Consider the following 72,089-nt stretch of genomic DNA (forward strand, 5'->3'; position numbering starts at 1 on the left):
ATGACCTGGGAGGAATTCAAGGAAGGTTTTCATGGGACGCACATCCCTCGAAGTATTATGAAGATCAAGAAGAGGGAGTTTGATGACCTCAAGCAGAGGACCATGACGGTGACTGAGTACAACAGTCACTTTACACTATTGTCTCGCTACGCCAACGAAGAACGTATGACTGAAAACAAGAAGATGGAGAAATTCTTGGACGGTCTGGCACCAGCGCTTAAATGCCAGCTGGTCGTACACACCTTCCCAGATTTCAAAACACTGGTGGATAAGGCTATTACCTTGGAAAATGAGCGACGCAGCTTGGAGGATTTTCGCAAGCGTAAGAGGGACCAGACTACACTTGTTTGCAACCAACGAAGCAAGACTATTTTCAGAAAGGTGGGGCACACAAACCCACCACTAATGCTCCACATCCTATCAAGAATTTCCATGCAAGAGACAAGGAGTTCACATATCGCCCAGGCATTACCTGTTACGCTTGTGGAGAAGAAGGACACTATGCTAAGCAGTGTCCCAAGCCAAGGAACTCGGCCCCAAAGCCAAACAATGGTGGTAATAATGCAGCGCCCAAGAGAAACAATTTCAACCCCAATAACAACCACAAGAAGGGTCACCTGAACCACATGACCAGAGAGGAAGCACAGAATGCCCCAGATATCGTACTCGGTACGTTCCCTGTCAACACAATACCTGCCACGGTTTTGTTTGATTCTGGAGCTTCTCACTCGTTCATTTCAAAGAGATTTGCTTTGCAAAATAATTTTCCGCTGCTTCCCTTGGAAAAATCAATGATCATCAAGTCCCCTGGGAGTAAGCAAGTTACTCAGAATTACTGCCAAGGTGTGGTAATTGATCTTGAAGGACTAAAGTTTCATTCAAACCTCATCGTATTGGAAAATAAAGGACTAGATGTTATCCTAGGAATGGACTGGTTAACCACCAACAAAGGATTTATTGACTGCTTCAATCTGACTGTGATCCTCACCCATCATCACGAGAAGACAATAAAGATTCCAGGTCAGGAAAGACAGATATCACGGCAACCAAGGTTGAACAAGGTGGATATCTCAGAGTTAAACAAAGTTCCAGTGGTATGTGAGTTTCCCGACGTATTTCCCGAGGAACTACCAGGCATGCCGCCAGACCGGGAAATAGAATTCATCATTGAGCTAGCCCCTGGAACCACCCCCATATACAAGAAGCCATACAGAATGGCACCCTCCGAGTTAGTAGAATTAAAGAAGCAAATAAAGGAATTACTGGACAAAGGATTTATTCGAGCCAGCTCCTCATCTTGGGGTTCACCAGTATTATTTGCCAAGAAAAAGGATGGGACACTAAGATTGTGCATAGACTATCGAGCGCTCAACATGGTCACCATCAAAAACAAGTATCCTATGCCAAGGATAAATGACTTATTTGACCAGCTTGCACAAGCCAAAGTATTCTCGAAAATTGATTTGAGGTCAGGGTATCATCAATTAAAAGCACGGACAGAGGATATTCCCAAGACAACATTTACCTCAAGATACGGCTTATACGAATTTACAGTAATGCCATTTGGACTGACGAACGCCCCTGCATATTTTGTCCACCTCATGAACAAAATATTTATGAAATTTATGGACAAATTTGTTGTGGTATTCATTGATGAGATTCTGGTATACTCCAAGACACCAGAAGAGCATGCTGAGCATCTCAGGATTGTACTGGGAGAACTAAGGAAACATCAATTGTACGCCAAATTCAGCAAATGTGAATTTTGGTTGATACATGTCGGTTTTCTAGGCCACGTCTAACCCAAGAAGGCGTTGCCGTAGACCCGGAAAAGGTCAAGGCCGTACTTAGCTGGAAACCACCAGCCAGCGTAACGGATGTATGAAGTTTCTTGGGGATGGCAGGATATTATCGAAGATTTATTGAAGGGTTCTCCACAATAGCAAAACCAATGACCCAGTTGCTCAAGAAGGACAAAAAGTTTGTATGGACCGAAGCATGCGAGAAAAGTTTCCAAGAACTCAAAAGGAAACTGACAACAGCACCAGTATTAGTTGTGCCCAACATACACAAGAGCTTTGAAGTATATTGTGACGCATCCCGAAAGGGCCTCGGATGTGTATTGATGCAAAAAGGCAAGGTAGTCGCCTATGCTTCCAGGCAACTACGGAAACATGAAGAAAATTATCCCACTCATGACCTGGAATTGGCAGCAGTCATCCATGCACTCAAGGAATGGAGACACTTTTTGCTTGGGAACCGCTGTGAAATATATACAGACCATAAAAGCCTCAAGTATATTTTCACACAACTAGAACTCAATTTGCAGCAACGACGCTGGTTCGAATTAGCGAAGGATTATGATGTTGGCATACACTACCATCCAGGAAAAGCAAATGTAGTGGAAGACGCCCTTAGTCGAAACCCCAGTCTGAGCAACGACAGCCTACCAAATTTGAGACCAGAATTTCAGCAGGAGTTTGCCAAACTCAACTTAATAATGGTCACTGAAGGCAGTGTGTCAAATTTGGAAATACAGCCTACCCTGGTAGAAAAGATTAAGGAGGCTCAACGTGGGCACCCCAGCATCGGAGGAATAAAAAGAAAAGTGAGCATGGGCAAGGCCTCAGAGTTCGTCATAGACGATAAGGGAATATTGTGGTACGGAGATAGAATTTGCGTACCAAATATCGAGGACCTCAAACAGCAAATCCTAGCTGAAGGCCACACCGCCCCGTATTCAATTCATCCGGAGGAACAAAAATGTATAAGGACCTTCAGGAAACATTTTGGTGGCACGGTATGAAAAGGGACATAGCCACGTTCATTGCATGTTGTGACTCATGTCAATGCATCAAGGCCGAGCACCAGAAACCAGCCAGACTATTACAGCCAAACAAGATACCCGAGTGGAAATGGGACGAGATTGGAATGGATTTTATTGTTGGACTACCTCGGTCACGACACGGAAATGATGCCATATGGGTCATCACAGATAGACTGACTAAGGTGGCACATTTCATCCGGGTGAAGACGACCCACACCACTCAAAAGCTTGCCAGGCTTTACCTCTCCCGTATCGTCTGTTTACATGGAGTCCCAAAGACTATAATATCCGACCGAGGCACACAGTTCGTCTCTAGATTTTGGGATCATCTACAACAGGCACTGGGAACTAAACTAGCATTCAGTACAGCCTACCACCCTCAGACAGATGGTCAAACTGAATGGGTAAACCAAATTCTAGAAGACATGCTGAGGGCATGTGTCCTCACCTATGGAACCAGTTGGGAAGAAAGCTTGCCGTATGCAGGGTTTGCATACAACAACAGTTACCAAGCCAGCCTACAAATGGCACCCTTCGAAGCCTTGTACGGGCGAAGATGTCGCACCCCATTGAATTGGTCAGAAACCGTAGATAGCCGCATCTTCGGCCCAGAGATGCTCAAAGAAGCCGAGGAAAAGGTTTAGCAAATCAGGGACCGACTCAAGACAGCTCAAAGTCGACGGAAGAGTTATTACGATCAAAAACATCGGGAAGTCACTTTTGAACCCGGTGAGTATGTGTACCTACGAGTATCCCTTATGAAGGGCCCGCAATGATTCGGAGTTAAAGGAAAGCTGGCACCCAGATTCATCGGACCTTTCTGTGTAGTTGCACGAAGAGGCACCGTAGCCTATCAGCTAGACTTACCCGAAGAATTATCAGACGTCCACGACGTGTTCCACGTAACACAATTGAGGAAGTGCGTAAGCAACCCTGAGAAGCATGTATCGCATGAGGACATTGACGTGCAACCAGACCTCACCTACAGGGAATGTCCGATAAAAATATTGGAGGAGTCTGAAAGGAGGAACCGTCAGAAAACGATCAAGTTTTTCAGAGTTCAGTGGAGTAATCACACCGGGAATGAAGCAACGTGGGAAAGGGAGGATTTCCTTCGGATAGAGCATCCACACCTATTTGAGGATCAGCTGAAATCTCGGGGACGAGATTTTTCCTAAGGGGGTAGGTGTTGTGACACTCCAAAAATTTTCATTTGGTTTTCAGCAAATTTCTTGTTTGATTTGAAGGAAGCTATTTAAAAATCTTTTAAAAGGACTCCCCTCACAAAATAATTTTCTCTTGTGATAAAATCTCTTTGTGGTTATCCTCAACCTTGATGGTTGCCTTTGAAGGCTCTTCTTTGGTGTTAACTCACCACAATTTTTTTGAGAGTTTTTCATTTAAAAAGAAATCCTAAGGGCCTTGGATTTATTTTCTTTTATTGGCAACCATGACCTTTCTCCATGTCTCTTATTAAAATTTTCCCCAAAACGCCTCCCTTCACTTTGGGTCAAGTCAAGTAGTCAATCCCAGCAAGTTCAACTCATTTTTGAATTTTATTCCATTTATTTTATCCCCAAAACTATTTTTGTTTTTAATTTTGGACCTAGGTGATTTACAAAGGAGTACCATTTTCATTTTGAGTTTTGATCTCAAACAAACTCCCCTGGCTAGTCCTTAGCACCCCCAACCTAGATCCATCAAGATCCACTCTTCCACAGTTCAAATATTTCATAATTTTCCCACTGCAATTTTGGACCAGATTCATCATTTTGGTGAAATTCATTTTTCCTCTTCTCCAAAAATTCTGAGAAAATTCAGGCAGCCCCTAGATGCATTGAGAGGCCACCCCACCAAAGATCAGCTCAAGGAAAATTCCCCAAATGTCAATTTCATTTCATCGAACACCTGGCAAGCACTGTTTCTGTGCATGTTCAGAAAGTTTAGAGATTCACGCGGCGCCAGTGTCGTTTTCTTCAGAGATCGTCGTCAATCTCACTAGTGCACGCACTTGGCACTTTGCGCACTACACCCCTTCCTTACCCATGCGCCGCACACTCGCTTGACCGGGCGTGGGTGTTGGTGGCGGTGTGTCTCGCCGACGCCGGCAGTTTCTGCGGTGGCAGAACCACCCGTGGCGGCCGGCAGTGGTCAGTGCCAGCTTTAGGCGCCATCCAGCACCGCCCAAGCCACCCGAGGCCTTCGCATGGCCACCCCTCCTTTGTGCACGCTGCGGCACCGTCGCCGTGGCCTGGCTGGCGCAGGGCGCGCTCCCTGCCGCCGACGAGTCCCGTGGGCCGTTCCATCGAAGGATTGGGGTAACACCCAAGTTTTGCCAAGTTCAGCTCCTAGATGGTACCAGTAGACCCGCACGATGATGCCCGACCGCCTGACAACCCCGTTCGGCCATCGCCCCGATGTACCCACCACCGGAGTTATCCCATTCACGGCCACCGCCTTGGATCAGCTATAAAAGGAGCCCCCAGGCTCTCCCTCGACCCAGCGCCACACCTCCACACCACCAGAGCCCTGCCTAGCCACTGAGAGGACCCCGAGGAGGTCTCCTTCCTCGACTTCGGCCGCCCCGATCCGCCTTGGGCTCCGGCTCGATTCGCTTAGGTGAGGCCATCCCCGCCTCCCGTACCTGGTCAGCAACCTTCTAGTGCACCCACAATCCTAACCCACGCCCCAATTTGAAGCTTGCAGCTCTGTTGGAAGAGAATCAACCTCGCCCGAACCACCATCCACCGGAGTTGGGGCCACCGTCAATGTGTTGCTCGCCGACGCTCAACTCCACCACCCTCAGGTGCGGACGAACACCTTGAACCCGTAGGTACCTCCCGATCCCCCTGCCTCGCCATGGATCGCCGCCGACGACCACCGTAGCCCTCGGGCGTCGGCGCGCCCTGTCTTCGCTCTTTCAAACATTCAAACCTGACGGGTGGGACCCTCTCGCCAGCCTCTCTTTTATTTTAAACGAAACGTTTTCTGAAAGTGCCTTCTAGCAAAGTACGTCTCCTCTCTGGACTGGCGTATTCTTATATGAAACGTTTTCTGTTTTTATAAAATGAACCCTGGAAACTTTCTGTTTCATTATAGAGAGGTCCCTGGACTAAAAACCTTATAACTTTTAAACAGAAAATGATTTTTGACTGATTCTTTTTCTGTATCTTTATTTTTCTATATAGTTTTTTGTCATATTTATTTGAAAAATATTTGGAAATCTTTTTGTGCACACACGGTATTTACATTAGTACATATTTTTCTTAACCCGTAGATACCGGAGGAGGTGACGGAACCGCGAACTTCACCGACCTAGACTCCGACTACTCTGAACCAGGCAAGCATGTTTGAACCTTTGATATGATGAGTGTGTTGCATGTTTGCTTCGAGTAGCTGGTTGATGGCATGTTCATACATATAGTAGTAAGTGGTATGTTACGTGCTAAGTTGATGCAAGTGAGCTTCGAAACTCCATAAACCTTGTGATGTGAGTTTATATGATCATGTGGTGGCATGAGAGGTGGTAAGATGTCAGTGTTGAAGCATGCCAGTCTTATGCCAAACTGTTTAACTCCAGGGTCAACGTGAATCGAGTCACGTTACCATCCATTTCCTTTCGTGCTACCACATGTTTTCTATAAAGAATATGGTTTAGTAAGTTGCAAACCACTTTCCTCGTACACACCAAATAGAGAGGCCGTGATGAGGGTTCCATGGCCCTGGATTAAAGCCAGTCATCCGGTCAGGGGGCATGGGTGTTTCCGGTTGGGACCGAGAGGGGGGCACCCCTTAGAGCGCGCGTATATAAATTTGATCCCATGCTATTCGAGGTTGTAGCCTCCCCGTCTCAAAGTTTTTCTTGAACGTTGCCTAGGGTGATTCCTGGCATCGTGAGGTGGAAATGGGTGTGTACTGGTTAGATGTGTTTCTACTGAAGTACCGTAAACGGAACTAGTCCCTCGTGACTACTGAAATCCGTTGGCTGTGGTTAAATAGTACAAACTCTGCAGAGTCAAAAATCATTCAAGTAATTATATCTTGATGAACGACTGTGTCCATCCTATCCTTGTCAGTGTCAGTCTCAGTGACAAAACTCCGGAGGATAAACATGGGCGTTAAGTCCAACTAAAGGATTGCATCTGTGGATGGATTAACCCGTTTATTTTTATGCGTGGAGTATTTCCTATGAGTGATATATCTTCATGAATTTATTGAATACGAATTATGAAATATAAGCCTTTTCGGTGATGTCGCTCAGACGTCTGATTGTGGCATTCTTGTTATGTACTTTCAATATAAGCCCTTTCTGCGATGTCGCTCAGACGTCCGACTGCGGCACTCATGTTATTTACTTTCGCTATAAGCCCTTTCCGAGATGTCGCGTAGACGTCCGACTGTGGCATCACTGTTATCTACTTTCATTATAAGCCCTTTCTGTGATGTCGCATAGATGTCCAACTGTGGCGCGCATTGTCATTTACTTTTCATTATAAGCCCTTTATGTGGTGTCGCCCAAACGCCCGACTGCGGCATGTTAATTTATTTATTTCACCTTTCGAGGCATCGCTTCAGACACCCGATCGGTTTCCAGTTATTTTTTTGGGATTTCGGGAGGACTACCGCCTGACTTCCTTTTTATTTATTTATCATGCTGTGAAAATTTATTATTTGAGTGTGCATTGCTAACTGCTCATGGTGCATCGTGTTGCATTTGTTATATCTTATGTCCGAACTGTCTTGCGAGTACATTCAAAGTACTCACCTGGGTTGTTGATTTGGCCAGATATTGACGAAGGCGATCTCATGGATGAAGAGTACGATAGCGAGTCTAACGCCTAGAGGAGCCCCAGTCAGTCCCGTGTGATTCCTGGATTTGGCCACTTGTGTTATATCCGCTTCCGCTACCCAAATAAATTCATCGAGCCTCACTCCTACGCTTGATGAGCTACAAGACTAAGAGTCTTGTTACCCACTCCACTGTGACATATCCACCACCACTTTTATATCGAGCCAGTAGTATGCCACCATGCCTTTGTGTCATATCCGCCTTTATGTAATGTATTGGCGTGCCTGTAATAAATTGTTGAGCAACCTCAGCTCAACCAGTAAGAAGGATTTTTGTATACTACTGGATTTTTGTATCAAAGTTTTGTCTACCAGTAAGAAGGATTTTCCTATACTGGTTTGCATAAAGGTCGGTTGTTCAATAAGCTTTTTATTGAAAAACCGGTCGTGACATTATGTATGGTTCATACCCCCTGATACTAGCCATAGATTCATCAAAATAAGCAAACAACACACGAAAAACAGTATCTGTCAAAAACATAACAGTCTGTAGCAATCTATAACTCTAGAATACTTCTGGAACCTGAAAAATCCTACCAAAATATGAAGTCCTAGGAAAGTTGTCTGTTAATCTTCTTCAAAAAGAATCAACTAAAAAGCACGTTTCTGTGATTTATTAAAATTATTCTCGTGCATGCAAAAGTTTCTGTTTTTCAGCAAGATCAAGTTAACTATCACCGTAGGTTACCCTACAGGTTTTACTTGGCACAAACACTAATTAAAACATAAAACCACATCTAAACAGAATCTAAATGAATTATTTATTACTAAACAGGAGCAAAAAGTAAAGAATAAAAATAAAATTAGGTTGCCTCCCAACAAGCGCTATCGTTTAACGCCCCTAGCTAGGCATAAAAGAGAGAATAGATCTAAGTATTGCCATCATTGGTATTCAATTCTTCAATAGAATACTTATAACCCTTAGGAGTTTCTTTCTTTTCAGTAATGATTAAACTCCTAGTCAAGAAATCAAGAGATTTGTTTGTAGCAAAAGGTCCTTAATGATAGCGAAAAAACTGGGGTGAACACTTATTGATTTGAGATCCACATTTTCCTTACTAGAGGATTCACCCTTATTTTTAGGAACATACATTAATTTGGCAATTTTGGTAGTAGGAGGATTTGGAGTATTTTTCACGGAAGAAAAGGCAGACCCTAAGTTGGTAATAATATCCTCAAGTTTACCGGTTCTTGTAGAATCTTGATCTATTCTTTCGTTAACTATAGGTTCGCCTTTTCTTTAAAAAAAATCAGAGTAACCCCAACCTTAGATCCATATTGGGTAATTTGATTGTGGATACTTTTATCCAAATTTTCAATTAACTCAACAGTGGCAATTTTATTTTCAATAATTTCAAGCCTTTGCATCACATGTTCTAAAGTTAAAACAGTTCCATTAACCAAAAGAGGTGGTGGAGCAAACAAATCTAACATTGCATTATAAGAATCAAAAGTATGGCTACCCAAGAAATTTCCTCCGGTAATGGTATCAAGAATATATCTGTTCCAAGGAGTAATGCCTACATAAAAAATGCGAAGAAGAACGGAAGTATATTGCTTCCTAGTAGATCTATTTGAGCATTGCAAATTCTATGCTAAGCATCTTTTAGATTTTCTCCCTCCCTTTGTTTAAAATTAAGAACTTCATGATCGGGAGTACTGACAATGAAAGGAGGACTAGCCATGACGACTAAATAAACGATCTAACACATGAGCACACAAGAGGCAAGTGAAAAAGAGGTGAACGGAAAATAGAGGGCGAATAAAACGACAAGGAAGAAGTGGGGGAGAGGAAAACGAAAGGCAAATGGAAAATAATGTAATGCGAGGGATAAGAGTTTGTGATGGGTACTTGGTATGTCTCGACTTGTGCGTAGACCTCCCCGGCAACGGCGCCAGAAATCCATCTTGCTACCTCTTGAGCACTGCGTTGGTTTTCCCTTGAAGAGGAAAGGGTGATGCACCAAAGTAGCATAAGTATTTCCCTCAGTTTTTGAGAACCAAGGTATCAATCCAGTAGGAGGCTACACGCAAATCCCTCGTACCTACACAAACAAATAAGAACCTCACAACCGACGCGATAAAGGGGTTGTCAATCCCTTCACAGCCACTTGCAAAAGTGAGATCTGATAGAGATAATAATAAGATAAATATTTTTGGTATTTTTATGATATAGATTGGAAAGTAAAGATTGCAAAATAAAGTAAATCGAAAACTTATATGATGGAAAATAGACCCGAGGGCCATAGGTTTCACTAGTGGCTTCTCTCAAAATAGCATAAGTATTACGGTGGGTGAACAAATTACTGTCGAGCAATTGATAGAAAAGTGCATAGTTATGAGAATATCTAGGCATGATCATGTATATAGGCATCATGTCTGCGACAAGTAGATCGAAATGATTCTGCATCTACTACTATTACTCCACACATCGACCGCTATCCAGCATGCATCTAGAGTATTAAGTTCATAAGAACAGAGTAACACATTAGGCAAGATGACATGATGTAGAGGGATAAACTCAAGCAATATGATATAAACCCCATCTTCTTATCCTCGACGGCAACAATATAATACGTGCCTTGCTGCCCCTGCTGTCACTGGGAAAGGACACCACAAGATTGAACCCAAAGCTAAGCACTTCTCCCATTGCAAGAAAGATCAATCTAGTAGGCCAAATCAAACTGATAATTCAAAGAGACTTGCAAAGATAACCAATCATACATAAAAGAATTCAGAGGAGATTCAAATATTGTTCATAGGTAAACTTGATCATAAGCCCACAATTCATCGGATCTCGACAACACACCGCAAAAAGAGTTACATCGAATAGATCTCCAAGAAGATCGAGGAGAACTTTGTATTGAGAATCAAAGAGAGAGAAGAAGCCATCTAGCTAATAACTATGGACCCGAAGGTCTGTGGTAAACTACTCAGACTTCATCAGAGAGGCTATAGTGTTGATTTAGAAGCTCTCCATGATCGATTCCCCCTCCGGCGGAGCGCCAGAAAAGGCCCCAAGATGGGATCTCATGGGTACAGAAGGTTGCGACGGTGGAAATAGGGTTTCGTGGTGCTCCTGGATCTTTTCAGGGTATATGGATATATATAGGCGAAGGAAGTCGGTCAGGGGAGCCATGAGGGGCCCACGAGGGTGGGGGCGCGCCTACCCCCCTAGGCGCACCCTCCTACCTCGTGGCCACATCGTCTCTTTCTTGACGTCCACTCCAAGTCTCCTGGATTGCGTTTGTTCCAAAAATAACTCTCCCAAAGGTTTCGTTCCGTTTGGACTCCGTTTGATATTCCTTTTCCGCGAAACACTGAAATAGGGAAAAAACAACATTTTGGGCTGGGCCTCCGGTTAATAGGTTAGTCCCAAAAATAATATAAAAGTGTATAGTAAAGCCCTTTAAACATCCAAAACAAGTAATATAATAGCATGGAACAATCGAAAATTATAGATACGTTGGAGACGTATCACAACCGAACCAGTATCAAATACCCATGTGCTACTACGAGCATTAGTAAGGTACACATCAATAACATGTATATCAAATATACCTTTGTTCACTTTGCCATCCTTCTTATCGGCGAAATACTTGGGGCAGTTCCGCTTCTAGTGGACAGTCCCTTTGCAGTAGAAGCACTCAGTTTTAGGCTTGGGTCCAGCTTTGGGCTTCTTCCCGGGAGTGGCAACTTGTTGACATTCTTCTTGAAGTTCCCTTTCTTTCCCTTGCCCTTTTTATTGAAACTAGTGGTTTTGTTAACCATCAACACTTGACGCTCCTTCTCGATTTCTACCTCCGCGGCCTTAAGCATTGCAAAGAGCTCGAGATTTGTCGTGTTCATCCCTTGCATATTATAGTTCATCATGAAGCCGTTGTAGCTTGGTGGCAGTGATTGAAGAACTCTATCAATGGCACAATCAACTAGAAGATCAAATCCCAGCTGAGTCAAGTGATTATAATACCCAGACATTTTGAGTATGTGTTCATTGACAGAACTGTTCTCCTCCATCTTGCAGCTATATAACTTGTTGGAGACTTCATATCTCTCAACCGAGGCATTTGCTTGAAATATTTACTTCAACTCTTGGAACATCTCATATGCTCCATGATGTTCAAAACGTCTTTGAAGTCCCGGTTCTAAGCCGTAAAGCATGGCACACTGAACTATCAAGTAGTCATCAGATCGAGCTTGCCAGACGTTCAAAACATCAGCATCTTCTCCTGCAACAGGCCTTTCACCTAGCGGTGCACCAAGGACATAATTCTTCTGTGCAGCAATTAGGATAATCCTCAAGTTACAGACCCATTCCGTGTAGTTGCTACCATCATCTTTCAACTTAGCTTTCTCTAGGAATGCATTAAAATTCAGGGGAATGGTAGCACATACTATTGATTTACAACATAGGTGTGCAAATACTATCAGGACTAAGTTCATGATAAATTAAGTTCAATTAATCAAATTACTTAAGAACTCCCACTTAAATAGACATCCCTCAAGTCATCTAAGTGATACGTGATCCAAATCAACTAACCCATGTCCGATCATCACGAGAGATGGGGTAGTCATCAATGGTAATCATCTCCATGTTGATCATATCTACTATACGATTCACGTTTGAACTTTCGGTCTGCAGTGTTCCGAGGCCATGTCTGTCCCATGCTAGGCTCGTCAAGTTTAACCCAAATATTTCGCATGTGCAAAACTGTCTTGCACCGGTTGTATGTGAATGTAGAGTCTATCCACTACAGGAAATATGTCAACTAGTGACCTCCACTATTGGTCACTAAAAGGTCATAGTTTTCAATTTGTGAGCTTTTTGTGACCAAAAACATAAGGTCAAAAGCTGGGGGTCGTTAATTGACTATAGCGACCTTCTCTATGAGAAGGTCGTAGACGTTTATGACCAAAACAGAAGGTCGTTGAACCCATGACCTTTTGTTTTGGTCACTAGCTGACTGCCTAGGCCACGTCGGATCCGACGTGGCCATCTGACGTGGCAAAACTACGACCAATTGAAAAGGTCACTGACAAGAATCAGCCCGGTCCGATTGAGTGTTTTACATGGGCCTAGCCCATTAATTCAGCCTTTTATATATGTTTTTTCCTGTCAATTTACACTAGCTACATGGGCCAAGCCCAGCAATTCAGCCTTTTTTGTTTCTAAGACACAGAACTTTACGGTCCATTTCTTTTTGGGCCTTAGCCTTTTAAAAGTTGACTTCTTTTTTGGGCCTCAACCTTTTTGCATGCTATTCACGGTTTGGGCCTTGGCCTCTACCAATAAGTAGGTCCAACTCATCAACTTTCTATTTCTCACATTTTCACAGTACACAAATGACAAATATTTCAAATGAAACATAACTATATACTTGAAATGATAGCCAAAATTAGCCTATTACAATCTTTACATAGTGTTCATACAACCAGACCAGTACATAATACAATGTAACTAGCTATGAAGTACAACCAGAACACAAGGCATATTGATAGATAACCACCACGCTTCATCGTCTTCCTCTTCCAAATTCCAAGAAATAAATCACCTAGCATTAGAAGGATCATGCATCAGAAGCATATAAAACATCAAACAAAGAAATAAATGGCAAGCAGTATAAAAATCAAGGTAGCACTAGTATATTTTAACTTGTCTTGCAACCATCAATATAATTTGCTTATAAGAAAACATATGGTCTGATGCTTATGAGCTACTAGATTACTAAACACAAATTGCACACTATGCACTCACTTTGATACTTTCTTAACAGTTTCAATGTAAACCAACTGTTAAACCTGAAAAGATGCAAAGCTGAAATCTAACTGATAACTGTAGCAAGAGTGCTCCCAGCACAATATCACAATCCTGCATTTCTAACCAGCACAAGGTTCAGCAAGCCAATGCATTTTGGTGTGGATATTCTAGACTTTGATGCTGCTAGGTTCATTAGTCAAAGGAATACATCAGGAACAAAGTGCAAGCAATAGCAACGGAAATGTATGCGTACCTCATGGAGGAGTGGAGGTTGGCAAAGGCAAGGGCTTCGTCGGGGCAGCCGGAGGCGGCGCTTGATGGACGAAAAGTTTAAACACACTCAGCTCCGTGTTGAATTGGACCGGCCAATCCAGCTCTTAAACCGGCTTGCAGATCGATGAACACTTGGCCAATCTACACAATAATAGAGATAGAACAATCAACTTGTTGCACACTAGAGGCAGAGGGGATTTCTTTAGAAAAGAAACAGAACTGGACATAGAGCCACATCCCACATTAATAAATTGTTTGCAGCAGCTGTAACATAGAACCAATACAAATGTTGTATGGACATGAACAACAGGATAAGTGACTACTGGTGAGAAAAATGAGGTTTGCAAATTCTACTAGTCTCCCGACATGGGTAGTGGTTCATCAAACAACATGAATCACAAATTGCTTGAAATAAACATGCTAGAACAAGTAGTTGTTGGTCCAGTGAATCCTGGAGAGCTTATTTCTAATGGCCATGTAAGCTGTCACCAATTTCAATTATTTTAATACAAACATTTTCACAAACATCATACAAGCAAACTCCATTACACAATATGCAGTACATAGGAACAGACAAACAGTCAACACGTATATATCTAGTCAATAAAATATGCATGCAAAGTTGTACTAATGTAGACATGCTTTCACAGTCATATGCATAGGTGTTTCATAATTGAACATAATTGAATAGCAAAGAAATCGGAACTGAACAGAATTGCCATGCAGAATTAGTCATATGCATAGGTGTTTCAGATAATGAGGGGAGTTCTTGATTAGTTAAGAAGAGTTCAATTTTCAGGAAAGTTAATACATATTTCATGCTCGTCTACCAAAGAAATAGTATCAACTTAACAATTAGTCATGCATAAGTGTTTCACATCAAAAACATACAGAAGTGCAGACTTGAGATTGACAAATAGGATGCATGCTCTAAACATATAGAAGTTTTACAGAGAAGCAGCAATGGCAGCACAGTTGAGTTGCCAGACCAAAACAAAGCCATATATGTTCATCAATTGATATGGGCAGCTAGGCAAGTTTCCCAATGGGAAGATCTCACAAGAGCAGACAAAGAAATGGATATTTTAAACTAGACTAGATTGCAGGGGGGAAAGGAGACGGACGTGTGGCGTTACCAAGATAACACTCCTAATTTTTCTCATGAAAGGATCATGATAGACATAGGTAGCTACCAACAGGAAGAGGAAAATGGAAATAGTAGGCCATATATAATGCACAATTTACAAAATGGTTGGGTGAAAAAAGTTTTGATCCACCTCTCGTGAAAAAGACAAATTGTCGTCGATTCAGTTGGAAACGGGTCAAATTTGAACTGTAGCTGCCTCATAGTTTGCTCTTTATTTTTTCCAAAAATCATTTCTAGGTACATAAGTATCTATTTAATCATAGAAACACCAAAAAAATTCCAAGATTCAACCACTAGCTAGGAACGGTCAAGCCCGCCGTTTTGACCGCATTTTGAAACAGGCATAAAAAATTCAAAAAAATTCAAAAAATTGGAAAACCTTTGCATTGTGTCATTATATGTGACCAAGTTTCTAGGAAAAATAATAAGCTTGTAATACGGTAATTATTTTAAAAAAATGTTCTCAGAAATGAGCTATCAAGCGTGAAGATTCATGGCTTTCAAGCCAAATGATCAAACTTATGGCCACATTCATGGCATAGTTTGTTCAAATGGTCTCATATTGTGCACAAGGGTGCATCTTGGAATTCCAAACAATGTTGCCTAAGGAAGTTTTCATTTTCTTTGCACGGAAAATTCATTTTTCATTTTCCGAGTGCCCAAAAGGAGGTTTTTTTGTGAAGGAGCTACCAAATAATTGTTGCAAAATTGGACCTAATCAATTTTATAAAATACTAGGCCATATATAATGCACAATTGACAAAATGGTTGGGTGAAAAAAGTTTCGATCCACCTCTGGTGAAAAAGACAAATTGTCGCCGATTCAGGTGGAAGCGGGTCAAATTTGAACTGCAGCTGCCTCATAGTTTGCTCTTTATTTTTTCCAAAAATCATTTCTAGGTAAATAAGTATCTATTTAATCATAGAAACACCAAAAAAATTCCAAGATTCAACCACTAGCTAGGAACGGTCAAGCCCGCCGTTTTGACCGCATTTTGAAACGGGCATAAAAAATTCAAAAAAAAATCAAAAAATTGGAAAACCTTCGCATTGTGTCATTATATGTGAACAAGTTTCCAGGAAAAATAATAAACTTGTAATACAGTAATTATTTTAAAAAAGTGTTCTCAGAAATGAGCTATCAAGTGTGAAGATTCATGGCTTTCAAGCCAAATGATCAATCTTATGGCCACATTCATGGCATAGTTTGTTCAAATGGTCTCATATTGTGCACAAGGGTGCATCTTGGAATTCCAAACAATTTTGCCTAAGGAAGTTTTCATTTTCTTTGCACGGAAAATTCATTTTTCATTTTCCGAGTGCCCAAAAGGAGGTTTTTTTGTGAAGGAGCTACCAAATAATTGTTGCAAAATTGGACCTAATCAATTTTATAAAATACTAGGCCATATATAATGCACAATTGACAAAATGGTTGGGTGTCAAAATTTTTGATCAACCTCTGGTGAAAAAGACAAATTGCCGTCGATTCAGTTGGAAGCGGGTCAAATTTGAACTGCAGCTGCCTCATAGTTTGCTCTTTATTTTTTCCAAAAATCATTTCTAGGTAAATAAGTATCTATTTAATCAGAAATACATGGTTTGATGGCGAGACATCGAGGTTTGGACGGTGGCCGAGGGCCCCAACTCTAGAGTGCGTAAGCTCGCATGCCCGCCGCGTGGTCACCACCTGACCGTGGCGTTGCCATGTGTTCTGGGCGGCCTAGGCATGTCTAGTGGGTTGGGAACTCCCCAGGTAGGTGCTAGGAAGAAAATCACAACATAAGATTCTCACGAGGAGACCGTTCGATGGTCAAACTTGAATAAGCAGCCAAGTGTTTGATTTGTGGTACGGGAAATGCACATGGCTAATGGGCGTGAGTTTTGGCTAAGGATGATCAATTACTAAGAAGACCGTCTTCACAAATTTTCACCTCAAAAGGAGGATCCTAGGTGGTACTTGCTTTACAAAGTACCACACTGGACATAAATACGAATGTTGAAGCTGGGCTCAAAATAATGAATGGATTGACCTGGCATTTGGTGGAGGATGGTTATTTGGGCATAGGAAAGCACTGTAGAAAATGGAAACCATTTGGACATGCCAAAGCGGTACTTCCTTCACAAAGTGCTACTCTGAACAGAATAGGAAAATGAATATTTTCGAATTATTTTCGAACTAGGAAAGGAATTTTTTGACATATTTGATGAAGATATGATCCAAAACATTTGTGAGAATTTTTTGGGAATTTTGGGAATAACAGAAATATAGGTTGCTTCACAACCTAGGGCAAAAACTGCCACATGGACATGACACATAGGCAAAACTGATGAGATGGCGCCTACTCATCACAATCCACCACAATCTACAAGGCTATGACCATCTATATTGGTCATTAACAACTAGAAATAAGGCAGCGGACTAGCACTGTTTGCTTTGTGACCATTTTGTGTAAGGAAATTACGACCTTTCTGACCAAAATGGTCGCAATGGTTTAGGGTTTGGAGCCCCCCGAACAGCTTTCGACCAATTGGTCTGAAATGGTCATAGATCTATGACCAATTCTTCTAGGGTCACTGATAGAAGGTCACTAGTTGACATATTTCTTGTAGTGATCACACCCGATCATCACGTGGTGTCTAAACACGATGAACTGTAGCAACGGTGCATACTCATGGAGAACACTTTTACCTTGAAATTTAGTGAAGGGATTATCTTATAATGCTACCGCCGTACTAAGCAAAATAAGATGCATAAAAGATAAACATCACATGCAAACAAAATATGTGATATGATATGGCCATCGTCATCTCATGCTTTTGATCTCCATCTCCAAAGCATCATCATGATCTCCATCGTCACCGGCTCGACACCTTGATCGTCTCGCCAACTATTGCTTCTACAACTATTGCTAACTCATAGCGATAAAGTAAAGCAGTTACATGGCGTTTGCATTTCATACAATAAAGAGACAACCATAAGGCTCCTGCCGGTTGTCGATAACTTACAAAACATGATCATCTCATACAATAACGTTTATCACATCATGTCTTGACCATATCACATCACAATATACCCTACAAAAACAAGTTACACGTCCTCTATTTTGTTGTTGCAAGTTTTACGTGGCTGGTACGGGCTTCTAGCAAGAACCGTTCTTACCTACGGCAAAAACCACAACAATGTTTCGTAAAGTTTGTTGTTTTAACCTTCTTCAAGGACCGAACGCAGTCAAATTCGATTCAACTAAAGTAGGAGAAACAGACAGCCACCAGCCACCTTTATGCAAAACTAGTTGCATGTCTGTCGGTGGAACCGGTCTCATGTGCGTGGACATGTAAGGTTGGCCCGGGTCGCTTCATCCCACAATACCGCCGAATCAAAATAAAACGTTGGTGGTAAGCAGCATGACTATCACCACCTGACAGTGCCCTGGACTAGGGGGTACTCACCACATCATCTCCCGACCAGTTGGATTGGGACGAGGACCCCCATGGCCGTATACTCATGGGCCAGTTCAGATAACCCCTGCCGCATACAAGGAAGACTCCACAAGACTTGGCGCCGAAGACAAGGTCTCTCCTAAACCCTAGGCCTCCGGTGTCTTATATAAACCGAGGCCAGGCTAGTCAATAGACAATCTCATATTCATTACTACAATCTCGTGGTAGACACATGTACTCTGTACTACACCCATATGAATACAATCAAAAGCAGCATGTAGGGTATTATCTCATCAAGAGAGCCTGAAGCTGGGTAAAACCTCGTGTCCATGTTACCATCGCTCCAAGACGCCTAGCTTAGGACCTCTACCATGAGATACGCCGGATATTGAACCGACATTGCTGTTTTCATTGAGAGCCTGCTAGGTGTCGCCAGGTGGTGATGGATCTTCAACAGACGCCAAATCAGGTGCTATAGTTTCTGTTTATTTCATTTTACGCAGATCAATTCTTTTGCAAAAGTATCGCTGCCGCTCTGTGTGATATTTTTCACAGATCGGATTTACCCCGTGCAAAGAAGGAAAGCAGCGGCAGCAGGAGGCATGCCAGCCGAACCCTGCACTGGCCCCTGGCTACCCAATCGGGGCCAGCCCTGTACGCTGGATGGGCGGCAGCATATGTATTTGCTATAAAACAAAAATCCACCTGCGGTAGGTCGGCCGAGGATCTGGCACAGTAGTTGTACTGCCCATACGGTGCACAGGAGCCGACGAGACTTCAAATCACTGGCAACGCACAGGGTTATCCGGTCCCCTTTTTTCTTTTGGCTATTATTTAATTAGCATGAGATAGTTTATGCTTTTTGCTAACCATATGTCTTCTGGACACTTCCCGCATGCAAGTACTAGTATTATCACTAGAGATGCCTTTGTCCACATAATAGAAGGAACACACTTGGATTGCTACTGTAATCACCTGGAGACAAAAAACCTCTAAGTACGGGCAGTACTAGTCCTGCCGTTTTACCTCATATTTCAGCTCCTTAGGACAAGAACATCAGGTTTTATTTTTCTAATTTCCTGTATTATATGTATTAAATATGTATGGAATATTTTTCTGCTGGTTTCCATGAATTTTTCTGTGTAGATTTCTCTGCCGGTTACAAATTCGGCCCGTTGGTCGCATCAACATGGTGGTCCGTCCAGTTTCTGGCCACCCGGCTTCCTCCATAGTTCGGCGGATACCATGTTCGCGGCCCGTCTAGTCAGATGAATTCGAACTAGGTCGCGGGGTCACCACATTGGGTCAACGTGTCGCCGGACCAACCTCGGACCTTAGGCCATGTTTCTTTATTTATTCACTTTGCATAAACTACTTATGCCTCTTTTTTTTCAATTATTATTCCTTGCTTGCACTATTTTATTGTGTAGGTAATTAGCTTCGACTCTGTCACACGGTCAACTCCATGGGCCATGGCGTTGTCCTGCCTGCATCGATCAAGTTGTGGCATCGCCTCAGTGCGCGTCCTTGTGCCAGCATCTCCGCAGCAACTCTATCGGGACGACCTTGGCGTTTAGGCCATATTTCTATAATTATTTACTTTACTTAAATTCATCAAGTAGAGGATTTTTAAAAAAAATATTATTATCTCTGTTTTGCACTATTTTACCTATGCATGCAATTGACTTAGATCGGGCCGCACTATCCCCTCGGTGTGGTGTCCTCGTCGCCCACCTCCATCACCTGAATTGTGTCATCGCCTTGGAACGCTGCCCTGTGTTGGCAGCCCCGCATCGTTGCTTCATCAACCTACTCGGCCGGAGACTCCAGTGTCACCCGGCGACCTGCTCCGTCACCTCGGCTAGACTGAGGGCTTCACAACTTTGGAGTGCCGAGCTCTTCGCTCGGCCACATCGGGCTCGGGGGCTTCACCTCTTCGGAGTGCCGAGCTCTTCGCTCGGCCACATCGGGCTTGAGGGCTAAGTGCTTGTCCCGCACCAAGCTCGGACCGCGTCATCGATGCCGAACATATTAACCAGCTAAGTCGCTTTCATGCCAAAAAACTACGAGTTTTAAATTTTGTTCGATTCGACCAAGTATTATACCTTTTTGGCAAAAGTTGTTTGTGAAAAACTTCCTTGTCAAAACTTTGCTTATGGCACACAAATTCAAATACCCCGTTTATTTGGGGGCTTCCTTTCTGAAGCCTTTCCTCTTGCAAATGATTATACTTGTATGGCTTCGTTCCTTGTTCGTGTATTACGCCACAATATGCACCATGTTGACTTAAGCGATTTGCAAGGTGGGTTGCCTTGCTCCTGTGTTACCCCTACGTTCCCGATTGTTCGGCTAGGGAGTAAATGGAGCACCTCTGTGATTGTCACGATCGGGTCATCCGAGCTCGGACCTTAGACTGGGTGAAGCCGAAAGCTAGCGCTCTTATTGTTTTCAACGATGGTCGGCACACAACGGAACTCATGAGTACAAAAAATCTATTGCACAAGTCTCATAAGTAACAATGAGCAACCAAAGAAAGATATCGGTGGAGGTATTATTTTCTTCGAAGATCCTTCTTACACTTTATCAGTAATATAGCATAAGTTCCCTGAGCGTGCTTTGTCTATTACAGCCTTATGGCTTGATTGCCTGGTTATCGGAAACACCGTCGATATTCTCGACAGGTGGAGTACATAACACATTTTGGCCCTTGGCCGAAGAGGGAGAAGCCGATGGTCGGTTAAGATGCGTTTAAAGTTCAGGTGAACACATATATGATATTAGTACTTCGGTACATACAATCATTATACATAAAATTCTTTTACCCAAGTCACTCGGGGGCTCTTAAATTTATGTGAGCTGTTTTATAATAAGTGTTCTTATTCTTAGTCGTTGCAAAGTCTTTTTTCTATCACTCCTTTTTTCGACACGAGTGTGTGGTCAATAGCCGGGGAGCATAATTTCTCTCTCAAAGCTGCTAAAGTTTGCTAAACTGGCCTAACAAGAAGTACTCCACCTTCGGGAAGGAGCTTGAAGTCGTAGGCTGACCCACTTGAAGTCTTGAGATAGGATGTGTCATGTTAAATCACGACAGAAGCACAATTTTTTTCTAAGACCAATTTTCTGATTGGCACTGAACAATTGATATAGTTAGGACATCGAGTTTTTCCTGACGTTTTTTGGTTTTCCAATCCTATGGCACTTTTCAACTATTTGTGTGTTTTCCGCATAAGTCTCGCAGTGCAACGCCGGACACCTTTAGAGATTCGGCGAAAATTCTCGGATATTGCTATATATGCAACAGTTTCAAATTGTGTCTTTGCTCAATAGTTGGGTTGCCTAGCTCCTGTACTTGCCTCCTATGTTCTGCTTTGTTCGGCTAGGTGTGCAAAGGGAGAACCACTGCGATTGTGCTTCTAGCTCGCATGGTTAAGCACCATAGTGGAGAAAGCCGAAAACTGACTGTCACAATAAGCGTAAACTGGTCAGCGGTCCAATGACTGTATTAAATGACGGGTCATTCATAACATTGGCCGAAGTGTTTACGGCTTGACCTCGGCTGTCGCCGAACACTAAGCGGGGGCTACTTGCTGGCCTCCCAACTTTAAGCTCCTATGACTAAGTGAAAGTTATAAAGCCCGCATATCTGATTGCCTCGTTTCCGCCAACACAACCGCCTTCGAGCACCGAGACGTCGACTAAGGGTTGTTTTGTTATTTTGAAAACACCATGCGTAGCATCTACAAGGGGGTAGAAGCCGACGATGGGCCATTTTCAGATTATAAACGGTCGCAACGGTAGTGAAAATTTGGGTTCATTTAGACCACAAAGTTTGGAAGCTTTCCCCGAACTAAATCCTCAGTATTTTCCTCCCACATTGATCGGAGCTGAGGTTTCATGATCATGCTTAGCATGACAACCCAAAGAAAGGAAACGATAGCGGTACTATTTTCTTTCGACGATGTTTCTTATGTTAAACAATAATATAACATGCCTCTCTGCGTACCCTTTTTTTATAAAACCGTATGGCTGGATTGCCTTGTTTGCCGTAAATCTTTGCCCTCATAAAGGCTTTATAAAGTAGGACAAACACTCCTCGGCTTCTGGCCGAGGAGGTTGAAGGCGATGGTCGGTCAACAAAGTTTTCTACAATGCGGATCCGAGCATTAATGATGTAAAGTACTTGGATACATAGAGTCATTACACATAATTTGTGATTTTACTATGGATATCGATCCTTAATTCGGCCCCCCGTGCCCGCATTAAGGCTCGGGGGCTACTAGGCTTCGGGCTTATTATTTACAAATATTAAAAGGGCACATCGATCCCTTGATCTGGTGTTGCCACCCGACCAGTGTATCGAGGGCTACTGCATTGACAATCCAATGTAGAAAATTTAAAGCGCAATATAGTTTTCGAGGAGATTATTATCCTCAGGTTGGTTGGCCGCACCCAACCTGAGTCTCGAGGACTTTGCACACCGCGTTTCTATTCCTAAGTATGCTAGAGAGCTGGGAATTGATCCTTAGGCTAATTTTCTGAATCGACCTGAGTCTCAGGGGCTGCTAGGGTCAGCGGTTTGATTTTTTTCCTTCAGGTGCATCCAGGATATTAGGCCAACATGCACCTTGAGGTATACTGGCTATACATCTTGGCAGAGATTACATTGCATAATTCAGAATTAAATTCACAAAAATCAGCCCATGGCCGAGGTGGTGCACCACCTCCGATACAGTCCGGCGTTGGCGCTCGACTACAATAGACACCCCGGAAGCAGTCCAGCATAAAGCTTGGACGCGAGTGGCTGGCTCCGTAGAGGGCATTTCCGGCATTAAGCTAGGCTAAACTCCTTCAACTCTATGACACCTCAGATACAGTCCGGCGTTGGAGCTTGGACATAGTCCGACGTTGGAGCTTGGACATAGTCCGGCTTTGGAGCTCGGATACATTCCGGTGTTGGAGCTCGGAAGCGGTCCGGCATTGGTGCTCGGCTTCTAAAGATACCTCGAATGCAGTCCGGCGTTGGAGCTCGGACGCAAGAGGACGTTGCCGCTCCGGAACAACTTCAAACCCGAGGTATGGCATAAAAATAACAAGGCATTGATAAAGGCCGGAAACTTAAAGGGGCTCCTCGGATACTCGACGTGTAAACTCTTAGGAGTCACCTCAGCGATCCTCAAGATGAAAGACGAGAAGATTTGTTGAACCAGTTTTCAAGACCAACGACCGAAGGTGAAGAACAGTTCGGAAGAATCGAGGAGCGTCCCCAACTTGAAGACCGGTTCAGGGGGCTACTGATGGTGTCCTGGACTAGGGGGTACTCATCACGTCGTCTCTTGGTCAGTTGGATTGGGCCGAGGACCCCCATGGCCGTATACTCATGGGCCAGTTCCGACAACCCCTGCCACATACAAGGAAGACTCCATAAGACTTCGCGCCCAAGACAAGGACTCTCCTAAACCCTAGGCCTCCGGTGTCTTATATAAACCGAGGCCAGGCTAGTCAATAGACAATCTCATATTTAGTACTACAATCTCGTGGTAGACACATGTACTATGTACTACACCCATATGAATACAATCAAAAGCAGCATGTAGGGTATTATCTCATCAAGAGAGCCTGAAGCTGGGTAAAACCCCGTGTCCATGTTACCATCGCTCCAAGACGCCTAGCTTAGGACCCCTACCACGAGATACGCCGGATATTGAACCGACACCGCCCACAACTCTTTGTGTTCTAATCGTGCATATCATCTACACATAGACCTAGCTCCTGATGCCACTGTTGGGAATCGTTGCATGGAAAACCAAAAAAATTCTACACACACGCAATGATCTATCTATGGAGATGCATAGCAATGAGGGGGAAAGTGTGCCTACGTATCCTCGTAGACCATAAGCGGAAGCGTTTCACAATGAGGTTGATATAGTCGAACTTCTTCGCGCTTCAACCGATCAAGTAGAGAATGCACGGCACCTCCGCGTTCTACACACGTTCAGCTCGGTGACGTCCCTTGCCTTCTTGATCCAGCAAGACGTCGAGGTAGTAGATGAGTTCTATCAGCATGACAGTGTGGTGATAGACGGTGATGGTGAAGAGATCTCCGCAGGGCTTCGCCTAAGCACTATGAAAATAGGACCGGGGGTGTAAACGGTGGAGGGGGCGCCGCACATGGCTAGGCAATTGTCTGGGTGTGCTAGGCGCCCCCTACTCATATATATAGGTGGGAGGGAGAGGGGAGAGGCCAAGGGGCACAACAAGTAGGTCCGAATCCTACTTGGGCGCCTACCCTTGGTCGCGCCCCCCTGCCATGTTTGTCGAAGGGGGGAGGAAAGAGGGGGGAGAGGGAAGGAAGGGGGAATCCAATTCCACGATTTCCTTTACCTTCCCCTCTTTCCTTCTCCTCCTAGGCCGGCCCATATGGAGGGCGCACCAGCTCCATGTGGCTGGTGAGTTTCCCCTCTTGGCCCATAAGGCCCATATCGTTTGCCGGGGGTGCCTGGAACCCCTTCCGGTGACCCGATAAGTACTCGGTAACCCCCGAAGCACTTCCGGTGTCCGAATACCCTCGTCCTATATATATATATATATATTATATATATATATATATATCAATATTTACCTCTCGACCATTTCAAGACTCATCGTCATGTCTGTGATCTCATCTGGGACTCCGAACAACATTCAATAACCAAATCACATAACTCATATAATACTATATCATCATCAAACGTTAAGCGTGGGGATCCTACGGGTTCGAGAACTATGTAGACATGACCGAGACAGCTCTCCGGTCAGTAACCAATAGCGGAACCTGGATGCCCATATTGGCTCCTACATATTCTACGAAGATCTTTATCGGTCGAACCATTATGAAAACATACGTAATTCCCTTTGTCCATCGGTATGTTACTTGCCTGAGATTCGATCGTCAGTATCTTCATACCTAGTTCAATCTCGTTACTGGAAAGTCTCTTTACTCCTTCCGTAATACATCACCTCGTGACTAACTCCTTATTCGCTTTCTTGCAAGCTTATGATGTGTATTACCGAGAGGGCCCAGAGATACCTCTCTGATACTCGGAGTGACAAATCATAATCTCGATCTATGCCAACTCAACAAACACCTTCAGAGATACCTATAGAGCATATTCATAATCACTCAGTTAAATTGTGACGTTTGATAGTACACAAGGCATTCCTCCGGTATCTGAGAGTTGCATAATCTCATAGTCGAAGGAATATGTATTTGACATGAAGAAAGCACTAGCAATAAAACCGAACAATCATTACACTAAGCTAACAGATGGGTCTTGTCCATCACATCATTCTCCTAATGATGTGATCATGTTATCAAATGACAATTCATGTCCATGGTTAGGAAACCTTAACCATCTTTGATCAACGAGCTAGTCAAGCTGACACTCACTAGGGACACATTGTTTGTTTATGTATTCACACATGTATTAAGGTTTCCTATCAATAAAATTCTAGCATGAATAATAAACCTTTATCATGAATAAGGAAATATAAAATAACAACTTTATTATTGCCTCTAGGGCATATTTCCTTCAAGCCAAGCAACTGGTTCATACTTTTTAACGCGCTTTAGCTTTTTCAACCCCCACACAATACATGAGCGTAAGTGATGGACATAGCTGTGGATGGAATAGAATGGGGTGGTAGAGATTAATATGGAGAAGACAAAAAAATAAAGATGGAGATGCACTAAGGAGATGCCCATCAATCGATATCAATGAGAGGAGTAGGTATTGCTATGCAACAGATGCACTAAGAGCTATAGGTGTATGAAACCTCAAACTGAAAACTAAGTGGGTGTGCATCCAACTTGCTTGCTGATAACCCATAAGTATAGGGGACCGCAATAGTTTTCGAGGGTAGTATTTCACCCAAATTTATTGATTTGACACAAGGGGAGCCAAATAATATTTGCAAGTATTAGAAGTTAAGTTGTGAATTCAACCACACCCGGAGAATCAAATATATGCAGCAAAGTGTTTAGTAGCACATTAGTATGACGGTTTGATAGCGTAGTAATAGTAACAATAGTAACTGTAGCAGCAACAGAGGTAACTTAGCAAAGATCAATATGTGAAAAGCGTAGGCATTGGAATAGTGGTGGATATTTGTGTTGGGTGATATTCATCATATAACAGTCACAACCTGGAGCGATACACAATAGCTCCAATTCATGAATGTAATGTAGGCATGTATTCCGTATATTGTCATATAGGCTTATAATAAGAACTTGCATGACATCTTTTGTCCTACCCTCCTGTGAAAGCGGGTCATTAAAAAATTTAAGGGATAGTAAGGCCTCCTTTTAATAGAGAACCAGAACAAAGCATTAGCTTATAGTGAATACATGAACTCCTCAAACTACGATAATCACCGGAAAGAATCCCAATTATTGTCACCTCAAGGTATGGGGATCATAACACGTAATAGGTGCATACAACTTGCAAGATAGGATCAAGAACTCAATATATTCATGAAAACATAAAGGGTTCAGATCTGAAATCATGGCACTCGGTCCCTAGTGACAAGCATTAAGCATAGCAAAGTCATAGAAACATCAGTCTCAAAACATAGTGGATACTAGGGATCAAGCCCTAACAAATTGACTCAATTACATGACAAATCTCATCCAACCCCATCATCGTCCAGCAATCCTATGAAGGAGTTACTCACTTCCGATGGTGAGCATCATGGAATTGTTGATGGAGAAAGTTTGATCATGACGACGATGATGATTTCCACCCTCCAAAGCTTTGAACAGACTCTAGGTTAGCCCTCTCGATGAAGAACAGGAGGTGGTGGCGGCTCTGTATCGTAAAATGCGATGATCCATTCTCTCTGATTTTTCTCTCCATGAATAGGTATATATGGAGTTGCAATTAGGGTTGTCGGAGGCTCTAGGGGCCCACAAGCCTGGGGGCGCGCCCTGGGAGGGTGGTCACACCCCCTGAGCTTCTGGCTCCTGGGTGGTCCCCTCCGATAGTTCTGTTCGCCAATATTTTTTATATATACTGGAAATATTCTCCGTAAATTTTCAGCCCAATCTGAGAACTTTTATTTCTACACAAAAATAACACCATGGCAATTCTGCCGAAAATAACGTCAGTCTGGGTTAGTTCCATCCAAATCATGTAAATTAGAGTCCAAAACAAGAGCAGAAGTGTTTGGAAAAGTAGATACGTTTAGGACGTATCAACCCCCCCCCCCAAGTTTAACTCATTGCTTGTCCTCAAGCAATTCAGTTGACAAACTGAAAGTGATAAAGAAAAGCTTTTACAAACTCTTTTTGTTCTTGTTGTATATATGCTTAACTAATGTTCAAATTTTCAGCAAAGAACATGAACTAACCATGTGAATGATAACACTTAGGTCTCATATTTACTCATACCAATAACATAACCAGCTAGCGAGCAATAATAAGATATCTCGGATGCCAATAATTTGTAAAAACAACCATGATATAATATGATAACATGGTATCTCGCTAGCACTTTTCGAGACCGCAAGACATAAATGCAGAGCACCTCTGAAGTTCAAGCAATGACTAAACATTGTAATTCATGGTAAAAGAGATCCAGTCATGTCATACACAACATTAACTATACTCAATATATAAGAATGACAATAGTGCTTGAATGAGAAGGTGATGACTCAATAATAGAAGTAAATATCATACAATTAAAGATATAGGCCCTTCGTAGAGGGAAGTAAGGATTTGCAGAGGTGCCAGAACTCAAAGTTTTAAAACAGAGATGAATATAATTTTGAGAGGTATGCTTTTCCTGTCAATGTTACGACTGAGAGTTTTCAATATCTTCCATGTTAAACATATTATCGGCGGTTCCCAAGCAGAAATGTAAAATTTACTCCCCCTCAACCAACAAACACAAGTCATGGCTAGCCGAATTCACGGGTTCCCTCCATATAAACAACTTTCTGGGGGAGTTTGTTTCATTATATTTTTTTCATTTTGATTATAGGACTGGGCATCCCAATTACCAGCCAGTCTCGTGCAAGTACTAGCAAATAAACACCCATCATGAGAATAACCCGCTTAGCATGGAAGATACAAACCGCCCCCTGTCATTCCATGAGAGGTACAGGCACACAAAATAGATGGGTATTTAAATGATTAGAGGTGGCACATGCAAATTTACTTGGAACGACAGACTAATTAATACAGCATATAGGTAGACATAATGGAAACATTTGGAATAACTTTGGGTTTTAAGGATTTGGATGCACAAGCAGTATTCCCGCTTAGTGCAGGCAAAGGCTAGAATATAGATTGAGAAGTAACCAACTAGAGAGCGAAAATGGTTCATAATCATGCATTGAGAATAATTAACATTGAATACGAGCATGAGTAGGATATAAAACACTATGAATATAAATATCTTCAAGGCTTTGTTAGTTTTGAATCAACCAAATTTGTGAACATGTGCCAAGTCAAGCCACTCGAATCATTCAGAGAAGGATACCATACTATCATACTACATCATAACCATTTTAATGCATGTTGACACTCAATATAAATCATTATCCACTCCTAATTGTTTAAGCATGGCATGAGCAACTATAATCTCTAACTTTCATCACAAAAATGTTTACTCATAATATGCTAAATCAAGAAAATGAGATAAACATATTTGCAAAAACAAAAATAAGAAGAGTTCAAAACAACATCCCTTTACTGCAATCACTTCATCAAATCATCGTCATTATTGCCTTTCACTTGCATGACCGGATGATGTGAAAATAATAATAGTGCAAGTGCGCCGTGGACTAAGCTGGCATATGCAAACATTGTATTGAAAGGAGAAGACAAAGTAATATTGGCTTTGTATTAGATCAACAATAACGCATATGAGAGCCACTGAAAATGTTTATCGTGGTCTTCTACTTGCGACAACTCAAGGAAAACAAAAGAATTTTAGAGAAACACACTGAAATATTTTTGGAGTTTTTGCTTTTTCTAAAGAAAGCCACCTAACGAAGGAAAAAAAGAGAAAACTATTTACATAGAAAAGCTCCCAATAAGCAAAACAAGAAAAGAGAAATATTTTGGGTTTTTGTTTTAGTTCTACGAACTACTAAAAAAGCAAGAAGAATCTAAAAGAAGCGAGAAATATTTTTGGGTTTTCAAACTTTATCAAAAACACAAGAAGAAATCAAAAATAAAACTAACATGGATATAAAATGAAAAAGGATGTACACCGACAACTGGAATGAATGTGTGATACATTAATATAATGTCGGTGAGAAATACGTACTCCCCCAAGCTTAGGCTTTTGGCCTAAGTTGGTTATGCCCCCTGGTGGCCTGGATAATACACGTAGTCATAGTTCGGGTTGTACTCGACTGCAACTGCCACAGCCTGGTGGGCTGCCTCATTACGACGAGCGGTCTCCCTTGTCTCTCGTACTCCTTGGCCTCCTCCTCAAGTATAAAATGTGCGCGTTTTTCCTGAAAGTTAAATAAGGCAGGAACATGCAAAGTAATACGGACGACACTGCGCGTGTTAATGATTAGTCTGTATTGAAACAGTGGGTCGTCCCATTCAAGGAACTGGTGAAGCTCCATAGCCTCGTAATCTGAGAAGCTAGGTGGCAACAAGGTATCATTTTTCTTTTATGGGTATGCCAATATGTGCGGCTAAGCAAGTAGCAAAAATTCCACCGAAAAGATCACCAACTAGGGCATTATTATGTAAGCGACGTGGAACAATCGCCCCCAAGTTAAATTTTCTATCTCTCAATACCGCGCTCTTAAGAATTCTCAAATTAGGAGCGCAAAGATGACTAGGGTCATGTTTACCATTAGTGCATCTACCTATGAATAAAGCAAAATAATGTATAGCAAGAAATGAATGCTCCCCATAGTAGCTTGTGTTATCCCTCTAGTTTCACTCCTAGTAATACTCATAAGAAATTCATTGCGATCAGATTTGCGAGGCTCAATGTATGTCCCCCAATAGGGAATTTTACAAACTTCACTAAATTCCTCGATAGCCATGCGAAAAGGATTTTCATATAGATTAGACATAACATCATGTGAGGTGCAATGCGATACATACTCGAATTTCCACACAAAAGAATTAGTGAGATTATAGTACTGTGAGCACTTATCTGACACGAATTCCATCAGCTCGGCATTGCGTACGTACATGTCAAATTCTTCCTTAATGCTGGCTAGAGTCATGAGGGAGCCCAACGGCCATTTTCATGGGTGCACAAGAGCTTCTTGTGGTGTGATACGCCTCCAACGTATCTATAATTTTTGATTGTTCCATGCTATTATATTATCTATTCTGGATGTTTTATATGCATTAACATGCTATTTTATATTATTTTTGGGACTAACCTATTAACCTAGAGCCTAGTGCCAGTTCCTGTTTTTTTCCTTGTTTTTGAGTTTCACAAAAAATGAATACCAAACAAAGTCCAAATGGAATGAAACCTTCGCGGTGATTTTTCTTGGACCAGAAGACAACCAAGAGACTTGGAGATGAAGTCGGAGGAGCACGAGGCGGCCACAAGGACGGAGGGCACGCACAGGGGGTAGGGCACCCCCGCATCCTTGTGGGCCCCTCATGCACCTCCTTACCTAATTCTTTCGCCTATATATTCCCATATATCCCCAAACCAACAGGGGCATCAACAATAACACTTTTCCTCCGCCGCAACCTTCTGTACCTGTGAGATCCTGATACATCTCTGTCGTATCTATATGTTTGATTGTTTCATGCCAATATTATACAACTTTTATACACTTTTGGCAACTTTTTATATGGTTTATTGGACTAACCTATTGATCCAATGCCCAGTGCCAGTTCCTATTTTTTGCATATTTTTTGTATCGCAGAAAATCCATATCAAACAAAGTCCAAACGTGATAAAAATTTACGGAGAATTATTTTGGAATTTATGTGATTTTTGGGAGGTGGAATCAATGCAAACAGGGGCCCATAGAGCCCACAACCCACCAGGGCGCGCCACAGGCCCCAGGCGCGCCCTAGTGTCTTGTGCCCTCCTCAAACGTTGGTTGGAGCCCTTCTTCTGGCACAAGAAAGATAATTTATGGAAAAAATCATGTAAAAATTTCAGCGCAATCGGAGTTACGATCTCCGGGAATTTAAGAAACCATGAAGGGCCAGATTTGGAGAACGCGAAACAGAAGAGAACGGAGAGGGAGATCCAATCTCGGAGGGGCTCCCACCGCTCCGCCGCCATGGAGGCCATGGACCAGAGGGGAACTCTCCTCCCATCTAGGGGGAGGCCAAGGAGGAAGAAGAAGTAGGGGGCTCTCTCCCCCACTCTCCCGGTGGCACCAGAGTGCTTCCGGTGCTAGGATTGTGATGGCGATCTTCATCAACAATCTTGCTACCGTCAACACCAACTCTCTCGCCCTCTATGCAGCGGTGTAACACCCCTTCTCTCCGCTGTAATCTCTACTTAAACATGGTGCTCAACTCCATATATTATTTCCCAATGATATGTGGCTATCCTATCACAGGTACGCGTCAGTGCTATACAAACGGTTTTTAACCCCTTTCCGCGACATCATTTGGAACCGTCGCCAAGTGAGTGTGGGTGATAGGGGGGTCCTTCCCACACGACCCAGAAACCGTCAGGGATATGCCCTCCTGGCACACACGCTCGACAAAATGAGGTCGTGTGCGACCGGCGAGCGAGCAAATATGGTTATACGTACAGTAGTGCTAAAAAATACAATTATACAGGCGAAATCATTTGCGGTCGTAAGTACATCCCATACAATCAGTCCCCACTGAACATTTCCGTTCGTATATACATCCCACACAATCGCTCCAAGGAAAACGTTTCCGTTCATAGGTACATCACACACAGTTTTCCCCAATTGTTTGTGATATCATTGCCATCGCACACAATATTAACAATTTTATCGTTTGTGTTATCGAATGCATCACACACGGTGCATAGAAGAAACTGTGTGGCAAAGGCTGTCCATCACACACAGTTTTTATGTGGTAAACGTTTTGCAAGGTGGCCTAACGCAAACAGTTTTGAAGAGAATGTCGTGTGTGATTGTTCATCGATCCAACACGGTTTGTTCCTAGAAACTGTGTGCGTTGTCTTAGGTCATCGCCCACAGTATTTTCTCAATAACTGTTTGCAATCACAAAAACCAATTAGCAGGCTAATTCGCCATTAGCAGGCTAATTACCCTATTATTAATAATCCATTTATTAATCTAATTGACATTCATATTAAACACATAATATATTTCATTCCCATATTAAGGAAGCGGGATTTCGTAATTGAAATACATCAGACTACAACATGATATAGCTTCAACCCTCAGCTACCCCATTACACAACTGCACCAGCACCAAGTTTCACATGCAACATCTAGAACCTTTTGAAATTAGCATCATAGACGGTACATAGACAGATGCATCTCATCTAGAAAACTGCTGAAGCGGAAGGCGAATACTGAGCCTTCATTCATGTTGAAGGTCTTTGCAACTTTAGGCCAGTGCTCGTGGATGATTGACTCTCCATCATTCGTCCTCTTCATGAACACTTCAATATTGAACCGTGGGTGTTGTATGAATACCTTCGCCTCCTGACCATACAGGTGGTTTGAGAGGTAATCATCAGTGAACTGCTTTGGAAAGGCCTGAAAACAAGGATGTGCATAAATATCTTCTCTATATTGGAAATGGGACAAAGGAATAAAAAAGACAAGGTATAATAGTTAGTACCATCCTGTAGTGAACTGATGTCTTCTTCATTGTGCAGACAAAGATGTTGTTGTTTTTTGTCGCTAATTTCTTTATCCTAACAATCTTTCTGAGTTTCTTGACTTCATTGATATTCATGGACAACTCATTTCCCCATATGCAAAAAGGATCAAACAGTGGGTCAAAACCTGTAACAGCAGGACCTACATGTGCAAGACCAAATTGTTTAAAACCTAAGTATTAGAATGGTTGCTTCAATTGCACAATAATGTGCTATTATACAAAGGACCATGCATGTGCAAACCTCAATTGTGAACCTCAGTGCTTCCCATTGTTTCCCTGCAACACATATAAGGTAGTTAGTGATCAAGTTAAGTGAGGGTTCACATGCTATTAGTAAAATATGTTGATGAAAAATAAGCACATTGCAGATTCATCAGATTAAGTCAAGCCACATGGAAACCCCATTTATCAAAACCAAGCATGATTAAGAACTAGGAAATATAGCAATTGTATATGTTTCCCATGTATTAAGTGCAGCCAAATTCGATTATTCCTCACATGCACAACAATACAAAATTCTACCCATGACTATTGGACATTGCATTGTAGAATTGAACCAAGCAGTTAACTAAACATCACAACAAATGAACCAAACATTAACTGAGCACCAAATTGCACAATATAACATACTCCTAATAGAATATCAGACAGTTAACCAAACAAAGCATGCTTAACAACTTGGAAATACAGCAATTGTATTTGTTTCTCATGTATTTAGTACAGCCAAATTCGATTTATTTCTCACATGGTATACAATAATAGAATGCACCCACAACAATTGAACATCGCATTGCAGAATGGACCCAAACAGTTAACTAAACACCACAACAAATGAACCAGACGTTAACTGAGCACCACATTGCACAATGTATAACATACTAGAAGATCAAACAATTAACCAAACCAAGCATGCTTGACAACTTGGAAATATAGCAATTGGATTGGTTTCTCATGTATTTTGTAAAGAAAAATTCGATTTTTTTCTCACATGGAAGACAATACAAAATTGCACCCTGAAGAATTGAACATCACATTTGCAGAATTGAACCAAACAGTTAATTGAACACACAACTAATTAACCAAACAGTTAATAAGTTAGCACCACATTGCACGACATATAGAACATATACACTAGAGCAACAGATTGCATGGTAAGAGTAGATAGCACAATTCACTAGAATTTGTTAAGGAAAGGCAGTAGCTAGCAAACTAAACATGGGTTCTTATAGTGAGCTAATAAGACAAGCTACTCCTCATTGTCAGAGATATCGACGACGAATGGCTCCTTGGACATGGAAGAGGGCAAGGCCTTGCTACCTCTTGAGCTTGCGTTGGTTTTGCCTTGAAGAGGACAAGGTGATGCAGCCAAGTAGCGTAAGTAGTTCCCTCAGTTTTGAGAACCAAGGTATCAATCCAGCAGGAGATAATGCACAAGTCACCGAATACCTGCACAAACAATCAACAACTTGCACCCAACACGATAAAGGGGTTGTCAATCCCTTCACATTCACTTGCAAAAGTGATATCTGGTAGACATGGATAAACGGTAAAGTAAATATTTTTGTTATTTTTGGTTTATAGATTGGAAAGTAAAGATTGCAAAATAGTACATCGGAAACTAGCAAGATGTAAACGAGATTCAGTAATATGGAAAAGAGACCTGAGGGCCATAGGTTTCACTAGTTGCTTCTCTCGAGATAGCAAATATTACGGTGGGCAAACAAATTACTGCCGAGCAATTGATAGAACAACGCATAGTTATGATGACATCTAAGGCAATGATCATGAACGTAGGCATCACGTCCGTGTCAAGTAGACCGACTCTTGCCTGCATCTACTACTATTACTCCACACATCGACCGCTATCCAACATGCATCTAGAGTATTAAGTTCATAAAGAACGGAGTAACACATTAAGCAAGATGACATGATGTAGAGGAATTAACTCAAGCAATATGATGAAAACCCCATCTTTTTATCCTCGATGGCAACAATACAATATGTGCCTTGCTGCCCCTACTGTCACTGGGAAAGGACACCGCAAGATTGAACCCAAAGCTAAGCACTTCTCCTATTGCAAGAAAGATCAATCTAGTAGGCCAAACTAAACTAATAATTCGAAGAGACTTGTAAAGATATCAAATCATGCAATAAGAATTCAGAGAAGAACCAAATAATATTCATAGATAATCTTGATCATAAATCCACAATTCATCGGATCTTGGCAAACACACCATAAAAGAATATTACATCGAATGGATCTCCAAGAACATCGAAGTGAACATGGTATTAAGAATCAAATAGAGAGAAGAAGCCATCTAGCTAATAACTATGGACCCAAAGGTCTGTGGTAAACTACTCACGCTTCATCGGAGAGGTAATGGTGTTGATGTAGAAGCCCTCCATGATCGAATCCCCCTCCGGCAGGATGCCGGAAAAGGCCCCAAGATGGGATCTCAACTGGTTGCGGCGGTGGAAAAGTGGTTTCGTGGCTCTCCTGGATGTTTTTAGGGTATAAGAGTATATATAGGTGAAGGAACTAGGTCAGGGGAGCCACGGGGGGCCCACGAGGGTGGGGGCGCGTCCTACCCCCTAGTTGCACCCTCCTGCCTCGTGGCTTCCTCGTCGCATCTCCGACTTCATCTCCAAGTCTTCTAGTGTGCTTTTGGTCCAACAAAGATCATCGCGAAGGTTTCATTCCGTTTGGACTCCATTTGGTATTCCTTTTCCGCAAAACTCTAAAATAGGCAAAAAAATAGAAACTGGCACTGGGCCCTCGATTAATAGGTTAGTATCAACAATAATATAAAATAGCATATAAATGCCTATTAAACATCCAAAATCTATAATATAATAGCATGGAACAATCAAAAATTATAGATACATTGGAGACGTATCAAGCATCCCCAAGCTTAATTCCTGCTCGTCCTCGAGTAGGTAAATGATAGAAACAGAATTTTTGATGTGGAATGGTACCTCACATATTTATCCATCTAATTTTGTTTATTGTGGCATGAATGTTCAGATCCGAAAGATTCAAGACAAAAGTTTAATATTGACATAAAAACAATAATACTTCAAGCATACTAACAAAGCAATCATGTCTTCCCAAAATAACATGGACAAAGAAAGCTATCCCTACAAAATCATATAGTCTAGCTATGCTCTATCTTCATGATACAAATATTTAAATCATGCACAGCCCCGATGACAAGCCAAGCAATTGTTTCATACTTTTGATGTTCCACAACTTCTTCAATCTTCACGCAATACATGAGCGTGAGCCATGGATATAGCACTATAGGTGGAATAGTGTTGGAGATATGCCCTAGAGGCAATCATGTATGATGATATTTCCTATGTGTTTATGAATAAATATAGTCCTTGGACATTATCAATCATATGTATCAGCAAGTACGTGACTTGTTTGTGGGACTATGCATTGTATGATGACTGTCCTAAAAGGTCCCTAGTCGAAAGGGCTGTGTGGACGCGCAGCCGACTAGACTAGCATATGACACGGTCGATGGCTCGGTCTCACTAGCCATGGAGCATTGGATGCTAACCGGATAATATGGACTTGGAAATGTCCGGTCAGATTTGAAGTAGTCGGATCCGAGTCGAGATAAGGTCCGAGTCGGACATACCCAACTATGAGACATAGCGATATGTTGTCTGTGAGTCTCTAGTACAACATACGTTCTATGTCCTAAGACCTGAGCTGACGCATGTACTCGATATGGTGACAGACTTGCTTTGGGCCAACCAAACGCTACTCCATGACTGGGTAGTTACAAAGGTAGGTTTCGGGTTTGTCCAGTCCCATGCCGTGAAACATGGTCGAGCAAGATGGGATTTGCCCCTCCGATCAAGAGAGATATACTCTGGGCCCCTCGTGTGATCCGACCAGGATAAGCATGGCCATGCGACAGGGATTATGAGATAATCCGGTTTGTGGTCGGTATCACTGGAACGAGAAAGAGGTCGGGCTAGCACAAGGATGACAGTCTCGCTTTTAGCCCGACAACATATATCATGAGGCAAAGGGAACAGAACTGTGACACATTGTACAGGTTCACCTAACCAGCTTCATAGTCTGCTTGGTGGTCGGCATGCCTTGCTAGAGGCCGCTACCAGCCGTGCAGGTCGGAGGTGATCTGAACTGTGACCAAGCTGACTTGAACCTAAGGGGTCATGCGCTTAAGGGAAGGAACCTACGAGGTCGGTTCGGAGGACACTGGTCGGATGTGATCCGAACTAGACTTGGAACACGACCGAGTAGACTTTAGGCTTTAGGGTCCGTGCGAGGCCCAAGTGTTGTGCCCGCGATGGACGCCTATATAAAGTGGAGGTGTGGCACACCCATAGGGGGTTGATCGCTTCGGTGCTGTCACTAGGGTTTGCATGTGTTGCGAATAGCCACCTCCACTTGCCGCCGACTGTGTGATCGGACCTAGCAGTCCTCCGCACGGTGTTCCTCCTGCACACGTGGATACCGTTAGAGGCGGTGCACTTGCGCCGCTCCGGCGAACTTGTACGTGGGATCGCACGACCGGCTGTTTGAGGGAGATCGGACGAGGAGGAGACGATCCACGCGGACGCGCTGCCCCAACTCTTCTTTCGTTGCACGGCACTGTGCGTCTAGTGGTAGCGAACTGTGATCCATCTCCCGTAGCATGTTTCTGCTTGTTCTGCGCATAGGAAAATTTTAAATTGCAGTGGACGCATCCTACCGTAGATCCCAACAGTGGTATGAATGCCTCTGCTATAGGATTTGGATTCAGATCGTATGCATATTAGATATGTGGAGGCAGCAGATGAGATCTGTTATCCTTGAAGAGATCGGCTATGTGCACGGTTGATGAGATCAATTGCACATGGGGATTGAAGAGGCTATGTTTTCTGATGATCGGAGTCGATGAGGCCATGACACAACCTACCCCTACGGGTCGGTATCTGCCATCGGGGTTAACAGTGAAACGTAAACCCGAATCAGACTCGCGATGATCGATAAGATCGGTCAGGTCAGAAAATTCGGCATGATCGGAGTTCAGATGTGTGCGTACCATCGTGTATTTTGTACCCGACACACAAAGCGGTAGAATGCGATTCTATGCATAAGTTTGTTTTACAGGTTTCATGTGAATAGTATGGCTCATGTGTGTAAATTATACATGGCCTGCGTGTCATGTTTGTCAGCCGATAGGAGCCAAAGTGCTGTCATTATAATGTATAACAACCTGCGTGTCGACTTGTGACTCTATGCAAAATTTATTACTAGTTGTAGTAGTTGAATAATAGAGATCAGGTTGGTGGCTTGGCGTCCCAGCATGACAAACAAGATGGAGTTCCTAGATGGTCATCGTAGTCGGAGCCGACCTGGAAGAACATCCATGAAGGAGCCATACTATTTCACAATATGTGTTTATTTGTGATTGTTATGCTTCTTTGTTTCTATGCATGTTAGAATGGTAGAATGATCTCTCATGAATATCAAGCGAATAGCCATCCCCGATGTTGCACCTTCACACGTCAAGTACGTCTAGTAGTGGGCTCATAAAATTGGGGTGTTGCTGGATGTCCCTGAACTGAAGGGTTCATGTCGGACACGGACATGCACTGCATCAGGTTAACTTGATAAGGCTATCAAAACGGTTTTGGGCCTTGTGGCAAAGAAGGTTGGGAGCCAGGGTATGAGATACCTTCTCGACCGACAGGAGTCGTATAGAGATGCGATTAGCAAGGAGTTGCTTACCGTATAGGTGTGTTGGCTAGCAGTGATGCTAAAAGCTCACTAGTCGCATGCGCTAGTCGGATCCTGAATCATTGAGAGTCTGCGGAAGGATGCTGACTTCAGTGGGAGTATTTCTGTTTAGGCTAGAATTACTCTACATAAACACATTGCTTAGTGATTGCATATTTTCTGTTGTAGAATAATGGTACCACCTGCTCAACCCAACTTTGCATTGAAATCAATTCCGGAAAGGGATAAACTGAATGGAACAAACTTTACCACCTCGTATAGAAATCTGAGAATTGTTCTCAAGCACGATAAAAAGGAACATGTTCTAGGGGATCCACTTCCAGAGGAACTTGCCAATAATGCTAATGCCACAACTAAGAATGCCTACCACAAACTCGTTGATGAACCAACGGAGATCAGTTGTCTGATGCTGGCTTGTATGGAGCCTGATTTGCAACAACATTTCAAAAATTGAGGCTTACGATATGATCGAGAGTCTCAAGAGCATGTTTCAGACACAGGCTAGGACCGAAAGGTTCAATGTCTGGCAATCCTTGATGGATTGTAAGCTGAAGGAAGGTGATCCACTTTGCCCACATGTGATCAAGATGATCGGGTATGTGCAAGCTTTGGATCGTTTGGGCTTCCCGCTCTTGGTGCCATCGCACAAGCCAAGGAGCCGAGGAATCACCACAAGGTCAGACACATAGATCAGAAATATCACCTGATATGGAAGATCGTAAAGAATGGTGATGTAGACTTATGCAAAATTCTCACGGATGCAAATGTTGCAGATCCGTTGACTAAGCCACTTCCACAACCCAAGCATGAGGGGCACGTTAGAGCTATGGGCATTCAATGTCTATTTGATTGACTCTAGTGCAAGTGGGACACTGTTGGAGATATGCCCTAGAGGCAATCATGTATGATGATATTTCCTATGTGTTTATGAATAAAGAGAGTCCTTGGACATTATCAATCATGTGTATCAGCAAGTACGTGACTTGTTTGTGGGACTATGCATTGTATGATGACTGTCCTAAAAGGTCCCTAGTTGAAAGGGCTGTGTGGACGCGCAGCCGACTAGACTAGCATATGACACGGTCGATGGCTCCGTCTCACTAGCCATGGAGCATTGGATGCTAACTAGATAATATGGACTTGGAAAGGTCTGGTCGGATTCGACGTAGTCGGATCTGAGTCAAGATAAGGTCCGAGTTGGACAGACCCAACTATGAGACACATCGATATGTCATCTATGAGTCTCTAGTACAACATACATTCTATGTCCTAAGACCTGAGCTGACGCGTGTACTCAGGATGGTGACAGACTTGCTTTGGGACGACCAAACTCTACTCCGTGTCTGGGTAGTTACAAAGGTAGGTTTCGGGTTTGTCCAGTCCCATGCTGCGAGACATGGTTGAGCAAGATGGGATTTGCCCCTCCGATCAGGAGTGATATACTCTGGGCCCCTCGTGTGATCCGACCAGGATAAGCATGGCCATGCGACAGGGATTATGAGATAATCCGGTTTGTGGTCGGTATCACTGGAACAAGAAAGAGGTCGGGCTAGCACAAGGATGGCAGTCTTGCCTTGAGCCCGACAACATATATCGTGAGGCAAAGGGAACAGAAGTGTGACACGTTGTATAGGTTCGCCTAACCAGCTTCATAGTCTGCTTGGTGGTTGGCACGCCTTGCTAGAGGCCGCTACCAACCGTGCAGGTCGGAGGTGATCCAAACTGTGACCAAGCCGACTTAAACCTAAGGGGTCGCGTGCTTAAGGGAAGGAATATACGAGGTTGGTTCGGAGGACACTGGTCGGATGTGATCCGAACTGGACTTGGAACGCGACCAAGTAGACTTTGGGCTTTAGGGTCCGTGCGAGGCCCAAGTGTTGAGCCCGCTATGGACGCTTATATAAAGTGGAGGTGTGGCACACTTATAGGGGGTTGATCGCTTCGGCGCTATCAATAGGGTTTGCATGTGTTGCGAATAGCCACCTCCACTTGCCGCCGACTGTGTGATCGGACCTAGCAGTTCGTCGCACGGTGTTCCTCCTGCACGCGCGGATACCGTTAGAGGCGGTGCACTTGCGTCGCTCCGGCGAACTTGTACGTGGGATCGGACGACCGGCTGTTTGAGGGAGATCGGACGAGGAGGAGACAATCCATGCGGACGCGCTGCCCCAACTCTTCTTCCGCTGCACGGCACTACGTGTCTAGTGGTAACGAACTGTGATCCATCTCCCGTAGCATGTTCCTGGTTGTTCTGCGCATAGGAAAACTTTAAATTGCAGCCGACGCATCCTACCATAGATCCCAACAAATAGAATGGTGGTTGTGGAGAAGACAAAAAGGAAGAAGATAGTCTCACATCAACTAGGTGTATCAGCGGGATATGGAGATGCCATCAATAGATATCAATGTGAGTGAGTAGGGATTGTCATGCAACGTATGCACTAGACCTATAAGTGTATGAAAGCTCAAAAGAAACTAAGTGGGTGTGCATCCAACTTGCTTGCTCACGAAGACCTAGGGCACTTTGAGGAAGCCCATCATTGTAATATACAAGCCAAGTTCTTATAATGAAAATTCCCACTAGTATATGAAAGTGATAACATAGGAGACTCTCTATCGTGAAGATCATGGTGCTACTTTGAAGCACAAGTGTGGAAAAAGGATAGTAACATTGCCCCTTCTCTCTTTTTCTCTCATTTTTTATTTGGGCCTTCTCCCTTTTTTTATGGCATCTTTTTTTTCTTTTTTTATTTCGTCTGGAGTCTCATCCCGACTTGTGGGGGAATCATAGTCTCCATCATCCTTTCCTCACATGGGACAATGCTCTAATGATGAAGATCATCACACTTTTATTTACTTACAACTCAAGAATTACAACTCAATACTTAGAACACAATATGACTCTATGTGAACGCCTCCGGCGGTGGACCGGGATGTGCAATGATTCAAGAGTGACATGTATGAAAAAATTATGAACGGTGGATTTGCCACAAATACGATGTCAACTACATGATCATGCAAAGTAATATGACAATGATGAAGCATGTCATAATAAATGGAACGGTGGAAAGTTGCATGGCAATATATCTCGGAATGGCTATGGAAATGCCATAATAGGTAGGTACGGTGGATGTTTTGAGGAAGGTAATGGTGGGTGTTATGGTACCGGCGGAAGTTGCGCGGCACAAGAGAGTCTAGCAATGGTGGAAACGTGAGAGTGCGTATAATCCATGGACTCAACATTAGTCATAAAGAACTCACATACTTATTGCAAAAATCTATTAGTTATCAAAACAAAGTACTACGTGCATGCTCCTAGGGGGATAGATTGGTAGGAAAATACCATCGCTCGTCCCTGACCGCCACTCATAAGGAAGACAATCAATAAATAAATCATGCTCCAATTTCATCACATAAAGGTTCACCATACGTGCATGCTACGGGGATCACAAACTTTAACACAAGTATCTCTCAAATTCACAACTACTCTACTAGCATGACTCTAATATCGCCATCTTCATATCTCAAAACAATCATAAAGAATCAAACTTCTCATATTATTCAATGCACTTCATATGAAAGTTTTTATTATATCCATCTTGGATGCCCATCATATTAGTACTAGTTTCATAACCAAAGTCAATTACCATGCTGTTCTAAAAGGCTCTCAACATAATATAAGTGAAGCATGACAGTTCAATAATTTCTATAAAATAAAACCACCGCCGTGCTCTAAAAAGATATAAGTGAAGCACTAGAGCAATATTGTCTAGCTCAAAAGATATAAGTGAAGCACATAGAGTATTCTAATAAATCACGATTCATGCGTGTCTCTCCCAAAAGGTGTGTACAGCAAGGATGATTGTGGTAAACTAAAAAGCAAAGACTCAAATCATAAAAGACGCTCCAAGTAAAACACATATCATGTGGTGAGTAAAAATATAGCCTCAAGTAAAGTTACCCATAGACGAAGACGAAAGAGGGGATGCCTTCCGGGGCATCCCCAAGCTTAGGCTTTTGGTTGTCCTTGAATTTTACCTTGGGGTGCCTTGGGCATCCCCAAGCTTAGGCTCTTGCCACTCCTTATTCCAAAGTCCATCCAATCCTTACCCAAAACTTGAAAACTTCACAACACAAAACTTCAACAGAAAATCTCATGAGCTCCGTTAGTATAAGAAAATAAATCACCACTTTAAGGTACTGTTGTGAACTCATTCTTTATTTATATCGGTGTAATATCTACTATATTCCCACTTCTCCATGGTTCATACTATTGAGGAACGCAGTAATTTCAAAAAATTCTTACGATCAAGCAAGATCTATCTAGGAGATGCATAGCAACTAGAGGGGAGAGTGTGTCCACGTACCCTTATAAACTGAAAGTGGAAGCATTTAGTTAACGCGATTGATGTAGTTGGACGTCTTCACAATCCAACCGATCCAAGTACCGAACATACGGCACCTCCGCGTTCAGCACACGTTCAGCTCGATGACGTCCCTCATGCTCTTGATCCAGTTGAGGACGAGGGTGAGTTCCGTCAGCACGACGGCATGGCAACGGTGATGATGATGTTACCAGCGCAGGGCTTTGCCTAAGCACTACGATGGTATGATCGAGGTGTGTAACTGTTGAGGGGGGCACCTGATGACCCACAAGTATAGGGGATCTATCATAGTCCTTTCGATAAGTAAGAGTGTCGAACCCAACGAGGAGCAGAAGGAAATGACAAGCAGTTTTCAGTAAGGTATTCTCTGCAAGCACTGAAATTGTAGGTAACCAATAGTTTTGTGATAGGATAATTTGTAACTGGTAAGAAGCAATGAAAGTAAATAAAGTGCAGCAAGGTGGCCCAATCCTTTTTGTAGCAAAGGACAAGCCTGGAAAATTTCTTATAATGAGAAAAGCGCTCTCGAGGACACATGGGAATCATCGTCAAGCTAGTTTTCATCACGCTCATATGATTCGCGTTCGTTACTTTGATAATTTGATATGTGGGTGGACCGGTGCTTGGGTACTGCCCTTTCTTGGACAAGCATCCCACTTAGGATTAACCCCTATTGCAAGCATCTGCAACTACAAGAAGTATTAAGGTAAACCTAACCATAGCATGAAACTAGTCGATCCAAATCAGCCCCTTACGAAGCAACACATAAACTAGGGTTTAAGCTTCTGTCACTCTAGCAACCCATCATCTACTTATTACTTCCCAATGCCTTCATCTAGGCCCAAATAATAGTGAAGTGTCATGTAGTCGACGTTCACATAACACCACTAGAGGAGAGACAACATACATCTCATCAAAATATCGAACGAATACCAAATTCACATGACTACTAATAGCAAGAATTCAGCCATATCCTTAGGAACAAACGTAACTACTCACAAAGCATATTCATGTTCATGATCAGAGGAGTATTAATATGCATTAAGGATCTGAACATATGATCTTCCACCAAGTAAACCAATTAGCATCAACTACAAGGAGTAATCAACACTACTAGCAACCCACAGGTACCAATTTGTGGTTTTGATACAAGATTGGATACAAGAGATGAACTAGGGTTTTGAGAGGAGATGGTGCTGGTGAAGATGTTGATGGAGATTGACCCCATCCCAATGAGAGGATCGTTGGTGATGATGATGGTGATTATTTCCCCCTCCCGGGGGAAGTTTCCCTGGCAGAACAGCTCCGCCGGAGCCCTAGATTGGTTCCGCCAAGGTTCCGCCTCGTGGAGGCGGAGTTTCGTCCCGTGAGCTTGCTTATGATTTTTTCCAGGGTAAGAGGCTTCATATAGCAGAAGATGGGCACCGGAGGGCCACCAGGGGACCCACGAGACAGGGGGCGCGCCCAGTAGGGGTGGGCGCGCCCCCCACCGTCGTGACCAGGGTGTGGGCCCCCTCTGGTACTTTCTTAGCTCAATAATTCTTATTAATTCGAAAAATGACTTTCGTGGAGTTTTAGGACATTTGGAGCTGTGCAGAATAGGTTTGCAATATTTGCTCCTTTTCCAGCCAGAATCCCAGCTGCCGACATTCTCCCTCTTCATGATAAACCTTGTAAAATAAGAGAGAATAGCCATAAGTATTGTTACATAACGTGTAATAACAGCCCATAATGCAATAAATATCGATATAAAAGCATGATGCAAAATGGACGTATCAGCACCGCACACGGTTAAGAGAAACTTGTGTGTTCTAGGGTCCCCCTGCCCTCGTATATAAAGGAGGGTGGGGGAGGCCGGTCGGCCCTAGGGGCGCGCCCTAGGAGCGGGAGTCCTACTAGGACTACTAGTCCTAGTACGATTCCTCCACAAGGAAGAGAGGGGGAAGGAAGGAGAGGGAGAGGGAGCAGGAAAGGGGGGCGCCGCCCCCTTCCCCTAGTCCAATTCGGACTGCAAAGGGGGGGGGGCGGCCTACCCTAGTCGACCTCCTCTCTCTCCACTAAGTCCCATGGTGGCCCATTAGTTCCCCCGGGGTTTCCGGTAACCCCTCTGACACTCCGTTTTTACCTGAAACCACCCAAAACACTTCCGGTGTCCGAATAACATGGTCCAATATATCAATCTTTATGTCTCGACCATTTCGAGACTCCTCACCATGTCCGTGATCTCATCTAGGTGTCCAAACAAACTTTGGTCATCAAAGCACATAACTCATAATACATATCGTCATCGAACGTTAAGCGTGCGGACTGCTACCTCTTGAGCTTGAGTTGGATTTCCCTTGAAGAGGAAAGGGTGATGCAGCAAAGTAGTGTAAGTATTTCCCTTAGTTTTGAGAACCAAGGTATCAATCCAGCAGGAGACGACGCACAAGTCACTGAATACCTACACAAACAATGAAGAACTTGCAACCAACGCGATAAAGGGGTTGTTAACCCCTTCACGGTCACTCGCAAAAGTGAGATCTGATAGAGATAATAAAGTAAATATTTTTGGTATTTTTGATTTATAGATTGGAAAGTAAAGATTGGAAAATAATAGATCGGTAACTAGCAAGATGTAAATGAGATTCAATAATATGGAAAAGAGACCCGGGGGCCATAGGTTTCACTAGTGGCTTCTCTCGAGATAGCATGTATTACGGTGGGTGAACAAATTACTGCCGAGCAATTGATAGAAACGCACATAATTATGATGGCATCTAAGGCAATGATCATGAACATAGGCATCACATCCGTGTCAAGTAGACCGATTCCTTCCTGCATCTACTACTATTACTCCACACATCGACCGCTATCCAGCATGCATCTAGAGTATTAAATTCTTAAAGAACGGAGTAACGCTTTAAGCAAGATGACATGATGTAGAGGAATTAACTCAAGAAATATGCTGAAAACCCCATCTTGTTATCCTCGATGGCAACAATACAATACATGCCTTGCTGCCCCTACTATCACTGGGAAAGGACACCACAAGATTGAACTCAAATCTAAGCACTTCTCTCATGGCAAGAAAGATCAATCTAGTAGGCCAGACTAAACTGATAATTCAAAGAGACTTGCAAAGGTATCAAATCATGCATATAGGAATTCAGATAAGAACCAAATAATATTCACAGATAATCTTAATCATAAATCCACAATTCATCGGATCTCGACAAACACACCACAAAAGAGTATTACATCGAATAGCTCTCCAAGAACATCGAAGAGAACTTTGTATTGAGCATCAAAGAGATAGAAGAAGCCATCTAGCTAATAACTATGGACCCGAAGGTCTGTGGTAAACTACTCACGCTTCATCGAAGAGGTAATGTGTTGATGTAGAAGCCCTCCGTGATCAAATCGCCCTCCGACAGATCGCCGGAAAAGGCCCCAAGATGGGATCTCACAGGTACAGAAGGTTCCGGAGGTGGAAAAGTGGTTTCATGGCTCCCCCAGATGTTTTTAGGGTATAAGAGTATATATAGGCGAAAGAACTAGGTCGGTGGAGCTACAAGGGGCCCACGAGGGTGGGGGCACGCCTACCCCCCTGGGTGCGCCCTCCTGCCTCATGGCCTCCTCGTTACATCTCCGACTCCATCTCCAAGTCTTCTGGTTTGCTTTCGGTCCAAGAAAGATCATCATGAAGGTTTCATTCCGTTTGGACTCCGTTTGGTATTCCTTTTCCACAAAACTCTAAAATAGGCAAAAAAAAAACAGAAACTGGCACTGGGCCTTCGGTTAATAGGTTAGTACCAAAAATAATATAAAAGAGCATATTAAAGCCCATTAAACATCCAAAACAGATAATATAATAGCATGGAACAATAAAAAATTATAGATACATTGGAAGATACATTGGAGACGTATCACGGACCCTACGGGTTCGAGAACTATGTAGACATGACCGAGACACATCTCTGGTCAATAACCAATAGCGGAACCTCGATGCTCATATTGGCTCCTACATATTCCACGAAGATCTTTATCGGTCAAACAGCATAACAACATACGTTGTTCCCTTTGTCATCAGTATGTTACTTGCCCGAGATTTGATTGTCGGTATCATCATACCTAGTTCAATCTCATTACTGGCAAGTCTCTTTACTTGTTCCGTAATACTTCATCCCACAACTAACTCATTAGTCACATTGCTTGCAAGGCTTATAGTGATGAGCATTACCGAGAGGCCCAAAGATACCTCTCCGAAACACGGAGTGACAAATCCTAATCTCGATCTATGCCAACCCAAGAAACACCTTTCGAGACACCTGTAGAGCATCTTTATAATCAGCCATTTACGTTGTGACGTTTGATAGCACACAAAGTGTTCCTCCGGTATCCGGGAGTTGCATAATCTCATAGTGTGAGGAACATGTATAAGTCATGAAGAATACAGTAGCAGTGAAACTGCAACGACCATATTGCAAAGCTAACGGATGGGTCATGTCCATCACATCATTCTCCTAATGATGTTATCTCGTTCATCAAATGACAACACATGTCTATAGTTAGGAAACTTAACCATCTTTGATTAACGAGCTAGTCAAGTAGAGGCATACTAGGGACACTATGTTTTGTCTATGTATTCACACATGTACTAAGTTTCCGGTTAATACAAATATAGCATAAATAATAAACATTTATCATGAAATAAGGAAATAAATAATAACTTTATTATTGGCTCTAGGGCATATTTCTTCAGTCTCCCACTTGCAATAGAGTCAATAATCTAGGTTACAAAGTAATGATTCTAACACCCATGGATTTTTAGTGCTGATCATGTTTTGCTCGTGAAAGACGCTTAGTCAACATGTCTGCAACATTCAGATCCGTATGTATCTTGCAAATCTCTATGTCTCCCTCTGACACTTGATGACGGATGGAATTGAAGCGTCTCTTGATGTGCTTGGTACTTTTGTGAAATCTGGATTCCTTCGCCAAGGCAATTGCACTTGTATTGTCACAAAATATTTTCATTGGACCCGATGCACTAGGTATGACACCTAGATCGGACATGAACTCCTTCATCTAGACTCCTTCATTTGCTGCTTCTTAAGCAGCTATGTACTCCGCTTCACACGTAGATCCCGCCATGACACTTTGCTTGGAACTGCATCAACTGACAGCTCCACCATTTAATAAAAATACGTATCCAGATTGTGACCTAGAGTCATCCGGATCAGTGTCAAAGCTTGCATCGACGTAACCAGTTACGACGAGCTCTTTGTCACCTCCATAAATGAGAAACATATCCTTAGTCCTTTTCGGGTATTTCAGGATGTTCTTGACTGCTGTCCAGTGCTCCACTACGGGATTACTTTGGTACCTCCATGCTATACTTATAGCAAGGCACACATCAGGTCTGGTACACATCATTGCATACATGATAGAACCTATGGGTGAAGCATAGGGAATGACTTTTATTTTCTCTCTATCTTCTGCAGTGGTAGGGCATTGAGTCTGACTCAACTTCACACCTTGTAACATAGGCAAGAACCCTTTCTTTGACTGATCCATTTTGAACTTCTTCAAAACTTTATCATGTTATGTGCTTTGTGAAAGTCCAATTAAGCATCTTGATCTATCTCTATAGATCTTGATGCACAATATGTAAGCAGCTTCACCGAGGTCTTTCAATGAAAAACTCTTATTCAAGTATCCCTTTATGCTATCCAAAAATTCTATATCATTTCCAATCAACAATATGTCATCTACATATAATATTAGAAATGCTACAGAACTCCCACTCACTTTCTTGTAAATACATGCTTCTCCAAAAATCTGTATAAAACCATATGCTTTGATCACACTATCAAAGCGTTTATTCCAACTCTGAGAGGCTTGCACCCTTTGTTAGCACCCTTTGGATCAACAAAACCTTCTGGTTGCATCATATACAACTCTTCTTCCAGAAATCTATTCAGGAATGTAGTTTTGACATCCATCTGCCAAATTTCATAATCATAAAATGCGGCAATAGCTAACATGATTCGGACAGACTTAAGCATCGCTACAGGTGAGAAAGTCTCATCATAGTCAACTCCTTGAACTTGTCGAAAACCTTCCACAACAAGTCGAGCTTTGTAGACAGTAACATTACCAATAGCGTCAGTCTTCTTCTTGAAGATCCATTCTATGGCTTGCCGATCATCGGGCAAATCCACCAAAGTCCACACTTTGTTCTCATACATGGATCCCATCTCAGATTTCACGGCCTCAACCTATTTCGTGGAATCTGGGATCATCATCGCTTCCTCATAGTTCGTAGGTTCACCATGGTCTAGTAACATGACTTCCAGAACAGGATTACCATACCACTCTGGTGTGGATAGTACTCTGGAAGACCTACGGGTTCTGTAGTAACTTGATCTAAAGTTTCATGATCATCATCATTAGCTTCCTCACTAATTGGTGTAGGAATCACTCGGACTAATTTCTGTGATGAACTACTTTCCAATTCAGGAGAAGGTACAATTACCTCATCAAGTTCTACTTTCCTCCCACTCACTTCTTTCGAGAGAAACTCCTTCTCTAGAAAGGATCCATTTTTAGCAACGAATATCTTGCCTTCAGATCTGTGATAGAAGGTGTACCCAAAAGTTTCCTTTGGGTATCCTATGAAGACGCACTTCTCTAATTTGGGTTCGAGCTTATCTGGTTGAAACTTTTTCACATAAGCATCACAACCCCAAACTTTGAGAAACGACAACTTTGGTTTCTTGCGAAACCACAGTTCATAAGGCGTCGTCTCAACGGATTTTGATGCTGCCCTATTTAAAGTGAATACAGTCATCTCTAAATCATATCCGCAAAACGATAGTGGTAAATCAGGAAGAGACATCATAGATCGCACCATATCCAATAAAGTATGGTTACGACATTCAGACACACCATTTCGCTATGGTGTTCCAGGTGGTGTAAGTTGTGAAATAATCCACATTGTTTCAAATGAAGACCAAACTCGTAACTCTAATATTCACCTCCACGATCAGATCATAGAAACTTTATTTTCTTGTTACAATGATTTTCCACTTCACTCTGAAATTCTTTGAACTTTTCAAATGTTTCAGACTTATGCTTCATTAAGTAGATATGACCATATTTGCTCAAATCATCTGTGAAGGTAAGAAAATAATGATACCCGCCACGAGCCTCAATACTCATTGGACCGCATACATCAGGTATGTATTATTTCCAATAAGTCAGTAGCGCGTTCCATTGTTCCGAAGAATGGAGTTTTAGTCATCTTGCCCATGAGGCACGGTTCACAAGCACCAAGTGATTCATAATCAAGTGATTCCAAAAGCCCATTAGCATGGAGTTTCTTCATGCGCTTTACACCGATATGACCTAAACGGCAATGCCACAAATAAGTTGCACTATCATTATCAACTTTGCATCTTTTGGCTTCAATATTATGAACATGTGTATCATCACGATCGAGATTCAAAAAAAATAGACAACTTAGCAAGGGTGCATGACCATAAAAGATATTACTCATATAAATAGAACAACCATTATTCTCTGATTTAAATGAATAACCGTCTCTCATTAAACAAGATCCAGATATGATGTTCATGCTCAATGCTGACACCAAATAACAATTATTCAGGTCTAAAACTAATCCCCAAGGTAGATGTAGAGGTAGCATGCCGACGGCGATCACATCGACCTTGGAACCATTTCCCACGTGCATCATCACCTCATCCTTAGCCAATCTTCGTTTAATCCGTAGTCCCTATTTCGAGTTGCAAATATGAGCAACAGAACCAGTATCAAATACCCAGGCGGTACTACGAGCATTAGTAAGGTACACATCAATAACATGCATATCAAATATACCTTTCACTTTGCCATCCTTCTTATCTGCCAAATACTTCGGCCAGTTTTGCTTCCAGTGATCAGTCCCTTTGCAATAGAAGCACTTAGTTTCAGGCTTAGGTCCAGACTTGGGTTTATTCTCCTTAGTAGCAACTTTCTTGCCGTTCTTCTTGAAGTTCCCCTTCTTCCCTTTGCCCTTTTTCTTGAAACTAGTGGTCTTGTTGACAATCAACACTTGATGCTCCTTTTTTGATTTCTACCTCCGCAGCCTTTAGCATTGCGAAGAGATCGGGAATTGTCTTGTTCATCTCTTGCATATTATAGTTCATCACAAAGCCTTTATAGCTTGGTGGCAGTGATTGAAGAACTCTGTCAATGACACTATCTTCAGGAAGATTAACTCCCAGCTGAGTCAAGTGGTTATGGTACCTAGACATTCTAAGTATGTGTTCACTGACAGAACTATTCTCCTCCATTTTGCAGCTATAGAACTTGTTGGAGACTTCATATCTCTCAACTCGGGCATTTGCTTGAAATATTAACTTCAACTCTTGGAACATCTCATATGCTCCATGATGTTCAAAATGTATCTGAAGTCCCGATTCTAAGACGTAAAGCATGGCACACTGAATTATCGAGTATTCATCAACACGCGTCTGCCAGGCGTTCACAATGTCTACAGTTGCTGGCGCAGGTGGTACACCTAGCAGTGCTTCGAGGACGTAATTCTTCTATGCAGCAATGAGGATAATCCTCAAGTTACGGACCCAGTCCGTGTAATTGCTACCATCATATTTCAACTTAGCTTTCTCTAGGAACGCATTAAAATTCAAAGGAACGGTAGCACAGGCCATTGATCTACAATAACATATACATGCAAAATAACTATCAGGACTAAGTTCATGATAAATTAAAGTTCAATTAATCATATTACTTAAGAACTCCCACTTAGATAGACATCCCTCTAGTCATCTAAATGATCATGTGATCCAAATCAACTAAACCATGTCCGGTCATCACGTGAGATGGAGTAGTTTTCAATGGTGAACATCACTATGTTGATCATATCTACTATACGATTCACGTTCGACCTTTCGGTCTCAGTGTTCCGAGGTCATATCTACATATGCTAGGCTCGTCAAGTTTAACCCGAGTATTCTGCGTGTGCAAAACTGGCTTGCACCCATTGTATGTGAACGTAGAGCTTATCACTCCCGATCATCACGTGGTGTCTCGGCACGATGAACTGTAGCAATGGTGCATACTCAGGGAGAACACTTATACCTTGAAATTTAGTAAGGGGTCACCTTATAATGCTACCGCCGTACTAAGCAAAATAAGATGCATAAAAGATAAACATCACATGCAATCAAAATATGTGACATGATATGGCCATCATCATCTTGTGCTCATGATCTCCATCACCGAAGCATCGTCATGATCTCCATTGTCACCGGCGCGACACCTTGATCTCCATAGTAGCATCATTGTCGTCTCAGCAACTATCGCTTCTACGACTATCGCTACCGCTTAGTGATAAAGTAAAACAATTACATGGCGATTGCATTGCATACAATAAAGCGACAACCATGTGGCTCCTGCCAGTTGCTGATAACTTTCTTACAAAACATGATCATCTCATACAACAATTTATATCACATTATGTCTTGACCATATCACATCACAACAAGCCTTGGAAAAACAAGTTAGACGTCCTCTACTTTGTTGTTGCAATTTTTACGTGGCTGCTACGGGCTTCTAGCAAGAACCGTTCTTACCTACGCATCAAAACCACAATGATTTTTCATCAAGTGTGTTGTTTTAACCTTCAACAAGGACCGGCCATAGTCAAACTCGATTCAAATAAAGTTGGAGAAACAGACACCTGCCAGCCACCTATGTGCAAAAGCACGTCGGTAGAACCAGTCTCATGAACGCGGTCATGTAACGTCGGTCTGGGCCGCTTCATCCAACAATACCACCGAATCAAAGTAAGACGTTGGTGGTAAGCAGTATGACTATTATCACCCACAACTCTTTGTGTTCTACTCGTGCATAAAACATCTATGCATAGACCTGGCTCTAATACCACTATTGGGGAACACAGTAATTTCAAAAAAATTCCTACGATCATGCAAGATCTATCTAGGAGATGCATAGCAACGAGAGGGGAGAGTGTGTCCACGTACCCTCGTAGACTGAAAGAGGAAGCATTTAGTTAACGCGGTTGATGTAGTCGAACATCTTCGGGATCTAACCGATCCAAGTACCGAACGTATGACACCTCCGCGTTCAGCACACGTTCAGCTTGATGACGTCCCTCGTGCTCTTGATCCAGTTGAGGACGAGGGTGAGTTCCGTCAGCACGACGGCATGTCGACGGTGATGATGATGTTACTGGCGCAGTGCTTCGCCTAAGTACTATGATGGTATGATCGAGGTGTGCAACTGTGGAGGGGGCACCGCACAAGGTTAAGAGAAACTTGAGTGTTCTAGGGTGACCCCCTGCCCCCGTATACAAAGGAGGGAGGGGAGGCTGGCCGGCCCTAGGGGCACGCCCAAGGAGAGGGAGTCCTACTAGGACTACTAGTCCTAGTAGGATTCCTCCACAAGAAAGAGATGGGGAAGGAAGGAGAGGGAGAGGGAGTAGGAAAGGGGGGTGCCGCCTCTTCCCCTAGTCCAATTCAGACTAAAAAATGGGGGAACACGGCCTGCCCTAGCTGCCCTCATCTCTCTCCACTAAGGCCCATGGTGGCCCATTAGTTCCCCCAGGGTTTCCGGTAACCCCTTCAGCACTCCGTTTTTACCCGAAACCACCTGGAACACTTCCGATGTCCGAATAACATGGTACAATATATCAATATTTATGTCTCAACCATTTTGAGACTCCTCGTCACGTCCGTGATCTCATCAGGGACTCCGAAGAAACTTTGGTCATCAAAACACATAACTCATAATACATATCGTCATCGAAAGTTAAGCGTGCGGACCCTACGGGTTAGAGAACTATGTAGACATGACCTAGACACATCTCTGGTCAATAACCAATAGCGGAACCTGGATGTATTGGCTCCTTCATATTATATGAAGATCTTTATCGGTCAAACCGCATAACAACATACGTTGTTCCCTTTGTCATTGGTATGTTACTTGCCCGAGATTCGATCGTCGGTATCATCATACCTAGTTCAATCTCGTTACCGGCAAGTCTCTTTACTCGTTCCGTAATACTTCATCCCGCAACTAACTCATTAGTCACATTGCTTGCAAGGCTTATAGTGATGAGCATTACCGAGAGGGCCCAGAGATACCTCTCCGAAACACGGAGTGGAAAATCCTATTCTCGATCTATGCCAACCCAACAAATACCTTCGGAGACACCTGTAGAGCATCTTTATAATCACCCATTTACATTGTGACATTTGGTAGCACACAAAGTGTTCCTCCGGTATCCGGGAGTTGCATAATCTCATAGTCTGAGGAACATGTAAAAGTCATGAAGAAAGCAGTAGCAATGAAACTGCAATGATCATAACGCTAAGCTAACGGATGGGTCATGTCCATCACATAATTCTCATAATGATGTGATCCCGTTCATCAAATGACAACACAAGTCTATGGTTAGGAAACTTAACCATGTTTGATTAACGAACTAGTCAAGTAGAGGCATACTAGAGACACTGTGTTTTGTCTATGTATTCACACATGTACTAAGTCTCCGGTTAATACAATTATAGCATGAATAATAAACATTTATCATGAAATAAGGAAATAAATAATAACTTTATTATTTCCTATAGAGCATGTTTCCTTCACATACCCCCCGATACTACTCATATAGATTCATCAAAATAAGCAAACAACACGCAAAAAACAGAATCTGTCAAAAACAGAACAGTCCGTAGTAATCTGTAACTCTCAAGTACTTCTGTAAATCCCAAAATTCTGAAGTAAAATGGTGGACGTGAGTAATTTGTCTATTAATCTTGTGCAAAAGGAATCAACTTAAAAACGCTCTTCTGTTAAAAATGACAATTATTCTCGTGAGTGCAAAGTTTCTGTTTTTACAGCAAGATCACATTAACTTTCACCCAAGTCTTCCCAAAGGTTATACTTGGCACAAACACTAATTAAAACATAAAACCACATCTAACCAGAGGCTAGATGCATTATTTATTACTAAACAGGAGCAAAAAGTAAAGAACAAAAATAGAATTGGGTTGCCTCCCAACAAGCGCTATCGTTTAACGCCCCTAGCTAGGCATAAAAACACGAATAGATCTAGGTATTGCCATCTTTGGTATGCAATCCATAAGTGGCTCTCATAATAGATTCATAAGGAAATTTAATTTTATTCCTAGGAAAGTTTTCCATGTCTTTCCTTAACGGAAATTGGAATCTAGTGTTTCCTTTTTTTCATATCAATAATTGCACCAATCGTTCTAAGGAAAGGCCTACCAAGAATAATAGGACATGTAGGATTGCAATCTATATCAAGCACAATGAAATCTACGGGCACATAATTCCGATTTGCAACAATAAGTACATCATTAATCCTCCCCATAGGTTTCTTAATGGTGGAATCTGCAAGATGCAAATTTAAAGAACAATCATCAAATTCGCGGAAACCTAGCACGTCATACAAAGGTTTGGGAATCGTGGAAACACTAGCACCAAAATCACACAAAGCATAGCATTTATAATATTTAATCTTAATCTTAATAGTAGGTTCCCACTCATCATAAAGTTTTCTAGGGATAGAAACTTCTAGTTCAAGCTTTTCTTCAAAAGACTGCATCATAGCATCAATGATATGTTTAGTAAAAGCTTTGTTTTGATTATAAGCACGAGGAGAATTTAACACGGATTGCAACAAGGAAATACAATCTATTAAAGAACAATTATCATAATTAAATTCCTTTAAATCCAAAATAGTGGGTTCATTGCTACTTAAAGTCTTGACCTCTCCAATCCCACTTTTATCAATTTTTGCATCTAGATCTAAAAACTCCGAATCGTTGGGACGCCTTTTAACTAAGTTGACTCATCTCCAGTCCCATATTTATCAAGATTCATATTGGGAAACAAAGATTTAATAGGCGTCACATCAATCACTTTAGATCTTCATCATTATTATCATGAAAACTAGAAGAACACGCTTTTACAAACCAATCTTTTTTAGATCTCATCTTAGCGGTTCTTTCTTTGCACTCATCAATGGAAATTCTCATGGCATTGAGAGACTCATTGATATCATGTTTAGATGGGATAGATCTAAGTTTTAAAGAATCAACATCAAGAGAAATTATATCAACGTTCCTAGCCAACTCATCAATCTTAAGCAATTTTTCTTCAATCAAAGCATTAAAATTCTTTTGCAAACTCATAAATTCTTTAACACCATTCTCAAAATTAGAGGGAAACTTATTAAAATTTCCATAAGAGTTGTTGTAGGAATTACCATAACTATTAGAGGAATTACTAGGAAACGACCTAGGATTAAAATTGCCTCTATACGCGTTGTTCCTTCCAACAAAATTCACATCCATAGATTCATTATTATTCTCAATCAAAGTTGACAAAGGAATATCATTAGGATTGGAAGAAACACTTTTATTAGCAAATAATTTCATAAGTTCATCCATCTTTCCACTCAAAACATTAATTTCTTCAATCGCATGAACTTTTTTACTAGTGGATCTTTTGGTGTGCCATTGAGAATAATTAACCAATATTATATAGGAGTTTAGTAGCCTCTCCTAAAGTGATTTCCATAAAAGTGCCTCTCGTGGCCGAATCTAAAAGATTTCTAGAAGCAAAATTCAATCTGGCATAAATTTTTTGTATAATCATCCACAAATTCAAACCATGTGTAGGGCAATTATGTATCATCAATTTCATCCTCTCCCAAGATTGTGCAATATGTTCATGATCAAGTTGCTTAAAATTCATAATATCATTCCTAAGGGAGATGATCTTAGCAGGAGGAAAATACTTATAGATAAAAGCATCTTTACACTTATTCCAAGAATCAATACTATTTTTCGGCAAAGATGAGAACCAAGTTTTAACATGATCTCTAAGTGAAAATGGAAATAGCTTCAATTTAACAATATCATTATCCACATCTTTCTTCTTTTGCATATCGCACAAATCAACGAAATTTTTTAGATGGGATGCGGCATCTTCACTAGGAAGGCCAGAAAATTGATCTTTCATAACAAGATTCAACAAAGCGGCATTAATTTCGCAAGATTCAGCATTAGTAGTAGGAGCAATCGGAGTCCTAATAAAATCATTATTGCTGGTATTGGAAAAGTCACACAATTTAGTATTATCTTGAGCCATCGTGACAAACCAATCAATCCAACACACAAGCACACAAAGGAAGATGGGCGAAGAAAAGGCAAAGGTTTTTTTAAAATTGTTTTAGAAGTTGGGGAGAGGAAAACGAGAGGCGAACGATGAATAATGTAATGCAAGGGAGAAGAGTTTATGACGGGTACTTGGTATGGCTTGACTTGACGTAGATCTCCCCGGCAACGGCACCAGAAATCCTTCTTGCTACCTCTTGAGCTTGCGTTGGTTTTCCCTTGAAGAGGAAAGGGTGATGCAGCAAAGTAGCATAAGTATTTCCCTCAGTTTTGAGAACAAAGGTATCAATCTGGTAGGAGACAAGGCACAAGTCACCGAATACCTACACAAACAATCAACAACTTGCACCCAACGCGATAAAGGGGTTGTCAATCCTTTCACGGTTACTTGCAAAAGTGAGATCTGATAGAGATAGATAAACGGTAAAGTAAATATTTTTGGTATTTTTGGTTTATAGATCGAAAAGTAAAGATTGCAAAATAGTAGATCGGAAACTAGCATGATGTAAACGAGATTCAATAATATGGAAAAGAGACTTGCAAAGATATCAAATCATGCATATAAGAATTCAGAGAAGAACCAAATAATATTCATAGATAATCTTGATCATAAATCCACAATCCATCGGATCTCGGCAAATACACCACAAAAGAATATTACATCGAATAGATCTCCATGAACATCAAGCAGAACATGGTATTGAGAATCAAAGAGATAGAAGAATCCATCTAGCTAATAACTACGGACCTGAAGGTCTGTGGTAAACTACTCACGCTTCATCGAAGAGGTAATGGTGTTGATGTAGAAGCCCTCCGTGATAGAATCCCCCTCCGGCAGGACGCTGGAAAAGGCCCCAAGATGGGATCTCACGGGTACAGAAGGTTGCGGCGGTGTAAAAGAGGTTTCATGGCTCTCCTGGATGCTTTTAGGGTATAAGAGTATATATATATAGGCTAAGGAACTAGGCCAGGGGAGCCACGAGGGGCCCACGATGGTGGGGGGCGCGCCCTACCCCCTGGGTGCACCCTCCTACCTCGTGGCTTCCTCGCTGCGTCTCCGACTTCATCTCCAAGTCTTCTAGTTTGCTTTCGGTCCAAGAAAGATCATCGCGAAGGTTTCATTCCATTTGGACTCCGTTTGGTATTCCTTTTCTGCAAAACTCTAAAATAGGCAAAAAAACAAAAACTGGCACTGGGCCCTCGGTTAATAGGTTAGTCCCAAAATAATATAAAATAGCATATAAATGCCAATTAAACATCCAAAACAGATAATATAATAGCATGGAACAATAAAAAATTATAGATATGTTGGAGACGTATCAGGCCTCCGCTTCGTGGGTGCCCTCCTCGTAGTGGTGAGTTGCCTAAGCCTTTCTGGGCACCAACCTTTTGGCTCTCGAGTTGAGGTAAGCACGTGCACGCTGAGAAAACACCTCATAGTCTTTGTCGAAGGCACCGAGGGTGGCCTCGAGAAAATGCCACAAACTATCGTTTAAAGCAGCCAACCGAGTCGCGGCATCGGTGCATGAGGTGTCGATGTGACCTCGACGGCGAGGTGCTCCTCCAAGATCTGGGGGCGGCACGAATAGCAGCCATCAGGACCTCGTCCGCGCGTTCGGCCGTGATTTGCTTCTCTACTGCCAAATGCTCCTTGAGATCCTGGCTATACTGCGTGCACCATGTCTTAGGGCGGCGCTTATTTGGTGGAGGGGTTGGTGATTTGGGTGGAAGGTGTCGCGCCGACGGTCGAGGCATGTGGGATGTGGAAGGAGGAGTAGGATGGGGGTCATGTGTGGATTACCTGCATGGATAGACGAGGCCGAGCAGCATGAAGGAGGGTCGCCGGCGAGGGGGGCGGCACTGCAAGCAAGGAGTGAAGGTTTCAACTTGGAAAGGAAGGCGGAAACAGGGAAAATGTGGCTTTTGGTAAGGGGGAGGGGGCGGGGAGGTAGATATTTCCGCGGAAGCCGAAAATTTTGAATCGGTTCAGCAAAAAACCTGGCGCGCAAAGTGTCATCAGACACGGTCCCTTATTCAGAGTTGTGTACGATATGTGAACATCACAAACGATTCAGATAGCTTAACCCGTGTGTGATGAGTTTGAACGTCAAAAATTTTGGTTCCAATTTCCCTGGTTACAGTGGTCATCCACATCATTGCATAATTTGGGTACACAAAGGAGACTACAACACACCCACACTTCTTAATCGAGCAAGTTCATCAATTAAATAGAGCTAGCTGGCCTAAACATCACTCTAACAAATTAAAGACCGGCGCTCTTAATTAAACGAAACAAAGATTACTACTATGCTGGTGCTCGTCGATCTCTGCCGCCTCCTTCATGTCCAGCTCATGCTTGATGGTCTCCTGGGGAAGGGGCTCTATGGCATCCATCGCACCATACTCGGCAAGCATCTCGCCATTCGCGTCCCCCATCTCTTTGGAAAAGGCTGGCACGAGATGGGCGTGGGCAGCCGTGATCTCGGCTTGGACTGGCTCCATCATCGCAAGGTATGCAGCGGAGGAACGGACGGCTGCTCGAACGCTCTCAGCGATTGCGAACTCTTCGCTCGTGGGTTGCCAACCATTGTCGGAGAAGCTTCGTTCGATTTGTGCGATGACCGCCATGAGCTGGGCGTGGGCGGCCTCGACATGGTCGTGGGTGGCCTCCATCAGGGCTAAGGCCGCCGCTGTGAAACGTTCAGCTGCTGCGCCGCTCTCGCTAGTTGTTATCCCCGAGGCAAATGTTGCTGCCGCCGCCTAAGAAGCAACAGCGGCCGTTTGGGCCGCCTTGGCCGTCCGGTCGCAGATTGTGGCTGCGCCTCATGCACCTTGTTAGCATGCGCATGGCGGCTGCGGCCGCACTCTGGAGTGGGCCGCCGAAGTTGCCCTCACGATGCAGGTCCATGTCCCCATCTTTCACCGGCGACGACTGAACAATGAAATGATATTTGGGGAGCGACCTAGTGTGCTTGACACGCCGGCTATGGACTGTAGCTAACACACCTTCTCTCATAAGCCATAGGCGTACTATACACCGACGGTGCTCCAGGATATTTTGTACTGCATCTCACACGGTTGGTGATAATAAACTGTGTGCGATCTACTTGATTTTTTGTCTTGATTTGAATCACATAATGGGGTCACAGCTGCAATGGATGGTGTTTGAATTGTTAGGACTTCTATCTGCAGTGAACATGAAACTATAGGTGTGTCATCAAAAAAATTGGAATTATTTAGGGTTCGTTTGGAATTTTTATACATTAACTTGGTTTTCTAGGCATTTCAAGTGCACAATTCAAAATTAAACCACATGCACATGCTCCGGTGCACGAAAATGGGTAGTAAGATGATATATGTGTCTATGGGTTGATGCTTACATCCCATTCAAGAAATGGGGATGAATTTCAAACACCACGACACCGTGGCTCTCCGACAAACGTTAAGGTGCTTGATTTTGTAACTCTAGTAAATACAAAACTCATCTGAAATTCATGAACCTTGGCATGCTATCATGGAACGGCATCAAGATGCTGGGGTAAAAAAATAGTGTCCCATTTAGGGCAGGTTATGGTATAAGCTTCTCGCAAACCAGAGCTTCTCTCACAACAAGCATGATGGTTTCGGTAGGGAACATGCCACCTTGGGGGACGAAACAATATCTGTTACCTCTTCTTACTTTCAAATTTTTTCTCGTGTCAACATAGAACAACAGGAGTGTTGTGCAATTTTTTGGGATTTTTCGGGGTTCGCGTGGACATTTTATATATTAACTGAGTTTTCTATGCATTTATGTGCATAATTCAAATTTGAACTACATGCACATGCTCCAGTGCATATAAATGGGTCGAAAAATCAAAGTGTGTCCTTGGTTGCAACCTTAGGTCCCATACAAGGATGGGAATGAATGTCAAACACCTTTTCCACCGTCGCTCGTCCGCTAACATTGAGATACATGGTTTCAAAATTCTAGTAAGTCGAAAACTCGTCTAAAATTCATGAAACTTGACATGCTACCATGGAATGGCAGCAACATGCAATGGTGAAAATATTGTCCCATTTGGGGCAGGTTGGGGTATAAGCTTCTCACAAACCAGAGCTTCTCGCAACAAACCTCATGGTTACGGTAGGGAACATTTCACCTTTCTGGACGAAACAATATCTGTTGCCTCTTCTTGATTTATTTATTTTTCTCTAGTGTCAACATAGAACAACATGAGTGTTGTGTTAAGTTTTGGAATTTTTTGGGGTTCGTTTGGACATTTTTATGCATTAATTGAGTTTTCAATGCATTTATGTGCATAATTCAAATTTGAACTACATGCACATGCTCTAATGCATATAAATTGGTTGAAAATTCAAATCTATCTCCTTGGTTGCATGCTTAGGTCCCATGCAAGAAATGGGAATGAATGTCAAACACCCTGCCACCGTCACTCGGCCACAAACATTGAGATACCTGATCTTTATATTCTAGTAAATCCAAAACTCATCTAAAATTCATGAAACATGGCATGCTATCATGGAGCAGCATCAACATCCCGTCGTAAATTTTTTGTCCCATTTGGGGAAGGTTTGGGTATAAGCTTCTCACAACCAGCTTCTCACAACAAGCCTGGTGGTTTCAGTAGGGAACATTTCACCATTTTAGACGAAACGATAGTCGTTGCCTCTTCTTGATTTCAATTTTTTATCTAGTGTCAGCATTGAACAACATGAGTGTTGTGTTAAATTTTGGAATTTTTCGGGGTTCATTAGGACATTCTTATGCATTAATTGAATTTTCAATGCATTTATGTGCATAATTCCAATTTGAACTACATGCACATGCTCTAATGCATATAAATTGGTTGAAAATTCAAACCTGTGTCCCTAGTCGCATGCTTAGGTCCCATGCAAGAAATGGGAATGAATGTCAAACACCCTGCCACCGTCACTCGGCCGCAAACATTGAGATACCTGGTTTTTAAATTCTAGTAAATCCAAAACTCATCTTAAATTCATGAAACATGGCATGCTATCATGGAGCACCATCAACATCCCGTCATAAATTTTTTGTCCCATTTGGGGCAGGTTTGGGTATAAGCTTCTCACAACCAGCTTCTCACAACAAGCCAAGTGGTTTCTGTAGGGAACGTTTCACCTTTTTAGACGAAACGATAGCCGTTGCCTCTTCTTGATTTCAATTTTGTTATCCCGTGTCAGCATTGAACAACATGAGTGTTGTGTTAAATTTTGGAATTTTTTGGGGTTCGTGAGGACATTCTTATGCATCAATTGAATTTTCAATGCATTTATGTGCATAATTCCAATTTGAACTACATGCACATGCTCTAATGCATATAAATTGGTTGAAAATTCAAACATGTGTCCTTGGTTGCATGCTTAGGTCCCATGCAAGAAATGGGAGTGGATATCAAACACCCTGCCACCGTCACTCGGCCGCAAACATTGAGATACCTGGTTTTTAAATTCTAGTAAATCCAAAACTCGTCTGAAATTCATGAAACCTGGCATGCTATCATGGAATGGAACCCGACATGTCGTGGTAAATTTTTTGTCCCATTTGGGGCAGCTTTGGGTATAAGCTTCTCACAAACCAGAGCTTCTCACAACAAGCCTGATGGTTTCGGTAGGGAATGTGCAACCTTTGGGGATGAAACGATACCCGTTGACTGTTATTGGTTTCAAAAAAATTCTAGTGTCAACATAGAACAATAGGAGTGTTGTGTTAAATTTTGGAATTTTCGGGGTTCGTTTGGTCATTTTTATACATTAACTGGGTTTTCTAGGCATTTTATGTGCATAATTCAAATTTGAACTACATGCACATGCTCCAGCGCATATAAATTGGTTGAAGAATTAAATTTGTGTCCTTGGGTGCATCTTAGGTCCCATGCAAGAAATGAGAATGAATTCAAACACCAGGGCACTATTGATTGCCGACAAAATGTTGAGATACTTTGTTTTTAAATCCTAGTAAATCCAAAACTCGTCTAAAGTTTATGAACTTGGCATGCTATCATGGAATGGCACCCAACGTGCTGTGGTAATTTTCGTGTCCATTTTGAGAGACGGGGCACTCAAATAACAGTCAACAAAGGCATTTTGAAACAACTAGCTACCACTCTAACATCGCAAACATTTTAGATAGAACACCGTATGTACACTGACAGCTTCCGCAGTGAGCCAATGGAAAATGTGCTGAGCAGGATTTGTGTAGCTCTTCATCGCAAACGTTTTAGATAGAACACTTGTATGCAAAGTGGGAGCTATGGTCTTCCGCAGTAAGCCAAGGGAAAATTTGCTGCACAGGATTTGTGCATCTCTTGAACGCAAACGGTTCAGATTGAATAAGGTATGCAAAGTGAGACTTTGGTGCTAAGCCAAGAGAAAATTTGGCAAGCAAGATTTCTACCTCCCTTCAACGCAAACATTTTTTTTCAGATGACCCGTGTGCAACCACGTACAGACAATTTGGTAAGATTCTCATATGTCATATTGGGTATATTGCTATTTGTCAAACTGGAAAGATTGACATTTGTTGATCTAGTAACATTGCCATTTGTCAATCGTTATAACACTGCAATTTGTTAAAATATGCACCTAAAAATAACTACCACTATCTAATTTTTGCAACTAAAATTCAGTAATTAAGTATAGATTTCATTCATAGATTAAGCAATCGTGCTTAATTTATACAAACAGTTCAGCTCGACAGCTGAACCGACCAAACTTTTCCCCAATTGTTGCCAACCACGTACTGAAATAGCTAGTTCAACTATATATACTAGCTAATTTTAAGTATGTTGTACAGTTCAACCACATCTATAGTCAGATGAACTGAACAAAATAACCCCTAAATACTACTAATATGGAGGGGCTTTGTACTACTCCGGCAGCCTCTCCTCTGTCGAGCGCGCTCAGTAAGAGGAAGAGGAGGAGGAGCCTACCGACGAGCTGGACAACTGCAATACGGTGCCTGCCGCTGCTGCACCTTCAGCGACGCTCACCTCGAACACCCTGTGCCGCTCTAGACGACCCCGCTCAAAGCGGCTGGACTACTCGTAGATATCCTGATTCCTCGCCTCTGCATTGGCGTGTGCCGCGGCCACAGCGGCGGTAAGGCTCTTTGCATGCTTGATGAGGCGCTCCTCCTCCTCCCGCAGGAACTCGATCTAGCGCACAAGGTCACTGCCGCACATGTGGGCCTCCACCTCCGCCTCCCTCATTTGGGTGGTGGCGGCAGAGCGGGTGATGATCCTGGCGGTCGATGGTGGGCTAGCAGCCACGGCGGCCGACGATGGGGTGGCGACCACGACCACCACCTCCCGTCTTCGGGCCGCGGTGGCGGAGCGGGTGATGGCCACGGTGGCCGGTAGTGGGGTGGCGGCCACGACGGCCACCTCACGCCTTTGGGCCGCGGCAGTGGAACGGGTGATGGCCCTGGCTTTCGATGAAGCTGTGACGGCAATGGCGGCCGGCAACAGCTACCGACAGCCACTAGCGGCCGAGCGTGTGGTGGGTCTTTGGCGCACACCCAACGGGGATGCCACGCACACTACACTACGCCGGGGACTGCGCTGCCGCCGTGATGTAGCCTCCCAGCTAGAGTTGTGCTCTGATGACAGCAGAGTGGCTGAGCGACGATGACGGACCGGTGCCATTGCCAATTGTGGGAGAAGCAAACGAGATAAGCTAGATGGAGGGAGGGTAAATGCGACGCAGGACTCGTCGGCCGTGAGGGTTTATATAGTAGGCTGGTAAGCATTGGGATTTTGGGAGATTTCACCGAGTCGGGTGGGAAGCTTGTGCTCGAACCTGCACGGTTGCGCGGGAACGGGCTCACCACCGTTTGGCCAGAAGAACATCCCCGCACGCTGCTCAAGCATGTGCTCGAACCGTCTGCGGCAGCGGGGTGACAAGACGTGCAAGAGGAGGACGAAAAGACACGTACACATAAGTTTAATAAAAAAACGTTTGTGATTTATTTACCTACTATACCCCCGTCTTGGTTTATAAGTATAATTTAAATAATAAAATACGAATGCATGTCGCCAAAGATTATGTCGTTGGATTCGTATTTGAACATAGTTTCCAGTTATATAATTTTTGTAACATGCATTAACATTTTGTTGGTTAAATTTGAGGTTACATACCAGCAAGTGTTTGCCTACAACACACACGGCTTATTCCATCACAAACAGCTAGGATGGATCAACTATATGCCACGTATCACACCCGCAACTCTAATCTGATTCGTGCTTGATGTTTCCGACATCGCTCGCACAGTTCATCTTATTTGCCACGTATCACTGTGTCGGCCTCTGCTCGCGTCCCTCGGCAAGCTCTGCTCGCCGTTAGGCGCCGCGGCGTGCTCTGCTCGGGTTGTGGACAACTTTTCCTCACATGTTCAATTGCTCGGTTAAAGCGACCACAGATTGCTCTGCTCGAGTCCCTTGATACGTCTCCGTCGTATCTACTTTTCCAAACACTTTTGCCCTTGTTTTGGACTCTAACTTGCATGATTTGAATGGAACTAACCCGGACTAACGCTGTTTTCAGCAGAACTGCCATGGTGTTATTTTTGTGCAGAACTAGAAGTTCTCGGAATGACCTGAAAATCCATGGAGCAACTTTTCAGAATTAATAAAAAATACTGGCGAAAGAATCAGCACCAGGGGGCCCACACCCTGTCCATGAGGGTGGGCCCACCCTTCTAGGGCGCGCCCCCTGCTCGTGGGCCCCCTGGACATCCACCGACCTCAACTCCAACTCATATATTTTCTTTCATAGAGAAAAAAATCAGAAAGAAAGTTTCACCATGTTTTACGATACAGAGCCGCTGCCAAGCCCTAATCTCTCTCGGGAGGGCTGATCTGGAGTCCGTTCAGGGCTCCGGAGAGGGGTATTTTTCACCGTCGTGATCATCAACCATCCTCCATCACCAATTTCATGATGCTCACCGTCGTGCGTGAGTAATTCCATCGTAGGCTTGCTGGACGGTGATGGGTTGGATGAGATTTACCATGTAATCAAGTTAGTTTTGTTAGGGTTTGATCCCTAGTATCCACTATGTTCTGAGATTGATGTTGCTATGACTTTGATATGCTTAATGCTTGTCACTAGGGCCCGAGTGCCATGATTTCAGATCTGAACCTATTATGTTTTCATGAATATATGTGAGTTCTTGATCCTATCTTGCAAGTCTATAGTCACCTATTATGTGTTATGATCCGACAACCCCAAAGTGACAATAATCGGGATACTTCTCGGTGATGACCGTAGTTTGAGGAGTTCATGTATTCACTATGTGTTAATGCTTTGGTCCGGTACTCTATTAAAAGGAGTCCTTAATACCCCTTAGTTTCCATTAGGACCCCGCTGCCACGGGAGGGTAGGACAAAAGATGTCATGCAAGTTCTTTTCCATAAGCACATATGACTATATTCGGAATACATGCCTACATTACATTGATGAACTGGAGCTAGTTCTATGTCACCCTATGTCATAACTATTACATGAGAAATCGCATCCGACGTAATTATCCATCACTGATCCAATGCCTACGAGCTTTTCACATATTGTGTTTTGCTTATTTACTTTACCGTAGCCACTGTTACAATTACTACAGAACTGCTACTGTTACTTTTGCTACTGTTACCGTTACTTCCATACTACTTTGCTACTAAATACTTTGCTGCAGATACTAAGTTATCCAAGTGTGGTTGAATTGACAACACAACTGCTAATACTTGATAATATTCTTTGACTCCCCTTGTGTCGAATCAATTAATGTGGGTTGAATATTCTACCCTCGTAAACTATTGCAATCCCCTATACTTGTGGGTTATAAAGACAATTTTCTGGCACCGTTGCCGGGGAGCATAGCTCTATTCTTTGAGTCACTTGGGATTTATATCTGCTGGTCACTATGAGGAACTTGAAAGACGAAAGAACTAAGATTTATCCCTCAACTACGAGGGGTGGTAAGGAACTGCCATCTAGCTCTGCACTAGATTCTCCTTCTGTTATGCGTAAACTTGCGACACCTAAACCTGCTTCTGCTATTAATTCTGATATGTCGCATGTTATTGATGATGACACTTCTACTATGCATGATACTTATGGTGAAACTACTTCTGTGCTTGAAACTACTGTGCCATTAGGTGAATATCTTGAAGAACAACTTGCTAGGGTTAGAGAGAATGAAATTATTGAAACTAATATTATTGAAGATAGTGATTGTCGCGGATATACCCCGCGGTGTAACCCGCCCGGAAGTATGACCCCGGACTTGGTGCTTCATCATAACCCGCCAGAGGACTGGCGATTCATGGGTCTGGCGGTTCACTGGTCTAAAGATTCACGAGCCTGGCGACTCACGAATGACCCCGACGGCGGGTCAGATAAAGGACTAGGCCCAAGGCCCAGAAGGCCTGTTCATGTTATGGTGGGCCGGTTTAAGAGGAAAGCATAAGGAGTATTCCCTTACATAGGAAGCAAGACTAGGACTCCAATTGTAATAGAATAATCCTAATCCTACGAGGACTAGTCATGTAACCCGCCCCTTCAACATATATAAGGAGGGGCAGGGCACCCCAAGAGGGACAAGCAACAAGCAATAATCTCTAGGCTAGACACAACTAGGAGAGTCGGTTCACGGCGACTCCCTCTCGATCATAATGAGACCTAGCCACAAACAGCATGTAGGGCTATTCCGGATGATGCTTCCCGGGGCCCGAAGCTGTCTAAATCCTTGTCTTGTGTGTTGATCCGCCTCGCGTCTCTCGATTCCGACCAACCCCATCAAGCTACCACATAGATGATCTGGCCTCACGACTAAGTCCTCACACTAGGACATCTTCCGTGACAATTCTACGACAGTTGGCGCCCACCGTGGGGCCTGTGCACGGTGGTGTTGAGTTCTTGGAGGGATCTCTTCAGGGATCGAGAAGCTCGCAATTATTGGATGAAAAAGCGCCGACACGGAAAGCCCGCAGGATAACCCGGCAGTAGACAGCCTCGGACAGAGCCGATAAGAGAATTGAGGGTTGCGTGCGTGGCCGCACGGGACGAGGGGATCTATCTGGATCGATTTTCTCCGCGATGTTCTACAAAAGTCACCGAGACCAACACGAAGATTCCCTTGACACCGTTGCAGAAATCCACCAAAGGAGACACGTTTTCTGGGTCGGAGGCAGAGTTCGCTGTAACCGTGCGTGGAGAGTCAAGAAAATACAGCCACATCTTACCATCTACGGATAAGTACACAAGACCTGAATTGTTGCTAGTACTGGTACATGCCAGATCAAGAAGGCTCTGCAAACCAACCTGTGGTTGGATGGTTATTTCAGGATTTCCGGCGATGCACATCCAGTGGGAGGAGACGTTCCCGTCGACGACGAGGTGCTTATGGTGACTTCATAAATCTCAAGATGATATGCCGGCTCAGTCTTTTGGAGGTGCTCATAGGGATAGGGTGTGCGTGTGTGCGTTCCTAGAGGTAAGTGTATGCGCGTGTATATGAGTGCTTGTGTCTGCACTAATGTTAAAAAAAGATCAAGAAGGCTCTCCCAAAAAGAGTCATCCATAGTTAGCTACTTGGAGATCGGGTCAAATCAAAGGATAAAAAAAATCAGAAGGACAGTTGCGGTCTGCCAGGTTGGAGTGCTACTAGTATACTACGTGATATTGGAAAGTACTACTTGAGTACATCACGTGAAAAAAAATCATCATCAAAGCAACCACGATCCGGATTGGATGGGGTGATGGGCGTGGACTCGGTCCACCATTGCCACAGCCATCACTGCGCCTCGAGTCCGCTTCCGAGCCGCCTTCTGCCGGCGCTATGGCCATGACTACACCCCGGGCCGCCCTGCTTCTGCCGCAAACCACCTCTGATGCCTCATCGCTCTACTACTTCGGGTCTGCAGCAGCCGCTGCTTCGCCGCGCCTCTGCTGCCTCCTCCGCCGGCCGTGCTTCGCCTCTTCTACCGCAGTGGCCGAGCCGCCATGGCCTCGCCTTCATCGCTCCGAGTCGCCACTGGCCGGCGGGTCGCCTGACTCCGACTCCGCACCGCTACCACGTGCTCGCCGACGCGTTTCCATGTCGCCTTCAAGGTTTGGCCTTGAGTCGCCGCCACGGGCCGCCCACTGCTGCTGTCCCACCAAGCCGTCGCAGCGTTCTTCACTGCCGTGTTACTCTAGTTTGCACAGATTTTTGAGAAGTCTCCTAGCAAGGTGCTGCACAAGTTGAATGTCGAGTTCCAAAGGCTCAAGACCAACAACGACACTTGTGCTATTTTAATTAAGAAAGGTCTGAGACTAATCATTGTTGGTGGTATGGCAAGTTGGCTGCCCCTCAAACGAAAAAAGGGTGTTAGTACAAAAATAATTCTGAAAAGGCTTCATCCCAACACCGCCGTCACCGCCGCGTTAAACCAACGGGGCCACGTTAAGCTGCTTCTGCTGTGTTGAGCCGCCGGGTGTCGTCGGTCTACCTGAACCACCGAGATTATACTGAGCCGCCTCTGGCGCGGCGTATGGATCATCTGTCATTCACAAACATCTGGTGACATCTATCTAAATTTATCTTATTAAACACTTATTGTTTTCTGTCAAAAAGCAATTATTCTGCCCTGTAACATTTTTAACAGGACAATTGATTATGCCATTACACCATAGATGCACATTCGGCTGTGCCGCGCAGCTTCACGGATATGTGTGTCGCGGTCCAGATTGCATCAACAAGCCGGCCGACTCACCCGTCCGCGCCGCCTTATAACGCCACGGACAACTCGCCCGTCCGCCCTTGTGGCCGGTTCACGCGTCCGCACCGACTTACAACACAGACGACAACTTGCTCGTCCGCACCGGCTTACAACGCCACAGACGACTCATCCGTCCGCTTTCACGGCCGACTCACCCGTGTGTACCGGCTTACAACGCCGCAGCCAACTCGTCCGTCCAACAAAAAATACCAGGTGCTATCCTTTCTATGTATTTTGTCAGCACATATTAAATCATTTGAGAACAATTACTCTGGTGTGCGATATTTTTTGCAGGGCCATTATTCCTTACAAAAAGGTGTCGCAAAGGGGCATGACAAATATTATTTTTGTACTAGCGCTCATCATGCGCAGGTTGCCACCCCCGCAATATCAGCACACGCGATTGATTTATTGTCCGCTCTCGCGGCCGATTCTATGGACCGCGCCAGCTTACAACGCCGCGGACGACTCATCTGTCGGTGCCGCCTTTGAATCCGCGGTCGTCTTTGTCATCCGTCTCTCGCGGCCTGGTCTACATCAACATACCGGGCCGCACCTGTCTACATGAGCTGTTTATTGAGCATGAGCAAGTCACAGCTTGGGTAGCCCAGTTTTCTTTCAACAAAATAGAGGCAAATTATCATATACTATCAACCGCCGTCTACACTGGGTGGCTCGATGGGTAGGTGCACAAGTCGCCGCCACTACAGTTTGGTTAACTTCAAATCGCCAGTTGGAAGGAACCATTGGCCGAGTTGCTGGCACGGCTCATACGGGATCATCTATAAACCACCGCAGTCACCTCAACCTTCTGTGGATTCACATTGTGCTATCAAAACCAATGATATACAACTTATGCCGGTTTATATCACGATCAACTATGGAGAATCTCAAGCCAACTCCTCGAGTCGCCTTGAGACTCGGGGGCTACGATGACATGACTAGCAAATCCTGCCAGTTTCAGCAAATTTAAGAACCCCAGGATGATGGAGGGAAAGATAACCCAGTCCTGGAGGCTACTGTTATATTGATGAAAATTTAAAGGCTGTCAGAAAATTTCCGGCTAAGAAAGTGTATGACAGTTACAAAATCCTGGCTCAATGAAGAAGTTCCGGGTCATCAGAAAGGACTCCGGTTTGCAATCCAGTTCAAGGGAAATATGTTCTCCCACAAAGCTCTAAAGCTCTCAAATCCGGTTTAAAAATGTCTAGTTCAAAAAGGAATTAACTTCTCGCAAGTTCGAGTTTAAAGGCCGTTAGAAAATTTCCGGCTGAAAATGAAGATTCTGGTTTAAAATCCGGTTCAAGGGAAAGATGTCTCCTACAAAGCTTTGAAGTTCTTAATATCCAGTTCCAAATCCCGGTTCAAGAAGAATTTATCTCTTGCAAATAGTTAAAGGTTGCCGAAGAGGACCTGCTGCCATGATGCGCAGTTCAAACATGGGTATCCGGCCTTATTGGCTTATCATATTATTGATCACGTGGGGCTTCTGTTTATAAAGCGGAGTCTGGTTTACCCCTTGATTCAGCTTATAAAGCCATATATAAAAATCACTTGGGGGCTTGGTCGTATTTGAACCATAGCTACACCTCTTGATCAGCGCAAGGCCACCAGAAAAATCACTTGGGGGCTTGGTAGTATTCGAACCATAGCTACACCTCTTGATCGGCTCAAGGCCAAAAGAAAATTACTTAGGGGCCAAAGAGAGTGTTGCAAAAGCACAACTCAAACATAGGCACCCACTGAGCACAACTCAAAATATTGCTTGGGGATTCTTTGCTTCGCAATGAACAAAGAATCTACACTTGTAAT

This window comes from Triticum aestivum, chromosome 3B (genome assembly GCF_018294505.1).
Source record: "Triticum aestivum cultivar Chinese Spring chromosome 3B, IWGSC CS RefSeq v2.1, whole genome shotgun sequence".
Lineage (NCBI taxonomy): Eukaryota > Viridiplantae > Streptophyta > Magnoliopsida > Poales > Poaceae > Triticum > Triticum aestivum.